This window comes from Natator depressus, chromosome 3 (genome assembly GCF_965152275.1).
Source record: "Natator depressus isolate rNatDep1 chromosome 3, rNatDep2.hap1, whole genome shotgun sequence".
Lineage (NCBI taxonomy): Eukaryota > Metazoa > Chordata > Testudines > Cheloniidae > Natator > Natator depressus.
In genome coordinates, this window is record NC_134236.1 from 90,485,396 (window position 1) to 90,557,484 (window position 72,089).

A 72,089-nucleotide genomic window follows, 5' to 3' on the forward strand; every position below is an offset into this window, starting at 1 on the left:
GCTCTGCGCCGGGTCCCCCCACTCACTCCCCCGGGGCCAGGACTAAACCGCTTTCAGTCCCGTCAGTGACGTCGGATCCCGTGTAGTTCACACGGCGGCTCCCGCGGAAGGGGGCTCTTCGCTGGGACCTGCCCCTCTGCAGGGAGGGATGGGGGAAGAGCCGCGCTCCTGGGGCTGCCGGCCAGCATAAAGGGCGTGCAGGCAGCTGGGCGTGTGGCGCGCGCGAGGCACTGTGAACGGGGCCCGATCTCATTGGGACGGAGGAGCCATGCAGCCCCCTGGGACTATAGGTTAAGCCAAACCTGCCCCCGACGTCCCTCTCCTGCTGCAGGCATCCTGCCAGTGTCCGTGGCTGGGGTGGCTGATCTGCAAGAGTGGCACCCAGAGTCAGACTCCTCTAGGGCACCAGGCTGCTTGGAGGGGGAGGGGGAGAAGCGGGGCTGGCCCGGGGCTGATGTCCTTGTCGGTGCCCCCTGCGCCCCCAGCCCTGCTCAAGGCGTGAGACGCCTGCCTGCCCCCGGGAGGGGGCTGCTGCTCGCATGGACGCGGCTGGGGGAATGTGCCAATGAAGAGCATGGCTAAGGCGCTGGAGGGAGAAGACGACTCCTTCCTGCAGCCCTCGCAGAAGGGGTCTCCCGGGCTCCAGGAGGATTGCTATGAGGGCCTGCTGGGGAAGGCCTTGCTCTCCTACCCGGAGCAGGGGCTATGCGCCCCGGCGCTGCAGCAAGCCAGTTCGCTGGACAGCCGAGAGCAGGGCGATCCGGAGCCTGGCCTGCCCATTGGGATCAAGTCAGGTAAGAGCGCTACCCCCGCGGGGGAACTGCGGTGTAACTGCCCTCTGAAGAGCATCGGATCGTGCCTCTATCTCCCCGCTTTCCGCTCCCACCTGCAGGCAGCGGGTCTATTTCAGTGTGTCCATAGGGCGGGTTCCCTGCGCCCCAGGAGTCTTAGGTAGATAGGTGTAGTCCTGGATCTGAGGCTGTCTATGTCATCTCAAAGCCAGGAGTGTAGTGCCGGTGCTAGACCATCCCTGGCATACACAACCGGTCACATTACACAGATATCGCTGGTACTTGGCGATTGCATAGATACATTAGATGAACTCGATAGATCTATCTGTCTAACCTAGTTCATCGCAGAGTGTAGGGACATGTAACAAGTATCTGTGTAATACACCCGCGTGCGGATATCTAGATCAACGTACACAGAGAGATATAAAATCAAAGGAAGGGAATTTAGGATTGAATCAGGGAAATCGAAAATACTCTTTCAAATGGAAATGTGATAAACAAATGTAACGATGCACTTGGATTTATTTTCTTTTCCCCCTGACACTCAGAAATACATTTTAACAGTGAAGCCCTTTCCTCAGAAGAGGAGGATACAGATATTCATGACAGTAAAATAAAATCCTTCGACCAAAACCTGTCTCCGAAGAAAACCATCACGCAGATTATGAAGGACAAAAAGAAACAGACCCAGCTCACCCTACAGTGGTAAGGCTCTTGCCCATCTACACACAGAGCACACCTGTACTACAAGGAGTTTTTCCTTTCTTTCTTTCTTTCTTTCTTTCTTTCTTTCTTTCTTTCTTTCTTTCTTTCGTGGGAGGAAAGCTAATAATTATTTACAAAGTCTGAGTGCATTAGGGTGGTAAAATCTGTGTAAGGAAAGCTTTCCCAAAGGAAGTTACTTTACTACTTGCAGAAAATGCGTCTATTGCTGTATATTGGTCAAATGAATCAACAATTAAGATTTCGGACCACAAAGGGAATTTAAGTATTTGTTTACCCAATCATGAAATTGGTCTCTGTAGCCCATTTTCACAATATTTGCCATTTAATCTGGTGCTGTTTTGGAGGGAAAAAAACCGATCTAAAAACATAGCTCACAAGATATCTGAAGTAGATTTGCTAGGGAGTATATGGGGTGGCTTTTACTAGCTTTAATGCAGACTGTAGTAAAACGCAGTGGGACTCATTTTAAGGCCCTGTCTCTGGAAGTGTAAACCTGTTCACGAATACTTTCACTGCTACTGATTTATCGCAGCTCAACATACAATCTGAGCCAAACCTCCGAAATAGAAATCAATTGAAAGCATAAAGATCCCAACAGAAATATTCTCTTCTGGTTACCCAATAATTCAATATTAACCAGCATCTGATTTATAGCTGCCTAGCACCAGTTTATTTCAATGCGGTACTGTTACCCCTGCCTCTAAAAATAAATAGCCATATCCTGGAAAAACGTGAAGATGAGTGATTAATTAAGACATACATTTGTGAAAGGAGCAGTTAATTGTCATGCCTGTGGTAGTTTTACTGAATTGTAATGCAGCTGGTCATTGTTCCCAGACTGGAAACCCTGATGTTACTGTATTTTATTCGAGCAGAGAAAACACCCAAGAACAGCCCTTTTTGGGGAAATATTCCCTTCGGAGCATGGTTGAAGTCAGGGAAATCTCCCACTGAAGTCAGCAAGATCTTTGTTACAAACTTCAGATTTAGCCCTAGATTACTTCCTCTAACAGTGAAAACCATATAAAGTAAACACAGGACTGCATTGCTACCCCAGATTTCTCAGACTACTTTAACCTGGGGAGTGGGCCGTAAACCGATTCAATAGAGGTTTCTACAGCAAGTCCTTTTATGCATGTGTGCAATTTGAGCGAAGAGGAAGCTGTTATATTGGAATGGCATTGATAATAGTGAGGGGTAGAAATGGGCCAAAGGTGAAATAGCTCCAAGACTGAGAGCTCACAGGTATCCCCACACGCCATATTCACCGAATACGAGATGAAAGGACCAGGCTTCGTTTCATTCCTTGAAGTACCACCTTGGTGTCCACCACTGCTAGCCTCTGTGTCACTTTTAAATGAAGTGGCAAGATATTAAGAGATGCAGGCTCGCACCCGTTCAGACAGGAGTCTGGGAAACAAAAATAACCTCTAGATGAGGTTGTGCCTCAATTCCAGTTCAGCCCCTCTCTAAATAAGCATTTCCAGTTTTTCTGGGTTTTTAGACAGAAGTTGCATATTGAATTAGTCCAGGCACCGAATCAGGATCTAGATTTAGGCTCTGGATCAGTCAAAAGTGATAGGGTTAAAATGATCCTTGCGGGTAAATCAGTTGCGTTTCAGGGAGCAACACCAGGGAGGAATCCTTCCCCTTATTTGGCGGTGGTGATTTTGTTCTCCCTCTTGCTGGAGAAGAAAGCTGCCGTGCTGGTTGTCACACATAAAGCACAGCAGACCAGCATACGCCGTTCCACTCCTCCATCTTGCCCAAGCTGCTGTAAGTAAGTTGCTGACTAGTAAGCTGTAGTGAGAGCTCTCAGTAAATGTTGCAGACAGGGCAGTGGGAAAGAAGGGAGGGACAACAAAACGGGGGAACCCACAGGGTGGCTTTTCATTCTGGTTATTTTTTTTTACTCTGCAGGCTGGAAGAAAACTACATCGTGTGTGAGGGAGTTTGTTTACCGAGGTGCATCCTTTATGCACATTATTTAGACTTCTGCAGGAAAGAGAAGCTAGAACCTGCCTGTGCTGCGACCTTTGGGAAGGTAAAGGAGCAAACGTCTGGCGGTCCATTGATTGTCAGACTAATTCTTCCACAGAACCATGTTTAACTCCTCCCCTATTATCATGACTCTCAGAAATGAACAAATCCTTATGCTTTCTAGAGCCCCTGCGTCTTTGAATTAAATGGGGTCCAACTAAACCTGCATTGCTCCCTCTGAACAGGGTCTTAGGGTATGGCTACACTACGAAATTAGGTAGAATTTATAGAAGTTGGTTTTTTAGAAATTGGTTTTATATAGTCGAGTGAGTGTGTGTTCCCATAGAAAATGCTCTAAGTGCATTAAGTGCATTAACTCGGCGGAGTGCTTCCACAGTACCGAGGCTAGAGTCGACTTCCGGAGCGTTGCACTGTGGGTAGCTATCCCACAGTTCCCGCAGTCTCCACTGCCCATTGGAATTCTGGGTTGAGAGCCCAATGCCTGATGGGGCTAAAACATTGTCGCGGGTGGTTCTGGGTACATATCGTCAGGCCCCCGTTCCCTCTGCTGATGAGCTCTGCCTGGTCACCTCTGCTGATGAGCTCTGCATGGTCACCTGCAGCTTGCCATGCTGGCCAAACAGGAAATGAGATTCAAACGTTCGCGGTTCTTTTCCTGTCTACCTGGCCAGTGCATCTGAGTTGAGAGTGCTGTCCAGAGCAGTCACAATGGAGCACTCTGGGATAGCTCCCGGAGGCCAATACCGTCAAATTGTGTCCACAGTACCCCAAATTCGACCCGGCAAGGCCGATTTAAGCGCTAATCCCCTTGTCAGGGGTGGAGTAAGGAAATCGATTTTAAGAGCCCTTTACGTCAAAAAAAAGGGCTTCATCGTGTGGACGGCTGCAGGTTTACATTGATTTAACGCTACTAAATTCGACCTAAAGTCCTAGTGTAGACCAGGGCTAAGACAACAACCTCAAAGGAATGAAATTAAGATTCCTCTTGATTTGCACTGTGAAATCCGGAAGAGACATTCTCTCTCGCAGCCTTTGCTTTGCAATGAGAGGGATGTGATTCTTCATATAAAAGGTGCAGCTGAGGGATCTGGGACAGAACACACAGCTTTATACTTGGCAGTCTTTAGTGCAATAACAGAGAGAAATGTTGTGAGGTTCGGCAGGAGAAGAAGAAGAGTTCAGAGCAGAATGAGTTTCTAAGTGGGAAACTGTTGAAACCCCCCCCCTTCAACCTCTCCCACCCAATTAGTCCTAAAATCATTTAACCAGAGTGAGAGATGTGGACTTTCCAAATTAAATCCCATACATACAGTTAGTGAAACAGAAAACAAAGAAGGCATCACAGATCAATTTTGTAAAACACCACTGATCCATTCAGTTTGCTTACAGAAATGCATTCGTTAGTCTAATGAAATAACGGTAATGGAAATCAACTCCAGATCATAAAACGTTCACTCCTCATATTTTGTTACCTGCATTGAATGTATTTGGGGAGTTCCCATCTCACATTGCTTAAATGACTTCAGTATTATTGGGGGAAACAACAAATTTCCACTTAAACAGTATTTTTATTGTGAATTTTATTTCCTCTGCTTATGGGATAAAGGACTTTTCATTTTGTACATCTACTGCCTTAAGCCTCATTGAAACAATTATTGGTGTGGAAAGATGATTAGGGCACTAGCCTAGGATTTGGGAGACATGGGTGTAAGTCCCTGCTCTGCCACAGACTTCCTGTGTGACCTTGGGCAAGCCATTTAGTCCCTCTGTGCCTCAATTCCTGATCTATAAAATGGGGATAATCATAAATACATTAAAAGTGTGAGGCACTCTGATACTAGGGCAATGGCGGGGGGTCATATAAGTATGAGAGAGAGAGAGAGAAATTTGTATGTCTTAGCCTCCAGATTGCACATTTAAGATGAAAAATCAATCCATTACAAAACAAAATATCTAAGGGCCAAATCCTGCCATCCTTACTTAGGATTAACGGCAGTTTTGTTTGGGTCATTTTTTTTTCAGGTTTCCATTAGTATTGTTTAATATGCATCAAGATGAATCCAGAGTGATTGTGTCTGAGTCATCAGTGAAAGGGAATTGGAACCAGGCCACCTGAATCTTATCTCTAGCTTTGTCTCTGAATCTCTGTGCAAGCTTAGAAAAATTACTTACCCTTCTGTGCCTCAGATTTGTAATAAAACTACTTCCCACGGAGTGAAAAACTAAACCAAGCAGTGTTCACAATGTTCTTTGAGATCCTAGGTTCTATCAAAATTCAAATATTCACCTGCCGAGGGCTGGCATAGCACACCCTGTGGATCTGTGATGCCCTGTCAGAGGGATGGGAAGCATTCCGTCATTGTATCCTACTGTCAATGGAAATCCTTCTGTCACTGTATTTTATTCAGGCAGAGATTACGACCAGTAAGGAGCACCCCACTCCCATAGCCTGGCCACAATCCCATTGGGAAGCATAGGTCCTGCTCCCCCATTTGGCACTATCTGTCTGAAAGGGAGTAGGTGAGGGTGAGGACATATCTCTTCTCTCCCATTTCTCCCCCATATATACCAGCCAGGAAAGCTGGCCTGCCAGGGAAGGGAGTGCCCACTGCTTCCTCCTCTCATGCAGCAGAGCTGTCCTGCTAGCATGAGTCACTCTCTAGATCTGAGTCCGAGGCCCCAGCAGGTGCAGTAGGGCTAGGAGTGGGTGTTAAAAGCTACCCCCACCTGCTGAAACATTTTAGCACAGTGTGATGTCATTTCTCATGTGGGTGTTATTAGATCACCCCAGCAGTTTCCTCCTATCCTGAACTGCTCAAGTGGGACAGACATGATTTTAGAATCCTGGCCTGCTGCTGTACTGCGGTGGGGGAGCTCTCCCTGAGCTGGCTTTCTCCAGCCTTTGCAGTATTGCAGCTTGGTTCAGGGTGGGGGGAGTGAGAGGAGCCATCACAAGGAGTCATTTGCCCCTTCCCTGTTCCCCATGGTCCACAGTTCAGTCATCCCCTCTACACAGCCTTGACCCACTCCCCAGTACCGCTGCTTCTCCTCCTCCTCCAGAAGCACTCTCAAGTACTTTCAGTCCCCTGGCGCACTCCCTGGCCCAGCATCTCCTCTTTCCATTTCCAGTGCAGACACCTGGTACCTACCTTTCTTCCCCAGGGCCTAAACACCTTCCAGCCCACACAGGCCTGGTGCCTTCCTTTCTCCCCTAGAGCCCAGACACACCACACAGTACCTGCCGGAGTAGAATCCCTGCTACAGGTCCTTTTGTTCCACCTGACGGCCTCCCTAGAGGCTGGGGCAAAGAATCCAGTGCTGCTTAAGTGCAACCCATTGAATGGGTTTCTCCTGAAGACAACTAGTCTTTGTGGTGACAAGTAAGAGCGAAACTGGGAAGGAGATCTCGTGGTGTGTGTGTGTGCACGTACACACTTATGGGGAGATCTGGAGTTACAAAGTGGGATGACTGAGGGTATTAAATGCCCTAATCTTTCAAGTCACCTCTACTCTGGGCTCTAGAAAGCATAAACAATTTGTTTAGTTGTTTGTGGATCTTGATAGCATTGAAATAACACTTATTCATGAATCACAAATGTAACAGTTTTCGGTCTCTGCAGTCTCCTCTTATACTACAAGTCTACGCTTTATTTTTAATATGTTCAGGAATAAATATTTATTCACTGTTCAACATTTGCTTTTTCAAGACAAACTTTTCAGAGCTGCTGACAAAGGAAACATGCCCTTGCTAGAAACTAATATGCCTGACTTTCTCATTAGACCATTCGTCAGAAATTCCCCCTGCTTACCACACGGCGGCTTGGGACAAGAGGCCATTCAAAGTAAGGCACAATTATCCCTGTATCCACATAGAGTATAGACAGTACGACATGCATGTGTCTGTATTTTATGCATTAAGCCACAAAATCTGCATTCAAATAACTAGAGCTACAGATGACATTTTGTGTGTGTGTGAGAGAGAGAGAGAGAGATGGAACTGAAAAACAGTCTGAATTTTAGAAAAATTATTGCATGCATGATTTTAAATGTAATGGCTTTTTCCCAGATTTTCCATTATCTTTATAATGTCATGGATCTTTTGTGGTGTTTCCAAACTTTTGTCAGATATTTGTTATACTTGCTCATTTTTGCTGGGAAAATTGCATCATTGAATTATGATTGTTATTATTCTGGTTTGCAAACCTAGCAGCTTTTCACTCCCATTTCCAAATTACAGTAAAGCTTCAGCTGAAACTACTAGAGACAGACATTTAGTGCTAAACCTAGAAGACAATATACAAATGACCTTTGTTAAGGACAGTTTTAGAAGGACTTTGAGAATTCATAATTGTAGCTGCAGACTTCTTCAGTCTAATCAACCAGTTGATTTGTTTCAGAGGTGTCACCTTGTTAGTTTGTATCAGCAAAAACAACGAGGAGTCCTTGTGGCACCTTAGAGACTAACACATTTATTTGGGCATTAGCTTTCGTGGGCTATAACCCACTTCATCAGATGCACCAGCTGATTTGTATAGCTGGTCTGTGGAGTGTTGTGCTTTAGGAGTACAGCATGATGATTTTTTACATGTGTGTTTATGATAAGTAAGCATGATGCCTAGTGTGTAAATGATGTCGGTGTTCATCCTGGACTTACATTTTTTAGCTCTAGGCAGAGCAGGTGTAATGTTATTGTGAATCTCATAGTATGACAACACCTTTTCTTTCTGAATACCCCAAGAGCTCTGAGGAAGTGTGATTGAGTTTCCCCAATGTGATTTTGATTTTGGTTCAAGAATGTAAAAAGTGTGTCTTTCCATGGATTGTGTATGTTCTTAAGGACGTAAGGAGCAATGTAGTGTACTGATGCACCAATACACCATATATGATGAAAACCAAAATTGGACAGAAGCAGGGTGTTCTAAATGATTCCTTGATGCACAATCAGTGAATAATTAGGAATCAGGTATTTCAGTAAAGTCTCTTCCATTCAAAGTAAGGCACCGTTATCCATGCATCCACATAGAGTATAGGCTGTACAACAGTGGGAAGTTAATGATGCAACATTCTGTGTTGTCTGAAGCTGACTGTCTATGAGGCTGTGCTACCAGGGAAGACTTAAGGTTGTTAGAGTGACCTTAAAAGCTAATTTCCATACTTAGTTGGGTTTTGTAAAGTTTATACTGAAATTAGAATTCTGGGGATTTCAAAAGTGAGGGGGACACTTTTCTGGGGAGTGGGGATCTGGTTAAACTTTATTGTTCTTAGAAGGCATTTTTCAAAAAAGTTAGCAGTCCTCAACCTTGAGTCCAATTTAGTCAAGTTCTTATCTGTGAATTTCTATTGGTTTCAGAAGAAGTTTTTCCTAAGAACGCCCATGTTGCTATGAGGAACGTTAAGGGATATAAATGGTATCCATGTTTCTGTGAATATATCTATCTGCACTAGTCCATAGTTATTCTGGACCTTATTCAAGATGTGCTTAAGTATGCATGTGCCTTCAAATACAGGCGTAGTCCCAGGATTGCTCTCATGCTTAAAGTTAGGCATGTGTTTAAGTGCCTTCCTGAATCAGGGTATAGGAAAATAGACTTGACTCAAAGAAGAGATCACAATAGAGTGATGGTTTATTGAGGCAAGACTGAAAAACAGAGACAAGTAACAAGGAAAAAAATAAACAAACAAAGATGGAAAACCATAACAATAAGAGTAATAAGAAAACTCTTGGGAAAAGACTCTGTGTGAAAAATTCTTACCTGTGAAACAAAGTACAGAAAATAAAGGTGGTCTGCAAAAGGAAAACATAAGGTTGTGTTCTTCTTGAATTATTTATACTATATGGCCTGAAGGATGTTTGGTTGACTGTTTTTTAAAGTTTTTTTTCCCTCTGCTGCTTATTTTTTTACTTTGGACTTTATCTTAGAAATATCAGGAACGGCAAGTCGGTTCCCTGGCTTTTTGGCGAGCTCACTGGAGGTGTCATATATGGAATTTAGCTTTAGGATTTAATCAAATCCTTCTTTGATAAAAATTAACAATTTCAAATTGTTAATAGCAACGTATTTTTTCCCTCTCGAGTGTTTCTCAGGCATTGTATTAACAAAAACAAAATGAACCAAAGTGTTTCAAATATTTGGAATAAAAATCCCTTCCCGTCTCTATCAACTCTATTCCACTTGCCTCATTTCTCTCATGTCATAAATCCTACCAGTTTCCCAATGGTCCATAGAGTTTTCCAGGAAAAATAGGGGAGACAAGACCTAAATTTCAATTGTAAAGTGACAAGATGGGGGGGGGCATAGTTGAGGAAGGAAGCCCAACAATCTTTCAGGCTTTATTTACATATCTAGGGTGACCAGATGGCCCGTTTTTATAGGGACAGTCCCCTTTTTGGGGACTTTTTCTTATATAGGCGCCTATTACCTCCCACCCCATCCCGTTTTTTCACAGTTGCTATCTGGTCACCCTATACATATCACAAAGAAAAATAACAAATGGAATGCAAATTCGTTTTTCCCCCTTTGCAGGTCACCTTTAAATGCTGAAAGGAAGTTTTTGGAGTAAAGTTGTTATTGGAAAGAAGCTTGTGTTGGTTAAAAGTCTGATGAGCATGGGGGTGTGGAAGGGTGATCATGCATTGTCTGCTATAGTGAAATCTCTTATTGTAGTAGCTCAGTCATGGCTACAGGCCATGTAGCCTAATGTAAGTGTGGACTGATGTATTGTCCCAGAACTTTGGTTTGTAACTGATCTCATACAGACTTCTAAACGTTATGGGGTTGGCATTGTATGCATAAATAACTAACTAGCTCACAAATTCTCCAGACTAGTCAAGTTCTTCTAAAGGCCCACATAGCCCAATGAATCTGGACCTTAGGTTCAGCCATTCTATTGCTATTATAAACCAGAAAATACCAGAAAAAAGTCCCCAAAATGCACCTCAGTTTTTTGGACCTGTCATATCTAATAAACAGGTTACCAGATTTTGCCCCAAACCTTCAAAAAGGCAATTCTACCTTCAGTAAATATCACACATCTGTGAAATGTCAGGTGGTTTGATTTCTGTGAAGTTGAGGGGGGTGTTTAAAAGAGAGGTAATACCACAATTTATAAATATGTATTTATAAATGGGGATCTAGCTCCAGCATTAATTGTGTAGAGATGAGTGTCACTGCCCACACCTCTTTTCGAAGACATGGTACAATATTAGTGCAGAAATACAGCTCATCCGGCATTTACTCAGCAGATTGCACAGGCTCACTGACCTTGACAGTATTAATGAGTGATGTTTTCATATGGATCATCTGCTCTTGAACACTTTCTTCGAATGGGTAAGGCACCAAGAGGTTTCGCTCAAACATCTGGCATTGGGATCTTCTTTTTTATCTGTTTTTTTTTTCTGAAAACATCATGGGCCTGATTTTCATTTACACTGAGACGACCTGGTCTACACTTACAAATTAGATTTCAGAGTAGCAGGTGTGTTAGTCTGTATCTGCAAAAAGAAAAGGAGGACTTGTGGCACCTTAGAGACTCACAGATTTATTTGAGCATAAGCTTTCATGAGCTACAGCTCACTTCACATATGCTCAGATAAATTTGTTCGTCTCTAAGGTGCCACAAGTCCTCCTTTTCTTTTTACTTAAAAATTAGATCAACCTACTTATGTTGCTCAGGGCTGTGAAAAATTTCACTCCCTGAGCACCATAGTTCAGTCCTGTTCTAGACGTGGCTAGGTTATTAAGAATTTCTCCATTAACCTAGCTACACCTCTCGGAGAGGTGGATTATCTAGATTGATGTGAAAAATTTCATGCCCTGAGTGCCATAGTTAGGTTGACCTAACCCCACTGCAGACACAGCTAGGTCAGTGGATGAATTCTTCCATCAACTTAACTATCACCTTTCAGAGAGGTGGACTACCTACACTGATGGAAAAAGCCCTTCCATTAATGTAGGAACCTTTCCATTAATGCTGTAGGGCTTGTAGTGTAGACATAGCCTAACTGCTCACTAATGAAAATAAACAGGTCAGAACCTGGGCTTGAGTGAGGTTAGGTACTACTGGGCACCACATTATAATACAGACATGTCGGTAGGGAGCAAAGCTGGGTTCTTTCGGCTGGACACAGTTATTTCCTCGCACTCAGACTTTTTCTTTTAAAGAATGTAACACAATGGAGTTATTTCAGTTCTAAGGTTTAGATTCCTGTTTAGTATTTTTAATTGTATTACTGTAGCATCTAGAAACTCCAGTGAAGATGCCATTGGGCTGGGTGCTGTACAAATATAGAACCAAAAGACAGTCCCCACCCCAGAGAGCTTACAATCTAATATTTCAAAGGACCCGCCCCCCGCACTTTCCATGAATAAATTATCTCACAATGTACTTCTCACCTCGTATATGTCAGGATAGTGATAGAGCACAGCCACAACCAGAGCTGACCAGAGAATGACAATTCCATTTCTCAGCAGCTTTTGAGGTCCCAACATTTGTTTTCATTTTGCACTGGAAGGTTTTTGTGACAATAGAATTGTGTTGGCAGAGAGGCAGAGATGTGTGCGGGTGTCATGGTAGGTAGGGCACACAGCTCCAAGTCCCTGCTCTGACTGATTGAAAGCAGAGTTTTTCACTCCAGATCCCTCTGATTTAGGCAGCATAGAGCCTTTAACCTGTCTCACTCACATCCCAGGACAGTGCCCTAACTGCCCTTTAGGGTGTAAGAATCTTTCTTTCTCTTCCTGGATCCCAAACCCCATTTTGATGAAATCTTTGTTGAAACCAGAACTTTTTGGCTTAGATGAAAGAGCATGTTTCACTGTAGAGCAGGCTTCCAATCAGCTCTCGTCATGACTACCCTGTATTTCCCATATTGCTGAAGGGATGGGGATCCTGGCTAGATCCCAGCTAGATGGGAGGAGACCCACTATAGAAAAGGCTGTAAATACTGTCTCAGATTAGTATATAATAATCTGTAAACTCTTTGGGGCAGGGACTGTGTCCTCTTGTGTGTTTGGACAATGCCAAGCATAATGTGGCCGCTCCCAGAATAGAAATAATAAACAATAATCACCATGATCTGTGAATTACCCGTGACAGCTACTCAGGAAAATGTACATACTGGGTAGAGTAGACACACAGGAGATTGTGTTTGAGCTCAAGTTACATTTTAATTTCTTTGTAGACTTTGATCGGTTAAATCTTAGCTTTTATCCATCATGTCTGAAAACTATTATCTTATTTATTAGGAGTGATTTAGTGGGTTAATAAAACTGATATGGCAGCTGGCCTCGTGATAACAAGTTATTGCAAGTCCCTGAACAGCTTAATCCTATCATTTCCTTATCAGCCATCATTTGTGTCAGTGTAAGCTAAAATCAGGGCGACTAGCTGCACAGGAACATATGTTACAGCAGACCTATGACATAAAAAAGGAAGCAGTTTAGTCTGTTTCTTTTTATAGTTCTGTTGAGAAAATCAAGAAATAAATCCTTCACGATCATGGATCTTATTTTATTCCTAATAATCATATACAATATAGTAAATATATAGCTATGCAGTTGTATATTTTATATAATGAATTAGAATTCCACATTTGTTGGGAAAGAAGAACTATTTTGTAGGAGGTTAGTTTGAAAATAAAAAATGGCAAGTGTTTGAAGCTGCTGAGAGATTTCAGATATTAGAATAAGATCTGAGAAGTTGCTTTAGTGACAGAGTGCAAATGAGCAAATCAATGGTGCATATATTATAATACACTTAACATTTTTTAAATACGGGTGATATCTCTGTATAATATTTTCTCTAATCTATTGTACAACTCTTGATATTTAATTGCTAAATGATAAAAGTTTGATTTTTTAGAACATATTCTCACACATTTCATATCAAACACTCTTAAATCTCATCTAAAATAGTTTCAGTGCAATGGGAGAAAAATGTCCATGAGCTCAGAGTGAAAAGTTTGCATCTGAACTTTGCCAAATGTCAGGAATGTTCAGATCCAGAAGTTTGGTTCAAGCCCAACTCTTTAATATAGAATATATGGAATACAATGGCTGAAAGAAACTTCATGACTTCTATCCATAAGAGAGATCAGATACAGAAGTTTATGATATGGAGGTAAGATCCTTTAGCATTATGACATTGATTGGTGTTATTTAGGGCCTAAGGCACCTGTTGATACGATTTTACAGAGCAACTATTGGTCACAAATAATGGAATGATTCAAGCAGGTGGACATAGTTCGGAGCTATGTTAATGCATCTTTAAAATTGGCCTGCTCATGTGTATTTAGTCACGTCACCGATCCTCAAATTAATATACTCATGGCAAAGAACAAAGGGACATGGTGATAATGTAGGTGACAAAATCTTGCTCTTCTCAAGGGTTAATGGGTATCACGGTGTTTTGGTGGAGTTACCTTTACTCATAAATTTCAGGTAAACAATGAAAGCAGTAATGTGTTTAGCAATGACCACTTAGCATCACATTTCCTTAGCTATAAAACCTTGACTGCTGACAGCAAAGCTGGCCATCAGCAGAAGTAGTACTTCAGTTGGGATCTGCAAAGCCAACCAGATAATTTAGACACATAACTCTCATCAAAATTGCTTTTCCTGGGAGTTGTATCTAAATCCCCATGTCAGCTTTGAAAATATAAAAACCTTCATCTTTTACCGTTCCTAGCCTTCCTTCTCCCTCAGGAGAGAAAACAGTGAGGATACAATGTTATGCTAAAAGGAACAACAGTGCTGAGTTGGGATTGCTTATCAACTTGTTCAGAGACATCAACAAAGAAATACCACTTTGTGGAGATAGCTCTTCTACAAAACACTTAAGCACGTGCTTAGTCTCATTGAAGTCAGCATGACTAGTCATGTGCTTAAAATAAGCATGCGCTTAAGTATCATACTAGATCAGGGCCCAAATTTGGTTGCAGAGCACAGCAATTTGATATAGATATACTGTCCATTGGTAGATTAGGATCACCCGTAGCATCATAGGGAGCAAGTATTTCATTAGTAATTGTATCTATTCCAACACAGGTTGGTAGCAACAGGTTCAACAATGATTTTCACCATGATAATTGTTTACACTGAGTTCTTTTGTTACACTGGGAAATGATGATCTAGCTCTGATGCACAGACTGAAAAGTCAATGCTTTTCTTGAAAAGATTTCATTTAAAACTTCTTTGATGTCATAAAATTAAGGTCTCTTTCACCTTTCAAGACTAATAATGCAATGCTGAATCACTTCCTCTTCTCCTCCATATGATACTTTATGGTGCTTTTACTTCTTACTTTAAAAGTGACTTTTGTACTTTGAAAAGTAGAAGTAGAAGTTTCCAGGAGCCTATGTGGTCTCAGACTGAGCTAAGCCCTTCAGATTGAGCTAAACTACAGGAAGACCAGCAAGACAATATATAGGGAAAAGTGGGGGCTGGCCTCCTGCCCCAACCCTTTCTCACCACCACTTACCCAGTGACTCTCCAGATTCTACCAGAGCATAGGGACATTGGAGAATCAGAAGACATAACCCCATTTTATACCCCCACCCAGAATCAGGGCCATTGAATCTAGACATCTGTGAGACCATCTAGCCTTCCTGCCAGTGCAGGATTGTTTCATCTCATACATTTACTAGAGTTTTTCCAGTCTAGTTATCAATGTGCCATGTAATGCAACTAATCACCCTGAGGTGATTATTCTTCTTCTCTCCATCTCACTTCTTCTGTCCATCAGGGATCTTGCAATTGCCCACCAACTCTAGCCCTTAAGAATTTCTCCACCTAATTCTCCCTCCCTCTAGGTATCTCCTTCCTTACTGAACACTTTTTAAAATATCAGGGATGAAGGGGTTAATATAGAGAGTTTATAAACCAGGTTATAACTTTGGCATCCTTCTGGATGAACAGTGCTATATAAAAGTAAGCTATTAGCTTTTATAGATGAGGAAATGATGTTGATGTAAGTGATACTAATGTGACACTAATGAGTCATTTTTAAACACATTACTACTTTTATTGTTTATGTTTGAAATATACAAAGGGGACTTAATCTAAATTTTCCCCTCAATTAAGCTGATGCAACTCCACTGAGTTTGGAGGGGTTATGCCAATGCAATTTAGGCCTGGTCTACACACAAAGTTGACCAGTTTAACTAAAAGTTGTGATTCTAAACCAAATTACTTAAACCAGTGCAAGTGTGTGTTATGTCAAGAGTGTCCACGTGAAGGGAGTTGCACTGATTTAACTAGTGAATCAATGCACGCACTGTGGGTGGACAAGGCCTAAGAGGAGCATCCAGCCAATATTCCCATTGCCTTCAGTGGGACCAGGATCTGTCCCAGTGACATGAAACATTACTTTAATTAAAATAGAGTCTAAGGAAAAGTTGAATTAAGCACCAGTTTAGTTCCCTGTAGACCTTTATGTGTGTCCCTTTTCTTTTTCATAGGTATCATTACTATGGAATTGGCATTAAAGAGAGCAGCGCGTATTACCACTCTGTGTATTCTGGAAAAGGGTTGACAAGGTACAGTAACATGACTGCTGAGACTAAGTCTCTGCCACTGTATTTTGGAATGATGTTCAGCGATGATCTAATTTTAATCTCATCTATCTATGTAAGGTAGTCACAGGACACCTATCACTGTAGTATAGAGGCACCAGTAATATTGTTCTCTCATCGTTTTAATGCTCCTAGTTTGGGGCAGTAATTTACTCCCAAAAATCCAGAGTTAAATTTTTGGACACAATGGGCCAGCTGGTGTAATTCAGCATACCTCCACTGAAGTCAAGGGAGCTATGCCATTTATACCATTTACACTAGCCCACTAAATTTAGAATAGTGAGGCTCAATTTTCAGAGCATTTTGCTTATACGTATTTGTGTGGCAGTCTTCTCCATTTGCCACCCAATGCAGCTCACCATTGTGAAACTGCCAGGGAATGGTGTGAAGTTGGCACCTGTGGGCAGGAGGGCTGGTTTCAGTGTAGATTAATATTTACTGATTCTTTTACTGGCAAATATCAAGCTGAAACCTAAACCAGAAGCTCTAATTATATTTATTTAAGGGACAGCTAGCAAGATCAATAAATTATGATAGCTGCATGTTGGTTTACCAAACAAAGATTAATAGTTCATAAAACAAATGTCTCTGTTCACATATGGCTTGAATGAAGGCTTTCATTGTCGATGAAAACACAGCCATGAGTGGGATTGTGTTAAAGGAAAAGGATAAATGAGTTCATAGGCATATATAGAAAATTCAGCTGCTGGCTGCTTCAGGTTATCGCCCAGGGTCCCTGGCATAAGAAATGGGGCACAACAGAAAACATGAGGCTAATGTTGGCATTGGTCATCTAAAGAAAGGGGGGATCCTGCAGTTGCTGGGTATAATAATCTGAATCTGCCATTTCCTCATCCAGTATTTATCAAGGGTTGCGGGGGTGTTTTTGGCACATTTGTAGATGAGATTATTTTGTAATGCAGAATTATCTTGAACAAATTGCTCATTTAATTGAGTGAGAGGCACAAAGGGGACCATATCACTAATGGCCCTGGGCAGTATCTCAGCCAGAGCCATGCACCATTAGGTTCAAGCCTGTGGCCTTACAAGCTCCAGTGCTGCTGAGTGAAAGAAAATGGAGTTAATGCAAAAGTACCCAGGGCCAGATTTTCAAAGGAGTTAGGTGCCTAATGGTGCAGATAGGTGTCTAGTGAGATTTTCCAGCACTTCCAGGTATTTAACAACTATTGATTTCATGAGACTGAAGTGCCTTGGCACTTTTGAAAACCGCACTAAGCACCTTTCTGCATCTTTAGGTGCTTAAATACTTTTAAAAATCTGCCTCCCCCACCCCTGTCCTTCAAAGGAGGAAGCGTAGCACACTCCTACCAATAGTACTGTGGGAAGAACAGCTTTAGCTTGTGACTGAGGCTTTGGAGGAACACACCCAGCAAAAGCTGCCCAAGTTATATGCTGAATTGGTGATCTCCCCTTGCAGCTCTGTCCACAATACACATCTAGCTGTAAGGCCCCTACCTCCATCTCTGTAGGCAATGGAGTTCTTCTACCCACCTGCCCTCTCTGCTTGCCTTCTGGTATCGGCATCAGACATGAGGTTTGGAAGGAACACACATTTCCCCTTTCCAAGACACTCACTGGCATTCCCCTGAGCCATTTTCCCTGTGTCTGGCCTGTGCAGGCAGAATGCCTTGGGTCACCTCTGGCCATGTCAGCTCCACTCCCTGTCCCCAACACATCTCAATGGCTTGAAACCACAATATCGCCCCATGTCACTATAAAACTTCATGTTGTCATTGTAATCTTATCACCTTGCAGCTAAAATAAGGGAGAATTCTATTAATTAAACAAACCACAACTGACTTGTTTTCATCATTGTGCAGATCCTTGTAGAGCCTTGCCACCCGGGATTACCTAACGTAGTAGATCTGATTCAACTTGAGTTTTCTAGTGACTGCACCTAGGGCTTGCTTTGACATCCAATGAAGCCAATGGGAATCTTTCCATTGACTTCTGTGGCCATTGGACCAGGCCCATAGTACACAGAATGCTGTCTATACTGTTTTATATTCCTGACAGTTATTAATGATTTTTTTCCATCAGAGATATATGCCTCTTGGATTGAAACCATTCCGAGTTCTAGGAAAGTTTCTGGCAAACACTATTTTATGCTGTTATCTTTCTTCTCAAAGGGGAAAGTCTAAACTCTTTTTTCTTTCATTTATTTTTTATTAGTCTTATTCTCTGCTAGGGCAGTTCTAAAATATTCTAGATTTGGGGTCCAATGCTTCCCTGATTTACAGACTTTTGTGAGGTTCTGACACAGGTTTGAAGTCTGAATGGAACCTGGGTCTTAGAATTTTCTGTTTGGTCACTGTCCTAAAGTCGTCACTTTTAAAAGACGGTCCCCCATGGCTTTAATGATGTTCTCAGGAGCTTGGAGGCCAGTAGAAGTTGAGGAATAGAGCTAATTGCCCAGATATGTTTATTTTTCAGGCTTACCAGGATCATTTTCCCATCCAGTGCAGTGTGTGGGGGAGAAGCTATTGTTGTGGATGTTTAATTAAAATAACCACAGTGCTCAATTTTGATGTACTAATACAATCTATTTGTTTTCAAAGGTTTTCTGGAAGCAAGCTGAAGAATGAGGTAAGCACTGTGCACTTTTTTCTCTTACTTGTAGTCCCATTATTCATAGTAGTACTATTGAATAGGGAGTGGTTCCCCCAACCCCCAGTTTGCTTGAAAATTGAAACAGTACATTATAGAGTAGATTGTGCAACCTTTGGTCAGGTTGCTAAGAATGTGCTCCCAAGAGTAATCCCAATGAAGTTAATGAGATTGCACTTGTGAGTAAGGGTTCTCAGTGTAAGGGTTGTATAGTCTAGCCCCGTATGTCTGAGACAATGCAGTCAAGTTTCAAAACAAAACTAAAATGAATGTGACCAGACAAGATTTAGTGAAAATTTTTCAACTCTTCTTACATTAAACTATATACCTACTCACTGCCTTGAATATACCATAGAATCATAGAAATGTAGGACTAGAAGGGACCTCGAGAGGTCATCTAGTCCAGTCCCCTGTACTGAGGCAGGACTAAGTACTAGACCATCCCTGACAGGTGTTTGTCTAACCTGTTCTTAAAAATCTCCAGTGATGGAGATTCTACAGCCTCCCTAGGCAATTTGTCCAATTAGTTTTTGCAGAAAGGATTTACGATTGCATGAGATGTCACTCTCACCAGCAACACAGAAACATTGAAAAGATTTTAAAATCTTATAGGTACAGACTAAATGAAACTTGGATGAACATTGAATGCCAGGCACATTGTTTACCTCTGGTATGTTTTATCACATTTTTTAGTATTTTTTCTGTACGAGGAGATATCAGAAACTCTTTTATCTAAACCAGTTAGTGTGCCATTAGAGTCTGCATGGTTAATTAGGCTGATAATATTGCTGTCATTATCTTAATGTTAAATAGCCATTAGAAACAGACGGCATTAGAATGAAAGGGCAGGTGGCAATGGGTTAAAATATCAAACCTAGAAGTGGGATACAGTCATATAAGTCCATTAGCACAATGAAATGGTGCAAATGTTTTTTCTTTAAAAAAACATTTATGCACTAATTTCTTTTAATCAAAGCTTTTAATACATTTAATGGGTAATTGCGTAATAAAGGCACCCAGATTGCTCCTGTTATCGATTGAAAAAAACAACTCTGGATGCTGATAGGCAATTGAAGAACTGCAGAAATATTGACTAAAAACAGTGTTTCAACGGTCTAATGTTTAAGACAATACAGAATTTAAATTTCCATCATTTCTTTCATTTAGCTCTTTTTCTGTGTTTGAATAGGTCGATGGGACAGGCAGGGTGCTGTTCAAACAGCACATGTCTGTCATTCCTTGCTTTCTGTTTTGGTTTTTTTAACGATAAAGTAAAGACTGTTTGGAAGTCTGAAGTGTTCATTCAAATCTGAATTTAAGGTAGTCCAAATGCAAATACACAGCCTCAGACGAAACAGATCAGTGTAAGAATGTAAGTCAAAAGATTAAAAAATAGGGCAAATAAATGGTGGACAACACCTAGCTTCAGTTCTTGGTATTCTGAATTCATTTAATTTGAGGCTGACTCAGATTGTTGAAATCCTTACATCTGCTTCAGTGGCCACAGAATTGCACACTTTACTGTATTTCTTTGCACTATGTTGAGGTACACCCATTAAACTTGGTAATTCACGCTAGGGTGAAACTCACCCATATGCAGAGGGCTAGAACAAAGCCAATTTAAGTACCACTTACATTCTCAAATCAGGGTTTAAATGTGGCTGGCCCAGTACCCGGGCTGAATCCCACCCAGTAGTAACTGAGGAAACCCATTCAGAATGAGTGGATTCATAAAGGTGAAATTCCTGTCATTGCAGAAGGCTGGTGCAAGGCTCTGTGCACTGAGGACTAAGTGAGGCAGAGATGGAACACAGGGACTTGTGCAGGCAGCCTGTAATCCTGTGTGAGCAGACACAATTCAACAAGTCAGGAGAGCATCACAGAATGTACTCTCTCCATTTATCTTGACCCTATCATTTCATTTTCCTCACGATATTTCATAGTGCACTGTGGTATATGTTGTAAAGCTTAGGAAGTCTTAGTAACGTCATAACTCACATTATACAGGGTGCTACTGTTCAGTCTTTGCTGAGAAGTGGGCTGAGGCAGCCAGGTTTTTGTGGGAATTATAAAGTCAGCAAACTAGTGAAGCGTTGATTTGTCATGTTTTATCATTCAGTTAGTATCTGAACATGCAAGCTTGTCATTGTTTCATCATCTGCACCTACCGTCGCTCTGAAAGGGAAAGGCTAGCATCAGTGTTTGGGGCCACAGTTCCAGCCCTGAAAGTTTTCCTCTCGAGGTATAGCCAGCACCCGTGTTAACTTTGGCTGTGATCCTGCCAGGGGCTTACAAGATTAATTTGGGCCCCGGTTGAATGGGAGCTCTGTAGGGAACATCTAGGAACTGCAGAAAGTGGTACTGTTGGCCCAGAAGGGAGGCATTTTTCCTTCTGAGTTAGTATTGTACCAGTGTGCCCCCAGGATAATTGGCGGCCTGGTGCTTCTCAGAATACTATCTTGCAAGGAGATGTAAGCCTGACATCACGACCCCTTGTGCTTATCAACAATCCCACAGCATTTCTTTTTTTTTTTTTTTGGTAAGAGAGAGTTGACCTTAGTGTCCTGGCCAAATTGCAGCTTGGTTAAGTGTGTTTTGCCTCTCCGTACTATCCCTGGCATGATTTTATTCTTCACTTCCTGCCCTTACGCGCAGTCCAGGAGACCTCAGTCAGGCAAAACTAGGGACTTCAGTGCTGGGCTCTTGAATTGTTGCATAGTATTGCTGTACATTTGTAATGAACTGTGGTTACACACCCCTCCAGGCATCACTATCCTCAGCAGGGATTGAGCCAAAATCACAGGCCACTGCCATTTGAATGAGGGACAACTCCTTTAGGTGGGAGAAAGCAGCAAGGCACAGAGCTTAGTTCAGCTCCTGAGAGTGAATGAATGGGAATCACGTGTATGAAGGTTAGACTGTTCTGGGAACCTTTATAAATGAATGGGAGCTTACCTCCGAAATGAGCAACCAGCAGAGGTGCTCTTTCACTTATCCAGCCAGTGTGAACAGAAGAAAAGGGCGTGGTGTTTACAGTCTTATTAGTGTTTCAGGAGGCAATTTGAGTCTCACTGTGAAAACTCCCACTTGTTTCAATGGAATAGGATTGGGCCAGTGCTTAATTTGTAATGGAAGAGGTGCCAGGGATCAAGCAATTTGTTTGCATTCAAACTGATGCAGCAAGCTCAAAAGTGCTGAGGCTATGAACTGCCAAACCTAGAGGTGCCAGGGCTCCCCCCCGGCAAGCCATGGCACAAATTAAGCACTGGATTGGGCCCATACTCTCTAAAGGGTCCCTTCCAGAAAAAAATGTGTCTAATTAATCTCTGATATAACTCAGTTAAAGTCAATGGAGTTGCACCAAAGATGAATTTGGCCCAATGTGATCACCTGGTTTTACAAAGCTTTGTGTATGTTTTATGTATGTCCATTTAAACACAAGAGATTATAGTCTGCTTTCACTTATAAATCGGGAATCAATTCTTTGAAGCCAGTAGAATTCCATGAAGTCAGTGGAGTGATTCCAGGTTTGTACGACTGTGAAAGCAAATGTTGATGGTGCTTAAATTTAGGCACATGCTTAAGTATCTTACTGAATAGTGACCCAAGTTTTGAAACCTTCAGATTTTGAAAGTATTATCTGAATTTAACCAAAGTTTTGGAACCTTTGGGAGTCTCATAAGATATAACATCAGTTAAATACTAATTGGTGGTGGTGTTGGCAGTATTACATATTTCTAATTTTACTGTATTTTTACACATTTCAGGGTGGCTTCACTAGGAAATATTCTCTTAGTTCCAAAACTGGAACACTTCTTCCAGAGTTCCCCAGTGCTCAACACCTTGTTCTTCAAGGGTGCATTTCTAAAGAAAAGGTAAAATGAGAGATGCTTCTTTCTTGACTTGCAGACCAAAAACTGTCAGAGAACTTTTCTCCATATCTCACTCAGCCTTTGAGGATCACAGTATTGACATGAAAGAGCCAGAAATGTCCACAATCAAACAGAGTTGACTGATTTATAGAAGGGGCAAACCTTTACTAATGCCGATTAACTGGTTCACCATTGGCAAGGTAGTTGAATTATTTACCTATTAACTGACTTAGTATTTTACGAACTGATGGTATGTAACAAGGGGAGGGCAAAACAAACAAATAGTTGGGAGCTGTATTCATTCCAAATGCCTTTGAATTTTAAAATCAGTTTTTACTGATTAGATTGGAGCAAATAATTCACAACAAATAATTAGAAGAAATTTACTTTTCCCAATCTCCCCTCTTCATCAACTGTCTATGAACAAATCACAAAATGCCATGTGTGCTGATTATTTGAAATTATTCATGAATTTTGTAGCAAATAATTCTTGGTCACAATATTGTTTGAATTGCATATTTGACTGTAGCATGGGAAGTCTGTACTGCATTGCTCAGTTACATAAGTCCGATGGTATTGTTGCTGTATGGATGATGTATGTAACTGAACAACACAGTGTACATTATAAATTGTGAATATTATAAGTAAATACACAATATTACCCCATTCCTGCTTGCACTTTAACCATCCAATAAACAGTTCTGCTTACATAACCCAGGCGTTAGTACATGTGTTATGTGTCTGATCCATGTAGGATATGAATCCGTTAAAAGGGCCCTGAACTGCATAGCTTAGATCTTTAGCACAAGCTGTAAACTCTGAAAGTTGCTGCTTCAGTCCCCCAGTGTTGGCCAAGTTGGTGGCTGCTGTACTAAGATTAGAGGTCTCTGAAGGCTTTCTGAGTCCCTAATCGCCACTGACCAGGTGTTCCAGTGCTGCCTGTCCCCCTTCTGAGCCATCCCATCAGGGGAGGAGCTGGTGGGCTCATGCCTACTTGTTCTGAAAGAGTGAAAGGAGTGAAGGCCTTGGAAGCCCTTGTGCCTCTGTTATGAAGAGCTACATGTAAGAAGCCATTTGCAGTGCACAACAAGTTTCATTGGTCCTCTACAAAATCCATGCTATATATTGTTGAGCACCACCTACTAGCATATAATCCATTAGCTAACTATCTACATATGGATAGACGTCTCTCATTTATAGACCACTCTTGTAACAGCAGTGTCTGAGGGCAGCAGGGGGTGCCTGGCATATTCAACTGGCCTGCTCCTTCTGACCTGCTGTTGCTGCCCCACTTTGACTCCCTTCAGGGCAACAACAAAACAGAAGCTCCCATGCTGCTTTTGTGGCTAAAGAAAAATATATTTGCTACAGTTGGGAAGTTGTATTGAGCATGGGCAGCATGTGAACTGCTGGCCTGGGGAGGCTAGCCCCCAACCCCACACCTTCCACACCCCTCCCCCTGTGGGAGCCCAGAGCCTGTAGCTGCAGCCGCTGGCCCCCGCCCCAGGCTAGTGCACCCAGCCCCCGGAGCACCGGAAGTGGCGAGGCCCCAGCACCAGCCGCGCAGCACCTGGGAAGAGCCACCTCGCAGAGTGAGAAACAGGAGGGGGACTGGGGGCGGAGCATGGGTGGGGCTATGCCTGGCTGTTTGGGGAGGCACAGCCTTCCCCAGCCTATGATACCCGCCACCCATGGTATTGAGAATTTAAATCAATTTAAGTTAAACCAATGAAAACTTCTTATGTAGACAGGCTCTCAGTTGTGGTTAAAATGAGCTGTAATACAGGATAGTTCAGCCTCTGCAGATGGAGCTAGCCAGGTAATAACCACATCAAAACCTGTGCTGAAGCCATGGGCCCTGTTTTGGCTGTACTGACAGAAACTTCCTGACTGCTGTACCATAGTCTGACTCTTGGAGACAGGGAGGGAACAAATATTGCATCCAAGACAGCTGGAAATCTATGAAAATGTTTACAGGTCCAGAACAGAGCTCAAATAGTATCTGAAAAGGATAGAATAGGATCGTCCTTTCTAGGAAATGCCCAGAAGCACCTCAGATACCATGGTGATGGGAGCTGCTAGAAAAACCTACACAGATAGATAGTTAAAATGCTAAGAAACTTAAGTGAGTGGAGGTTCTGAAAGTGTAGAAGCTGGAATTAGATGTTACAACTAAAGTGAGTTGAAATTTTCCAAAGTTGGTTTTTTTGATGAAAAATTATCAAAATTATAAATTTCTACCAAAAGTTCCATGAATACATTGTTGACTGTCCCTTTCATCCTCCATTTTCCACACAGTTGTAGTCATAATTGTAGCTGTGTGAAAATCAGCAGGTTCATTTCACACCGTGATCTGTACACATCTTTTATTTTTGTTTCTCTTGGCACATTCCCCTCTTTTCCCTACACCAAAAACGTGCAGAAACTAGGGCTGTCAAGTGATTAAAAAAATTAATCATGATTAATCACGTGATAGAAAAAATTAATCATGATTAATCGCACTGTTAAACAATAATAGAATACCATTTATTTAAATATTTTGGATGTTTTCTACATTTTCAAATATATTTATTTCAATTACAACACAGAATACAAAGTGTAAAGTGCTCACTTTATATTTATTTTTTATTACAAATATTTGCACTGTAAAACACAAAAGAAATAGTATATTTTAATTCACCCAATATAAGTACTGTAGTACAATCTCTTTATCATGAAAGTTGAACTTACAAATGTAGAATTATGTACAAAAAAACCTGCATTCAAAAATAAAACAATGTAAAACTTTAGAGCCCACAAGTCCACTCAGTCCTACTTCAGCCAATCGCGCAGACAAACAAGTTTGGTTACATTTGTAGGAGATAATGTCTGCTTCTTGTTTACAATATCACCTGAAAGTGAAAACAGGCTTTTGCATGGCACTCTTGTAACTGGCGTTGCAAGATATTTACGTGCTAGATGCACTAAAGATTCTATGTCCCTTCATGCTTCAACCACCATTCCAGAGGACATGCGTCCATGCTGATGATGGGTGCTGCTCGATAACAATCCAAAGCAGGGCAGACCAATGCATGTTCATTTTCATCATCTGAGTCAGATGCCACCAGCAGAAGGTTGATTTTCTTTTTAGGTGATTTGGGTTCTGTAGTTTCTGCATCAAAATGTTGCCCTTTTAAGACTTCTGAAATCATGCTCCACACCCCATCCCTCTCAGATTTTGGATGACACTTTAGATTCTTAAAGCTTGGGTCAAGTGCTGTAGCTATCTTTAGAAATCTCACATTGGTACCTTCGTTGCGTTTTGTCAAATCTGCTGTGAAAGTTTTTTTAAATCAAACAACATATGCTGGGTCATCATCTGAGACTGCTATAACATGAAATATATGGCGGAATGAGGGTAAAACGGAGCAGGAGACTTACAATTCTCCCCCAAAGAGTTCAGTCACAAATTTAATTAGCGCATTGTTTTTTTAACGAGCATCATCAGCATGGAAGCGTGTCCTCACTTTCAGGTGACATTGTAAATAAGAAGTGGGCAGCATTATCTCTCGTAAATGTAAACAAACTTGTTTCGTTTAGCAATTGGCTGAACAAGAAGTAGGACTGAGTGGACTTGTAGGCTCTAAAGTTTTACATTGTTTTGTTTTTGAGTGCAGTTATGTAACAAAAAAATCCTACATTTGTAAGTTGCACTTTCACGATAAAGAGATTGCACTACAATACTTGTATGAGATGAATTGAAAAATACTGTTTCTTTTGTTTATCATTTTTACAGTGGAAATATTTATAATCAAAAATAATATAAAGTGAGCACTGTACACTTTGTATTCTGTAAAAAGAACGAGGAGTACTTTTGGCACCTTAGAGACTAACAAATTTATTTGAGCATAAGCTTTTGTGGGCTAAAACCCACTTCAATGTACATGGCAGAGGGGCATTGCTGGCACATGATGTGCAACTTACAAACTGGACAGTCTCTACGTAAAAGAATAAATGGACACAAATCAGATGTCAAGAATTATAACATTCAAAAACCAGTCGGAGAACACTTCAGTCTCCCTGGTCACTTGATTACAGACCTAAAAGTCACAATATTACAACAAAAAAACTACAAAAACAGACTCCAGTGAGAGACTGCTGAATTGGAATTAATTTGCAAACTGGACACCATTAAATTAGGCTTGAATGAAGACTGGGAGTGGATGGGTCATTACACAAAATAAAACTATTCCCCCCCCCCCACTGTTACTCACACCTTCTTGTCAACTGTTGGAAATGGGCCATCCTGATTATCACTACAAAAGATTTTTTTTCCTGCTGATCATAGCTCATCTTAATTGATCACTCTCATTACAGTGTGTATGGCAACACACATTTTTTCACGTTCTCTGTGTGTATATATATATATCTTCCTACTGTATTTTCCACTGCATGCATCCGATGAAGTGGGTTTTAGCCCACGAAAGCTTATGCTCAAATAAATTTGTTAGTCTCTAAGATGCCACAAGTACTCCTTGTTCTTTTTGCTGATACAGACTAACACGGCTACCACTCTGAAACCTTTGTATTCTGTGTTGTAATTGAAATCGATATAGTTGAAAATGTAGAAAAACATCCAAAATATTTAATAAATTTTAATTGGTATTCTATTGTTTAACAGTGTGATTAATCACAATTAATTTTTTTAATTGCGATTAATTTTTTTTAATTAATCACATGAGTTAACTGCAATTAATTGAGAGCCCTAGCAGAAACCATGCAAACCTGAGTTTAATCTGGGCCTTGGTATGTTGGAAAGTTTCACAAACCATAGCAAACTTTCTCTGAATCTGGATGATCAGGTAAGTTTTGTCTAATGTCAGGCTTCTTTGGAAATGTTTTGCACAACTCTAGTTATGAATATTACCCATTTTTCAGACACTGGGACAAATTCCTTTGTCAGTCACACCTCTGCAATCCCATTAAAATCAAGGAGCAATACACTAGAGATGAATCAGCTGCATGAGATGAAAGAAAAATTCTGCTCTTTAAAGCTTTGCTCTTGAAAGGTGATGATTAAACTTTGACCCAGTGACTGACAGCTTTTTTCCCCATTTGTCCACCCAATGATGTTTCAAAACACTCATAGACGCCTATAGTAGCCTAATGATTAACTTGTACTACTCTTGGGAATTAATCCTACTTTCAAATATGTGGGTATACTTCACCACCTAACTTGGATAAACTGGCCACTGCCTATGTAAACTTTCAAAATATATTCTGCAGGTCTGAAACAGGATTGGACCTTAAAAGTGTTGATGCAGAACTAGAGATGGGTGCCTCTTTCATTGTTATCCATTCTAAAGCTGTACCCACTGTTTTCTGAAGGTCATGCACTTTCACTCCTTTTATGCTAGAAGGTTGATATACTGTACTTCAATGCTAGCAAAAGACAGCCGAAACCTACTTCATCACAGCACTAACGGAGAGTGGTAAGAGATCCTATTTAATCTTTCTCTCTTCCAAAACAGGTAGATACCCTTATCATGATGTACAAAACACACTGTCAGTGTGTCCTTGACAATGCAATTAATGGGAACTTTGAAGAGGTGAGGCTGTTTGAATACGCATTCTTGGTTATATATGCTTAGGTAGCAGAAAAGACATTATTTGTCTCTGTTTTGTTTCCCCTCCCCAGATCCAGCATTTCTTATTACATTTTTGGCAAGGAATGCCTGACCACCTTCTTCCCCTGCTCGAAAATCCTGTTATCATTGACATCTTCTGTGTTTGCGACTCAGTACTCTACAAGGTGAGTTAAGCATTCAGTTTTTTGGATAATCGGGGTCAATCTACAGCTATTTTACAGGAGGTGTTTGAGTAAAAATACAGTGCAGAAGTTAGAACAAGATTCCTGAGGCCTGACTCTTCTCCCTCACACCTCTGTACATCAGCAGCAACTTCACTATAATCATTAGCATAAAGTTGGTGTCCGAGCAGAATTTGTACTGACTTTATTCTCTCCTCTCCCACCTACTTGCTGTGTGCTCTTGAGTAGGTCACTTAGGACCGAATCCTGAGGTTCTTACTCAGGTTTTACTCAAGGAAACTTCAGTACTGTGTCAAGGAACACAGTAACTTCATTGGCTGAGTAGGACATGGATAAAAACCTTTATACCTGTATTTTGATATCCATATTAGGAATTGTATTGATTTTACTTTTTTGGCCAAAAAAAAAAAAATCACTCCCCTAACCGAAATAGTTAAATCAGTCTAAAAACTTTGTGTAGACCAGGCCTGAGGGAGGCCCTTAACATTTGGCATTTGATCTCTCCCTGATTCAATTTTTTAGCACTCATAAAATGGAAATAGCCTCTTTCAAACACCTGTTTGGGAGCTGTTGGGTGCTGAGATCTTTTGAAAATCTGGCCCTTATTTAATTAATAGCTGTAAAGCTCTTTGAAATCCTCAGATAAGAGACATCACATAAGTACAAAGGATTATCATTATCTTCCTGATAGGTTTCACAGTTGCATGTGGATTAAATGAAGTGGCTACTGCAAATCAGAAAACATCAAAAGTAGTAAAAAGAAAAGGAGGACTTGTGGCACCTTAGAGACTAACAAATTTATTTGAGCATAAGCTTTCATGAGCTACAGCTCACTTCATCGGATGCATTCAGCTCACGAAAGCTTATGCTCAAATACATTTGTTAGTCTCTAAGGTGCCACAAGTACTCCGTTTCTTTTTGCAAATACAGACTAACACGGCTGCTACTCTGAAACCTATCAAAAGTAGTGTTTGTGGCAAATGGAGAGCTTTGGGCCTAGTTAGCATTGAGTCTTTTATTGTAATTTATGTTCATTTCTTGACTGGATAAAAATATGAAAAAAAAATCTACAAAATGCAGGGAAAGGATTTCATAGAAGCATATCAAGCAGCAAACAGAGCAGCAAATTTTAGATTCATGTCAATTGATTATGAAAATCAATAAAAAGTGTAGGAGATTAGTATAAAGATATGAATTACTGCTCTTGGACTGTGCCACTTAACATCAGTTCCAGATACAGGACATGTTGTGCCTTGAGTTTATCATGGATTTTCTGCTTAAAAACACAGTATCTACATAAGTATTTGTTACAAATTAAACTAAGATTGAGCTAAAAGGGAAAAAATACTACAAAGCGCAGAATTCAAAATCTGGAATAGTGGAATTCCCCAAAACGTCATCACATTAAAGAATTTGCTATTTCTTCTATGTCATTTTCCCTAATTCTCACTTTCAAGCATTAAAGGTGTTCTTGGCATAACAGTTGTCAAACATAAACTAGCATTTTATTGTATTATTATACCATTAACATTATTCGTAGAAACAAATTTCATTTTATTATATGACGTATAAGAAACCCTGTGTTGTGCCAGATAAATAAAACCCATCAGAGAGGATAATATTCACTGCTATTTCACCCTAATTGCTCCACCAAGGGACTAGAATCCCACCCTGCACCAAGCCCCTACTTGAGGTTGAGTCCCGGGACCTGCACCAGACCCTGAAAATCCTCTGGGCTCCACCCATACAAGAGGAAGGATGGTCTAATGCTTAGCGGCACTAGCCTAGGATTTTGGACACCTGAGTTCAAGTCTTTTCCCCAGCACAGTCTTCCTGTGTGACTGTAGGCAAGTGATTTAGAGTACTTCTACGCAGCAAGTCTCTGAGCCAGCGCCCCTCCCTCGGCTTCAGAACCTGAGGTCCAGCCTGAGTCATAGTGTCTACAGAGCTATCTCAGATACTGCGGTTATACGTACCTAAGGTATTTCTAAGATAGGAGCATGGCTCCGTGCTCTACAGACAAATTGTGAGAGAGAATCCCTGCCCCCAAAGAATCTAAATAGCCAAGAGAGGCAAAGGGTGGGGAAAGGAAGTATCAGTGGCCCCATTTCACTGAGGCACACTGACTTGCCCCAGGCTATGGAGAGAGTCTGTGTCAGCCAGAAATTGAACCCAGCTCTCCTGAGTCCCAATCTAACGCTGTAACCCCCAAGCCACCCTTCCTATCCATAGTGTCATCATTGCTGAATTTAACACTACCAGCTGGTTCCATAACAATAATCTCAGGTGTGACAAAAACAGGGGAATTTTGGAGACATTTCTGGAGCAGACCTCTATGAAATGCATTATTATAACTAACTTGGTGTGACTCCCTTGATCAGAATAAAGGCAGCAGATAAGAAAACATGACAATGCTGTGAGCTTCAACTGTTACATTAAAATATCCAAAACTAACAAAGCAAAGAGACCCCTATTTTAATGTCCAGTTCTTTTCTCGTTACCTGGATTTTTTTTCCTTAAGAGGCCTGAGGAAAGATTCAAAGAGGTGTAAATGGAAGAGTCCTCCAGGAACTTACAATGGGAATTAAATTTCTCAGAAGTTAAATTTCTTTGTATGAATGTGTTGACTATGGAGGTGTAAAACAATTTTCTATTACTTTTTTCAAGGTCCTCACAGATGTACTCATCCCTGCAACAATGCAAGAAATGCCAGAAAGGTGGGTACTTGGCAGTTACTGTAATGCTATATTCTGGGTAATGGTTAGGCAATCAAATGCTCCAAAGAGAGATGGAGTAAACAGCCGATGTGACGATAGAATTCTAAGCTTAGAAGATTTTTACTCAGTCACAACATAAATTTTAAGTACCTTTCTAAAATGGTGCAGTACAGGGCAAACTACAGTCTGAACTGATGGAATGTATAGATGTAGACCTGCGTGTATTTTTTCCAAAATATTTTAAAATCTGACTCTACTGGTATGTTGCTCTCTGTTCCTGCTGCTGTTTTTCACATTACAGCTGTAATCAAAGTAGACTGAATGATGATGCCATTTTAAAATTTCCAATGATGGAAACCCTTATTTGTGTGAGTGGCCCTATGAAATCAGAAAAGGAGGACTTGTGGCACCTTAGAGACTAACAAATTTATCTGAGCATAAGTTTTTAGTGGGACTACTCACATGACTGAGGGTTTCAGGATTAGGCCCATAATCACTATTGACACCGTGGGACAGATCTTCTCCTGCACCAGGCTCTTAGGAGAGTGGTAAGGAGAGAGATGTCAAGGAGCCAGTTACGGCCCTTATTCTAGGTGCCAATTTCTACCACCTCCAATGCCGGCCTTAATTATGGCAGCCTCGGGCCTGCTCTAATTTATACCAGATGAGTATAGTCCCCCCAGGTATGTCTACACTACATCTGGGAGGTGTGATTCGCAGCATGGGTAGACAGACTCCTGCTAGCTCTGCTAGAGTTAATGCATTAAAGGTAGCCGTTTGTACATCTCTGCCATTCTCGTGCCATGGCATATATCCCAACAGTTAGCTAAACCATCTAGCTGAAAGGGGAACTCTCAGCTGGCCAGCTAAGGCCAGATTCCAGCTCCTTCGTATTACTTGGGTGGCACAAAGTAGCCAGTTTGGGGAAGAGAATCTGAAGGGGAAGGGAAGGGGATGAAGGTAGATGGGGCAGCAGCTGGAGAGGCAGATATGTTGAGTGAAGGTTCTTTGAAGACAAAGGGGACTAGAACATGCTTGTTATGTGAGACGAAAGCTTAATTTCCATTATTTTCAGAATACTATTATGGTTCTTGCATCACACCCATCATCATCATATCTAAGTACCTGCCAACAATGCCTTAAGAATGTGACTATTATCTGTTATCCGTAGAGCCTCTCTGTTCTTTTCCCCAGGGGAAAAATTGTTGCAGATTATTTGTCTGTCTAGGTCTTTGTGCTGCTGCTATCTCCGATGGCCTTGGCTTTTCAAACTCTTCCCCTTAAACTGATGCAATGCAATATTTTACCATAATGTTGGCCTTTTTAAAATATATTGTTTTTATTGTAGTTTATTGGCAGATATAAGAACTTTTGCTAAAAACTGGGAACAGTGGGTTGTTTCATCTCTAGAAAATCTACCAGAAGACCTGGCAGATAAGAAACTGCCTATTGCACGAAGATTTGTTTCCTCTCTGAAACGACAGACATCATTCTTACACCTAGCTCAGGTAAGCTTTGGAGACCAGAATGAGAATTTGAATCACTACAAAACACTGTACAGTGAAAGGTTCATGAAAAACTTTCCCATATTTTGACCAGCTATAGTCTTTGGACCCATGAGTCTGCTACCATTTCAGGTGACAACACTGTAATCCCCACAGGAGTTTTCTTTGCAAATCTTTCCATGCTTTGGCAAGCAAATTATGAAGTGGGATAAAAGGGTATTTGTTTATTCCCAAAGTGGAAAATATCAAATGATCTTTCTCCCAGTGATGACTTCCTCAGTGCAGTGGTTAGTGAGTTCATCACCTTTTGGATTAACTTGTGATTTATCCATGTAAGTGGTGCTAGCTCTGCACCAGTAACATGCAGTCATTCACAATTATGAAATAACATCATCTTATTATCTGGTGTACTATATCAGAGGAAACACTGTCTTGTGGTTAAGACACAGGAGGCTATTCCTGCCTCTGCCACAGACTTCCTGTGTAACCTTGGACACAGCATATAATTTCTCTGTGCCCCAGTTTTCCCTCCTCAGACGTTCTTGTTAAACCCTGGATTTGTGCTGGAAATGGCCCACCTTGATTATCATAACATTGTAAGGAGAGTGGTCACTTTAGATAAGCTATTACCAGCAGGAGAGTGGGTTTGTGTGTGGAGGGGGGTGGGGGGGGTGAGAAAACCTGGATTTGTGCTGGAAATGGCCCAACTTGATTATCATACACATTGTAAGGAGAGTGATCACTTTAGATAAGCTATTACCAGCAGGAGAGTGGGTGGGGGGAGGTATTTTTTCATGCTTTGTGTGTATAAAAAGATCTTCTACACTCTCCACAGTATGCATCCGATGAAGTGAGCTGTAGCTCACGAAAGCTTATGCTCAAATAAATTGGTTAGTCTCTAAGGTGCCACAAGTACTCCTTTTCTTTTTGCGAATACAGACTAACACGGCTGTTACTCAGAAATATCATAGTGGAGTTGAAAATTTACTCTGAGAGCCTCTGATGGAAGGCACTTTAGTAGAACAAAGTATTATAATGTATATGTAACTAAGCAAGGGGAAGCTAAGAGTTAGTTAATATGGAACTTGAATCAATTCTCACTCAGTCATGGCAGTTCAATTTGGCCAATGTTGAAATAATTGTATTCTTGTGGTGGTATCTAATCAGTGAAAAAGCCACATCAATCCTCAGCCTTGAAAAAAGGAAGGAAAGAGCGCATGGTCCTTCCTCTTCCATAAATTATTCAGTTCTTTCCACAGGTGCAGATTTTAGCATTTAACTCTATGGTCTTTTGCAGATTGCTCGACCAGCCCTCTTTGATCAGCATGTGGTGAATTCCATGGTGGCTGATATTGAGAAGGTAGATTTGAATAGCATTGGGTCTCAAGCTCTTCTCACAGTCTCAGGCAGCATGGAATCTGATGGGGAAGTCTACACTGAATGTAAGTCTGTGGTAAGATATTTTGTAAAATAAAAAAAAATTGCATTTTATGCTTAATTAGTTTGTGTGACGATGGATTGAAGAAAATGTCTTTGCACTTACACGTTTTGAGTGCCCTATGCTAATTCAGGATTCACCTCCAGAATTTTAAAAAAGCCATTAAATGGCCGCAATGTGTCCAATAAAAAGGGAAGCTTTTACCAAATTCTGCATGCAAATATCAGTCTTGAAAACATTGTTTCATGTTCTCTATGTATATAAATCTCCCCACTGTATTTTCCACTGAATCCATCCGATGAAGTGAGCTGTAGCTCACGAAAGCTTATGCTCAAATAAATTGGTTAGTCTCTAAGGTGCCACAAGTACTCCTTTTCTTTTTACAGTTGTGTCAGTTATTGGCATCCCAGCTGGGCATTTTTAAAATGGTTGTTGAGAAAATATCTGTGTTATCTGATAATTGTCATGAGAACTCTTTTTAAAAGTTAGCCACCATCTGCACAGGTCAACACAGCTGATTAGTTTCTGAAAAATGTCTCTTTAACAGTCATTTGATAGTGAAGATGGGGTTTACGGGTTTTAAGAAACAGATCTAAAAGCATGTTTAATACTTAATTGTAGCTTTATTTAATAGCTACTAGAGCTGGATTACATTGCTTGCATAAAAACTTTTTTGTTGTTGTTGAAAATGGCCTTTTTTCTAAAATGAAAAATGTCAGTAAATATATCCTAGACAATGTCACAAAAACTAGATAATGGAAACAGCTACAAAATTTTGAATTTTTTCACACAATCATTTTTCTATTTTTTTTTTACCAGTTCTTATAGCTATTGGCTCAGAATAAAGGGATTTAGCCACCTTCTCCTCAGTGCCTGAATATACTAAGTGGTGACAAAAGATATTTTTTAATCACTTAAGGAACATTTTGGACAAAAACTGGCAGAATTGAGAGCAGCAGCATCTGTGTTCTTCTACATTTTGTTACTTTGATCATGGAAGGTTGAACAAAGTATATGTTGTTCTTTCTTTTCTTAAAAATGCCTCACAATCTAGTCACATTTTCATTTTAGTTGCTTTCTTTCTTTCTTTCTTTCTTTCTTTCTTTCTTTCTTTCTACTATTTTCCTTTCTGTTCTTGCTCTCCTAGCATGAGAGAAAAGAGAGATTAGCTGGGAATTCACTGGACAGGTAATGAGACATTTTATAGAAAAGGAGAATCTTGGAAGGATTAGTAGCTTAGTTTTGCTGTATGTTGTAAGAACCTAAGAAGTCAGAGAAACCTAAGACACTCTGAGAGTCATCCATTGTTTCGATCATCCATATTACAGTATGGTAAAGCTGTTCTTTGTCCTATTAAATTTAGAGTTAGACATGATTCCAAGAACAGATCCTGGAACTAATGAAAAATGTCAGTATCTTAGAGTGTAATTTTATTTTATGGGAAAATTCTCCATTTTCTTAAAGTCTCCCATAATTTGCAATGTGGAAGAGCTTTTTAAAACAAAACAAACAAACAAAAACAAAAAGCTAACAAACAAGAATGCTTGCTTCCTTGGTTAATTTTCCATTCTTTCAATGCTCTAATTCTTTCCTTTCCTTTCCATGCTACAAAATTGTCAGTGACTGGTGAGTGGCTTTCTCTCATACTCAGAGGAGCGAGCAACGATGTGTTTTCCTTTTTACATGGTAGATGACTCTATTACAGTGTTCCAAGAACTGAAGGACCTGCTAAAGAAGAATGCCACTGTGGAATCATTTATTGAATGGTTGGATACTGTGGTTGAGCAAAGGGTTATCAAGGTACCTTTCAACTGCTCTGTCTGATTCAGGGCCAAATCCTGCTCCCCTTAATCATGTAAGTGAAGTCCCACTGACTTCAAGGATGGGATTTTCAAAAGTACTCAGCTTTGGGCAAACTCTCTTCTCCCTGAAGACAATGATTTTTCAATGAGACAGATCCTCAGTGGCTGTAAATTGTCATCAGTCCATGGAAGTCAATAGAGCTATGATAATTCACTCCAGCTGAGGATCTGCTCCAATAAGGTCAGAGTTAAGCCAGTGCTCACTTCTTCTGAAAATCTCACCGCAAGTGTTTTATATAGGAAAACCTCAATTCTATATGACTACGCCATTGAAATCAGCACTTCCAAAATGATGTAAAAATAAATAAAAGACTCACACCTTGCCTTTGTATAGATGACATCAGTGGCACTGCTCAAATGAGTGTGAGCAAGATTTGGTCCTCAGAGACGGAGATCTTTGTTTTTTTCGAAATGATATTTGTGTGACATTAAGTGTGGTGTAAGAAAAAGTGGTAGATGGAATCAGGACTGGCTAATCTGCAGAAGGATTTCTTGTATGAAAAGAATAACCGCATGGAAAGTGCCTCGCTGTGATTTTAGGCTGAGTGCACTGGTATTACTGAAGATTTTGGTGGGAATTATTTTTATAAAATAATGAATTGTGAATTGAAAATCTTTTGTAAAGCAAATTTAAAATCATAAGAGTGAAGGTTTGTGTACAGTTAAATTAAGATTGTTATGCTTGTCTGTGACCAACCACACGTATATTTTCAAAACAAAATAGTTTAAATTTGGGTCTTCCTTGCCTGTTAAGACCTGCATTCAGAGTTCCAGGTTATATCTGGAATAATAAATGACATCCCAGCTTGTGATTCGTAAGCATCTAGAAGAACAAAGAGATGAGGAAAATTCAGTGCTTCAGCTGATAGTGAGATCAGTGATCTAAAGTCAAATACCAAATCCTGAATCAAGCCTTTCCAGTGAGAGAGGAACTTTTTTTCAATTATTTTTGTTTGAAAATATAATGGTTTGTAATGCTAACGTCTTATATCATCTTACTGAGCTCCTTAATGTAAGCGAGTACATTAAGGAAAGGCAGTGTAATCTAGTAGCTAGTGCACTGGACTTGGACTCAGGAGACCTGAGGTCTATTCCTGACTCTGCCGTGGACCTGTGGGTTGACCTTTGGCAAGTCATTTCCCTTCTCTGTGCCTCAGTTTCCCCATCTGTAAAATGGGAATAATGATACTGACCTCCTTTGTAAAGCACCTGGAGATCTACTGATAAAAAGCATTATATAAGAAATAGGCATTGTTATTATTAAGTACAATGCTGAATAGAGCCCTTAGAGATTAATTCAGCCCTCATATAATATAACAACAGCCATACTGGGTCTGACCAATTGTCCCTCTAGCCTACTATTCTGTCTTCTGATATTCACCAGTGCCAGATGCTTCAGAGGGAATGAACAGAACAAGGCAATTATTGAGTGATCCACCCCTTGTTGTCCGCTCCCAGCTTCTGTCAGTCAGAGGCTTAGGGACACTCAGAGTGTGGGACTGCATCTTTAGAATCATAGAATCATAGAATATCAGAGTTGGAAGGGACCTCAAGAGGTCATCTAGTCCAACCCCCTGCTCAAAGCAGGACCAATCCCCAACTAAATCATCCCAGCCAGGGTTTTGTCAAGCCTGACCTTAAAAACTTCAAAGGAAGGAGATTCCACCACCTCCCTAGGTAAGGCATTCCAGTGCTTCACCATCCTCCTAGTGAAAAAGTTTTTCCTAATAGCCAACCTAAACCTCCCCCACTGCAACTTGAGACCATTACTCCTCGTTCTGTCGTCTGCTACCACTGAGAACAGTCTAGATCCATCCTCTTTGGAACCCCCTTTCAGGTAGTTGAAAGCAGCTATCAAATCCCCCCTCATTCGTCTCTTCCGCAAACTAAACAATCCCAGTTCCCTCAGCCTCTCCTCATAAGTCATGTGTTCGAGTCCCCTAATCATTTTTGTTGCCCTCTGCTGGACGTTGTCCAATTTTTCCACATCCTTCTTGTAGTGTGGGGCCCAAAACTGGACACAGTACTCCAGATGAGGCCTCACCAAAGTCGAATAGAGGGGAATGATCACGTCCCTCGATCTGCTGGCAGTGCCCCTACTTATACAGCCCAAAATGCCATTGGCCTTCTTGGCAACAAGGGCACACTGTTGACTCATATCCAGCTTCTCGTCCACCGTCACCCCTAGGTCCTTTTCTGCAGAACTGCTGCCTAGCCATATGGTCCCTAGTCTGTAGCGGTCCATGGGATTCTTCCATCCTAAGTGCAGGACTCTGCACTTGTCCTTGTTGAACCTCATCAGATTTCCTTTGGCCCAATCCTCTAATTTGTCTAGGTCCCTCTGTATCCTATCCCTACCCTCCAGCGTATCTACCTCTCCTCCCAGTTTGGTGTCATCTGCAAACTTGATGAGGGTGCAATCCATGCCATCCTCCAGATCATTAATGAAGATATTGAACAAAACTGGCCCGAGGACCGACTCTTGGGGCAATCCACTTGATACCGGCTGCCAACTAGACGTGGATCCATTGATCACTACCCGTTGAGCCCGACAATCTAGTCAGCTTTCTATCCACCTTATAGTCCATTCATCCAGCCCATACTTCTTTAACTTGCTGGCAAGAATACTGTGGGAGACTGTGTCAAAAGCTTTGCTAAAGTCAAGGAACAACACGTCCACTGCTTTCCCCTCATCCACAGAGCCAGTTATCTCATCATAATGGTTGATCCTTGACCATCTTGGCTAATAGCCATTGATGGATCTATCTCCATGAACTTAGCTAATTCTTTTTTGAACTCAGTTATAGTTTTTACCTTCACAACATCCCCTGGCAAAGATCTCCACAGGTTGACTGTGTGTTGTGTGAAGAAGTACTTCCTTTTGTTTGTTTTAATCCTGCTGCCTATTAATGTCATTGAGTGACCCCAGATTCTTGTGTTATGTGAAGGGGTAAATAACACTTCCTTATGCTGTTCCATACTCTTAATTGTTTTTGTTGCCCTTCTTTGTGCCTTTTCCAATTCTAATATATCTTTTTTGAGACAGGGCGACCAGAACTACACAAAGTAATCAAGGTGTGGGCGTACCATGGATTTATAAAGCAGCATTATGATATTTACTGTCTTACATACACAAATGCACAACTCCCACTGATTTAAGTGAGGTTTCAGCCCTCTTCTCTGAAGGCAGAATTTGACTGTTACAATCTAAAATGTGATGTGGGATATTCTTTTAGACAATCAGTGATAAACAAAGCAGGCAGAAAAGATAGGAGATCATCCCCCTTTAGCATCTATTATGTAATACGATACAAAGGCAAGCAAGTATGGCTTCCAGGGTTGTTTTCCCAGGGTTAGGAAAAAACAAACCCAACCAATAGTCCCCCGTAGGAGTCGAGATTAGTTGAGTCAGAGCTAATCATTTACAGAACATGTAATCCTCCCATTGCCCTCTACCTTCTGTTCATGTTAAAGTGCAGTCACTGTCAAATTCACAACACCGCTTCTTTCTGTTTGCAAAAGTGACAGGTTATAATGTTAGCACATGAAGCAAAGCCCTGTCAGGGTGAAGTGACAACAATGAGCCGCTAGTATTAAAAGCCCCAGTGTTAGGATACTAGATTTCCCATTTTGTTGTTTGACAAGCGAGATGGCCCACTGAATAGTATACATATGAAGTTTAAGCACAGGGATCAGTTCCAGCTCTTTGTTTGTAGGTGGCATAATACAGTGCAAAGAGTTTTTTCCTCTCTACCTATACATGTGTAGAGTGGTATTACTATCTTGAGTAGTAAGACAGGAGCCCAGCAGAAAAACCATCCAGCTCACAGCCAAAAGGGAAAGCAGCCTGGCTCATTGGAGGCGTGGCCGGGTCCCCGGCCCGCTTGCACTAGCGAGAGCGCACTAATCCTTTCTGAAGTACTAAGTATGTGCACTGCAGAGCGCGTGTCATGCAGCCAAACTGTCCTGCCAGACTGCCCAAGATATCCCGTGAACTGCCAAGCAGACACCACTCTCCTGTCTCCCCTGCTGTGTTCTGTGGCCACATGCACAGGCTGAATAAGATTCCCGACAAGTAGGAGTCAACATAATTTACTTATAGATTCCTCTTTCTTCCTTTCTCTTTTAGGCAAGCAAACAAAATGGGAGGTCACTGAAGAAGAGAGCTCAAGATTTCCTTCTCAAATGGAGCTTTTTTGGTGCCCGAGTGATGCATAATCTCACCCTAAACAACGCATCAAGTTTTGGTACCCTTGGCTTTATAAAACTCCTCCTTTATGAACTACCTGCTTGGAACTCTATCCAGACTTCCCAAGCATATGGAATTGTCTTCTGGCGAATGTTTCTCTGACCAGAGCCCAAATAATTATTCTATATACATTGCCAACTGCATTTTTAAAGAACATTCTTAGCAGTAATTAGTTGGTACCCTAGGATTAATGTCAATTTTTAAAGGTTTGATATTTCTTTGTCATTTTTGAGTTACTGCTAGGAGTTAATTTCCCAACATATAAAATGGGGATAATGATACTGGCCTTTGTAAAGTACTGAGATCTAAATAACAATAATAATACCACGAATAATAATGATTAAATGTGCTATGTAAGAACAAGGTAATATTATGATTATTTAACTTGGCAATAAAATACACAATCATATTTCCCAAGAAAAGAGGTCCAGATAAGTGATTTTAAATAAGAATAATACATCTGAATCAGTTTGGCAAAAATAATTGTTTTTCACGTCAAGCCGTTTTACCAGGAATTTAACAAAATATCTTTATGGTTTAGCTCTGGGATAATGGACATCACACACACCATCCTGCTCCTATTTGTTTTAAGATTTCAAGTTCACACTTCATATACTTTGAAGCTTTTAACATTTTAGTGTCCTTTAGACACTTTAGAAACGTCCTTTAGAAACTGATATTTCTAAATTAGAAATTTTTTCAGCACAAATTACAGTTAGCGCATCATTTCTCAACTGATCTCTGTATTGGATGTTACATTTTTATTTTTCATTCAAATGATATTTGAAAAGGCTGTAGTGGGAGATCTGGTTTGAATGTGGTGTTTCCTTGAAATCAACTCCAGGACTCTGTGGACCATTGTCTGGTTATTTAGTACAAGACAAACAGAAATAGAGCAGAGTCAGGCTCATTCTAGCGGAGTGCAGCCTTATCTACCTGCAGTGTGTGCCCTCTTCATGTATAAAGCATGTCTCACTTTCATCAGTATTTTTCTTTGATGTAATTAGTGGCCAAATAGCCTACAGGATAGTAAACATATTGAGCTAGGTGGGCCAGTGCAAACAGAGATTAGAGCGAGAAGTTAGGCACTATTCCTTGTTGGTCTTGGCAGGTCATTTAAAGTCCAACAATTATTTGTTTGTTTCACTTGCTTCTTGTAAAGTGTTGAGAGATGGTCACAAAGATAATTTCGTTACACTCTCTCTTCTCTCCCTCCACCCCCACCAAGGTTCTTTTCATTTGATCCGTATGCTACTAGATGAGTACATCCTGCTAGCCATGGAGACCCAGTTCAACAATGACAAAGAACAAGAACTCCAGAATCTATTGGACAAGTATATGAAGAATTTGGGTAACTTGATTGTTACATTTGATTCCTTTTGTTTTTATTTATTTATTTAAGCCCAGACCGTGAAAAGACGTATGCACATACTTAACTTTTAAGTACATGAGTAGTCTCGCTGACTCCAGTTGGACTACCCATATGCTTAAAGTTAAGGTCTTTACAGGACTGGAGCCGTATTTCACCTTTAGGGTACATGTACACAGCAATTAAACACCCACAGCTGGCCCGGGTCAGCTGACTTGGGCTTGCAGGGCTCCGACTGTAGGGCTGGAAAATTGCTATGTAGACATTTGGGCTCAGACTGGAGCCCAAACTCTAGGACCCCGCAAAGGGGGAGGGTGCCAGAACCCAGGCTCCAGCCCAAGCCTAAAATATCTATTCAGCAATTTTTAGCTCCACAGCCCGAGCCACACAAGCCTGAGTCAGCTGACCCACGCCAGCTGCGGCCATGTTGCAGGTCTTTTATTCCAGTGTAAATGTATCCTTGGTGAAGTATTAATATGAGCAAAGGCACAACAGGAATTTTAAAAGAGCATTTTAAGCATTTCCAGCTATCATTGTACTTTAACCTTGACACTTTTATCATACTCCAGGCACTTTGCTGTGAGGTGAATAAAGCTCAGTAAAGCTCAAGAAATTGTATTTGGACCAAATTCAAGTCTCATTTACACCATATAAATCCAGAGACCTGGGCTCAATGGAGTTGCTTTGGATTTACACCAGTCTAAATGAAATCAGTCTTCAGCTTTTCGTTTCTTAATGGTCAAATTCTGCTCTTTAATACAAGCAGTTCCCATTGATTTAATCTGAGGGGGGAAATTGGCCTTTTATTATTAATTATTATTATTATTATTCAGCCTTACAGAGTTTTGTGCTATGAAAAATTTGCATTCAACTTGGGGACTCGGGTGGGACTTGAGGACCTGAAGTGAAATCCTGGCTTCATTGAAGACAATGGCAAAACTCCCATTGACTTCACTGGCGCCAGGTTTTCACCCAGGGTGAGCAATGAACTTGAGAAGTACTGAAAAGAACAAGTACCTTTTTGCCAGGCAACACTATAAAATGTATGAGTTTTATGGGCTTTTGAGCTCCCCTCCTCCACCCTTCATATGATTAAGGATTAAATGTTATAAGCCTAATTCATTCCTGGTGTAACTCAATTGACTTCATGGCTGGAGTGTTTCCACTTACTTTAATGACATTTCCAGAGGGATACATTTGACCCAAATAATTACCAGTATTGCTTCATTTATGAGCAGTTCTTCTGTTATGATGTAGGTCTATGGACATAGAACACAATGGAAGGCGTTTGAGCAGGGAAGGGGAAGACTAGAGTGACACTAATAAAGTTGCATATGTTGACTATGTCAAATTTGGAGGCTTTGTAGGATTTTTGTTTTAAAATAAGTGACCAAACAATGTTAATGAATCACTAACAGGCCCCTTGTATTCTCATCAGCCGGTTCACATGCTGATGTATACAGACAGTGAGTTTACATGCTATATATGCATATAATCACAATCAAGAATGCATCCGATGAAATGAGCTGTAGCTCACGAAAGCTTATGCTCAGATAAATTGGTTAGTCTCTAAGGTGCCACAAGTCCTCCTGTTCTTTTTGCGGATACAGACTAACACGGCTGCTACTCTGAAAAGAATTTTCTTATATTTTTCCAGATGCAAGTAAAGCTGCCTTTACCGCATCACCAAGCTCTTGCTTCCTCGCAAACCGCAACAAAGCTGCTACCCTTCCTAGTGACACTTCAGTCAAAAATGAGTGCCTTGCAGAGCAAACGTATGTGTCATTGTCAGCCAACCAGCACAGCAGTTTATATTCTGGTTTGAACCCCTTCTCCACTGGGGACAGTGAAAATATGCAGCTAACAGGTATTAATTGGTTTTTAAGCATATAGAAAATAATAGGTAATAAGGAATAGCCAACATGGATTTGTCAAGAACAAATCATGGCAAACCAACCTAATCTCCTTCTTTGACAGGGTTATTAGATAAGAGGAAATCTGTAGCCATTATAGATCTTGATTTTAGTAAGGCTTTTGACACATTCCATGTGACATTCTCATAACCGCATGTGGTCTATATGAAATTACTATGAGCAGGTTGAAAGACCATACTCAAAGACACAGGTGCTGACTTTTGTTTTTCCCGCTGGGTGCTCCACCCCTACTTTCCCCCAAGGCCCTGGGCCTGCTGGGCCTCTTCCCCTGAGGTGCCGCCCTCGGTCCGCCTCTTCCCTCCCCCACTCCACCCCCTCCCCTGACGACTCCACCCCCCTCCCCTGATGTCCCCCTGCCCACAGTTCGCTCATCTTGACCCTCTCCCACAAGTGCCTCCCACCAGCCCCTCCCCGATTGACAGCCAGCCCCGGGGCCCACCAAACAGCTGATTGATGGCCAGCCCTAGGGCCACAGAACCACAATGGCTGGTGGGTGCTGAGCATCCACTATTTTTTCCCGCGTGTGCTTGAGCCCCAGAGCACCCACAGAGTCAGCACTTTTGCTCAAAGAGTAGTTATCAGTGGTTTACTGTCAGACTCAGAGGACTTATCAAGTGGGGTCCTGCAAGGGTCTTTCCTGGATCCAGTGCTATTCAATATTTTCATTAATGACTTGGACAATGACGTGGATAGTACGCTTATAAAATTTGTGAATTACAGCTAGCAGGGAGGGGTTGCTAGCATTTTGGAAGACAGGATTACAAATTGGAGAATTGGTCTGACTTCATCAATGTGAAATTCATAAAGACAAGTGCAAAGTACTTCACATAGAAAGAAAAAATATCAATCACACAACTACAAAACGGGGAATAACTCAAATAGCTCTAAATTATCTAGGGTTATAATGGATCACAAACTGAATATGAGTCAACAGTGTATTGACTGGCGTGTCATATATAAGACACAGGAGGTAATTGCTCTGCTCTATTCTGTACTGCTGAGGCCTCAGCTGGAGTAATGTGTCCAGTTCTGAGCACCACACTTCAAGAAAGAGGTGGACAAATTGGTGAGAATCCAGAGGAAAGCTACAAAATGATAAAAGGTTTAGAAAACCTGAATTTTGAGGAAAAGTTAAAAAAGACAGGCGTGTTTTAGTCTTGAAAAAAAAGTAAACTGAGGATTGACCTGAGAACAGTCTTCAAAATTGTGAAGGGCTGTTATAAAGAGGACAGGGATCAATTGTTTTCCATGTCCACTGAAGGAAAGATAAAAAGTAATTGGCTCAATCACCCCACAGCAAGGGACATTTAGATTAGATATTAGGAAAAACTTTCTAACTATAAGGATAGGTAAACATTGGAATAGGCTTCCAAGGGAGGTTGTGGAGATTTTTATTGGAGGTTTTTAAAAGCAGGTTAGACACACGCCTGTGAGGGATTGTCTTGTACACTTGGTCCTGCTTCAGCTCTGGGTGCTGGGTTAGATGACCTCTCAAGGGCCCTTCCAGCCCTACGTTTCTGTGATTCTATGCATCAGGATCTTCTCTTTACTGATATAATTGCTCTTTTAGTCTATAGTTACTAAAGGGGGAATAACAGTGTGTAAACGTTATGTAATCAACTGGTGATTGTGTTATGGGTCCCCCGTAAGCCAATTCAAAGAGGATATGAGTTGTTACAGTCGCTAGCTGCAGAGCATTTGCCCTGGAGCTGGAGCTGGAGCCGCTCATGCTTTTAGCTCTAGAGTTCCCCAGTTCAGTCCTGGCATGTTAGCCAGTAGAGGGTGGCTGTCACATTAAGTGGAAGCACATCTGTAGATTCGAACCACTGTGGACCTCAGATGCTAAGGAGGAACTTCCTTTGGGCAGTGGATAGAAGCATCATTGCTTCAAACATTTGAGGTCCACAGCAGTTTGAATACCAGAGGTGCCCCCCTCCTCCATTGAATGTGGTGGCTGCCATGTTGGCCAGCACACCAGAGACTGAACTGAGGGCCCACAGATCCTCTGCAGAGCAGCATAGAGGGGAACCCATAACACACACTCACCACTGTATTATATTTACAGTTTTAGAAAAACCCACTCTAGTCAGCATCTGAGAATATCACAGCATGAACACTATCAAACACTAATGTTTGTTTCTTTCAGGTCAGCTGGAGCTCTCTCAAAGCACTGGTCATCTGATGACTCCACCCATTTCCCCAGCCATGGCCAATCGAGGAAGTGTTATCAACCAGGGCCCAATGGCTGGGAGACCGCCAAGTGTAGGCCCAGTGTTATCCACACATTCACACTGCTCTTCCTATTCAGAGCCCCTTTACCAGACTTTGTCACAAACCAATCAGAGCTATTACGGAAGCAATTCCAATTACCAGGCCATGTTCAGGCCCCAGACCCCTACCCCTTCAGGAGTTTATCACCACAGGGCAGAGCACAGTCGATTCGCAGCCTTGAGTGAGCAGCAGTTCTCCAGAGACTACTTCAGTAGCAGTTGTGCTGTGTCTCCATACAATCCCAGGTCTCCCTCCAACTACGGTCCCTCCTCGACTACACAGGACACACACAATATGCAGTTTTTGAACACTGGGAGCTTCAATTTCCTGGGCAATTCAGTGTCTGCTGCCTGTCCAGGAGCAACATATCCCCCTAATGCTTCCAATGGTATTAATCTTTATAATCATCTTCTTTTCTCTCGGATTATCTATTCATACCCAGAGGCAATATTTGCTCTTTGTCTTTTGCACATAAGGCGTTCTTCAATTCCTGTCCACAACTTCAATCCTCCTGTGCACCCTGGCTGGTTGCCACTGCTTTGATGACACCAAGCAACTGTAAAGCCAGTGTAACTAGCTACTTGAGGATTGATTTCCCGATTCCTTCTGCCCCAGGGGATACCCGGGTGGCACAGAGTGCCTTAGCAGCTCCTGTGCTAACCTCCCTCTAGCAGAGTTGGCCTGTCGAGCATAAAGGGAGTATGGCCCATGACTCTGTGCTTCAGCAATCTCCATTGCTGGAAGAGCCCCTTCGGCAGCTGGTATCAAATGGAGCAACCCTCAAGTTGCTCTTCTTAATACCAGGACAAGTCCCGTGGCCAGCTTGCCCCCAGGCGAGGGTAGCAAAACAAAAGTGGCTTAAAGCACAGCTTGGTTGCAATTCATGATTTTGGTCCGAGTGTGGATTGCTGTGAACTTAAAACAGTGGCCATGTCCCACCCCAGAGATGTGGTCGGTGAAATGATTCCTATTGGGACTGTGACTTGTAGATCAGTTTATGAAGTGCTTTCGGGTCCTTCAGGATGAAAGGCACAGCACATATGCAATACCATTATAATTAGAATTTTCTTCTCTTGTATTTTTTCTTGGCCATCCATTTCAAAATCTGTTTACTGTTATGGGTCAAATTTTCAAAAGCACAGAATTGAATTAGGGATATGAAGCTGAGTAGATGCTCCTCTGACTACTTGATTGTGGCTGAGATAGGTTTGACTCTGACTTTACACTGAAAGATTCACTCTGTGCCAAAATCTTGGGCAAGTTTTTAGATTCTGTTCTCTCTTCATTGCACATAGATAATGCCTTAGTGTTTAATAAGCTGTGTGCCAAGGAATTCACTAAGAACTACATACTGTAGCTAGTTAGGGAAAACTTAAAAGAAGTGGATTTTACGTAATGGATTTATTGTAGCATAATCACTACAACCAGTGACTTGTAGCTAATTTATATTAGTTCTATAAATAATCCGTGTTTAGTTTTTCATATACATATTCAAGAGAACAAAACAAGGATAAATAGAAAATGAAGAAGTCGTGTTTGGAACTAGATCCAGATATTTGAGCTAGGGTTTGAAGTTTGAATTGAAGGCCATATAAAAGTTAGTGTTTTGGTTTGCATTCCACTGTACCAAATTCTTGTAAGAGTGGCTGTTCTAGTTAGGTTTTCTCTACAGCATGACAGGAGCCCAGAAAATTGGCCCCTTCTGGTTTTGGAGCTGACCTGGAACAATGAATTTCAACTTAGAGATGCTATTCCTAGACTACCTAAAATTCAGTGGGTTCAGCTGCAAGCGTTTGGTTTTGACCCATCTCTGATGATAATCATTTTTGCTCTTCAAGAGCATGATCTGTCAGCAGTTCTCAAAGCACTTTACTAGCATTAATTAATTGAAATCTCACAGCGCCCCTGGGAAGTATTATTACCTCCATTGGACAGATGGGGAAACAGAGGCACAGAGGGGTAATGGATTTCCCATGGTCGCGCTGCTAGGCACTAACAGAGACGGCTGTAGAACCCAGTCAAGCCACTAGAGCAATCTTTCTTTTTTATGTAGTTATTTTATTTTAGTTTTTTGTTTTTTCTCCTATCAATAGGATACTATGGAAACAACATAAACTACCCAGAATCCCACAGACTTGGCTCAATGGTGGATCAGCATGTTTCTGTAATCAGTAGTGTAAGCAGCATTCGACCACTGCCGCCATACAATGACATTCATGACCCACTCAACATCTTAGATGACAATGGAAGAAAACAGGCAGGCTCCTACTATACAGATTCCTCATCTTCAATAGTCTGTCGGACCCCCATAAGTAAGTACCCTTGATGATCAAGCAAGCACTATGAACCTGGTAACACCTTAATACAGTGTAGTCTAAACACCTTTGCCGAATCTTGTAGTCCTTACTTAAGGCAAAACATCCACTGATGTCAGTGAGTTTTACCAGAGTGAGAACTGTGTGATCCCAAGGTGGCTGGAAAGGTAAATATTAAGAATAAAGGACTAGTTCATCCCCCTTTAACTCCATGGAAGTCAGCTGCATTATACTAGACTCTTATTTTGATTCAATATTATTAATGGGGTCAGAAGAACTGCAAGGAAGATGTAAATCACAGCATAATTAGGCTCTATATACATAATATGTATTTGCTTCTAGACCTCAGCTATTTGATTTCTTTTCCCCACTTTTCTGCCTATCTTGTGCAATAAACAGGCAAAAGAGGCAAGAATAATGTCTTCTATTTTAGACAGATCATGTGTAGAGCTGGTCAGGAATTTTTCAACAAAACTTTTTTTGGTCCAAAAATGCCAGCTGGGGGAAACTGAAACTGTTCAAGCTTCAATGAAACTCCCAACTCAAAACGAGAAGGTTAAGGAGTGACTTGATTACAGTCTATAAGTATCTACACGGGGAATAAATACTTAATAATGGACTCTTCAGTCTAGCAGAGAAAGGTATATATAACACAATTCAACAGCTGGAAGTTGAATCTAGACAAATTCAGACTGGAAATAAAGTGTACATTTTTAATGATGAGAGTCATTAACCGCTGGAACAATTTACCCAGGGTTGTGATGGATTCTCACCGACAATGTTTAAATCAAGATTGGATGTTTTTCTGAAAACCGTGCATTGGGAATTATTGTGGGGAAGTTCTATGGCCTGTGTTGTACAGGAGGTCAGATTAAATTATCATAGTAGTCCCTTCTGGCCTTGGAATCGATGAATTTATGAATTCACATGACAATAACACAAACATTGGGGGGAGGGGTTTCTAAATTGCCAAAATATCCAGTTTTGACATTTGAAACAAAAAGTTTGAGGTTTCTGAGTCGAAATAACTTTTCATTTAGAAATGTTGGTTATTTAGACTTTAAAAAAGGTTTTAAAGGTGGGCGGGGGAAGACTGACATTCAGACAAAATATTTTGACGTTATCACGATGAAATGTTTTCATTCACCCAAACTGTAAAATATTTCTGCCAGTTCTCGGAAAATTTCTGCGATTTTGATTTTTTGTCACGATTCGGGATGGGAATTTTTTTCAAAATCTCAAAAATGCTCACAGAACAGGGCATTTGTTTTCAGCTCATCCTGAATCCCATCTCACTTGCACTCTACTAGATCATGCCTTTTCTTGGAGTTTCCAAAGCACTGAAGCCTGAGTCTTGATAACTTGTTATTGGTGATGTTCCCTTTTTTTAATGGTTAATGGTTAGCAATTTTCAGGACTTAGCAATGTTGAAATGCTCAGGGCTATCCTCCACATGTGGTTGAATATGATCGCCCCAGCTCTCTTTCTGGCTCCTCCTTGCCCACTTTCTCCGAGAGATTTGCATCTGTCTTCTAGTTAAACTAGTTTTGACTAAAAGGGCCACACTTTTGAAATATGCCAAAAATTTTGTGCAACTGTGCACTAATTCTGTGGCTGCACATGCCAGTCAGTTATCCCTGTTGGCAAATCTGAAAACATTTAATTTGCTATTGGCACATACAGTCTCCTGATGGTGAGAACAATCATGGTAATAAGTGTGAGCAACAATTTGGACAAGACAGTCAGACTAAAAATGATTCCCCAAATCTACGAATGGACAGCTGCCCACTCATCCTGCCACTTAACTGTGCCCTTGTTCTTTTCCTTGCAATAACTTCTTAAAGAGCTGTATTCACCTGTGCCAGTCATAAAGAAATCCCCAAACAGTGTTTAACTATGGTTCTTCTGGAGATTTCCAAATAGCCACTGCTGGCTGGCAGGCTGGCTTCTTTAAGAGAAACTTCAGCAGGGAAAAAACACTCTAGGGATTGTCCTCATCAAGAGCCTTTTGTGTCCTGTGATGATATTTGCCAGGTGGAAGGTTTGATTTTTTACACCTAGAGGCAGTGGTGCAGTCTGAGGTTTGGTCAACACTATTAACATATGTTGGTATAAGTACGTTGCTCAGGGGTGTGACTTTGCCACGTTGCAGTTGTATTGACCAAACTCTTGGTGTAGACACACTATGTTGACGGGAAGACTTCTCCAGTTAACTTAGCTACCACCTTTCAGGGAGGTGGAGTAGCTACCCTGACAGGAGAACCTTTCCCATTGGTGCAGTTAGTGTCTTCACTAAGCGTTACAGCAACGTAGCTGCACTGGTGCAGCGCTGTAAGTGTAGACAAGCCTTAAGAGTCAATACTGGAATGAATGATGCTTGATGGGGGAGGAGGAGGAATAGCAAACATGCTTCATTTTGCATGCCTTGTGTTAGAGATGGCCTCCTGCTGTGAAGTTCAGCTGGATTTGTAACATCCTAAAAATTCAGAGATGTTCCTTCAGATCTGGGATTTTAGATTATCCCTTTAGAAAGAGAGGAGCCATTTGGGAAATTCATATCTGAATCCAGAATGGGTTCAGATTTCAGCCCCCCTGCCCTCCCCATTACCTGTGTTTAGGGAGATGGCATGTCTGAATACAGGCCTGTACCTAATTAAAGTAAACTGTAGATTAAGATAGAGAGAATCGAACAGACAACGTGCAGTGATAGTTACCTTTCTTTTCACAGCTTCTAATATGCAAACTGCAATAGCTGCATCCTCCTCCCAGTGCATGTACGGAACATCTAACCAGTATCCCTCTCAGGAAACGCTGGACTCCCATGGGCAGCCCAACAGAGAGATGGTGCCGTCTTTACCACCAATCACCACAGTCTTCATGGGAGCGGCTGCTGGAGACACCTGAATTAGGAGAGGCATTTTATTTTTTTACACTTATTTTCCAGTTCTAGCCTCTGGTGGTTTTGTTAGTTGTCAAAGCCCATCAATGACTGGGATGAAAAAGTATTAAAAACTGGTCTTAAGGAACCCAGCCTGAAGATATTAACACCCACACATAAAACAAGCTGTAGTCAGATTGTGCCCTGCCCATGAATTGCTCAGAAATTGTCAGCATCAATGCGGTTCTGAAGTCATAACTTCAGGCTGAGCAGAAAGAACCAACGATTCTTGCAGACATGTCTTGGCTGTGAAGAGATGATTTTTCCCATTTTTAATTTATTAAATACACTGTTTCAGTCTTTCACGTAAACCTTTTTTGTATAAAAATTGTTTATTTAATGCCTGTGATGCTTGTTATTTATTAGGATTGCAGAGTCACTGTTTACTTTCTCTTGTTTGACAAATAGTCAAATGTATGTGTTCTACCTCCTATGGAAATGTTTACAAGGTCAATTTTTTACAGCTTCAAATCAATCTAAATCAACATTCTTAAGTTTTCTACTGTTGTGCATTAAAATGTCAATTTCGAATGCTTAGTGCCTTATGCTCCTACTTATGTTAAAGTTAGAGTCCACAAGAATTAACCATGTTTTAGGGCAGTTTGTTTCTTTTAAAATAATAATAATAAAACTTTAAACACCTTTCTTATTTAAATCCCACCTTTAGAGACTGCAAACATTATCCTCTAAATATTTCATACCACTGCCTGATACTGTTGCCAGATAACTGAAATTAAATGGAAACTGCCACAAAATCTCCTGGAATTCTGAAAATATTTGTGCTGTATGGGTCCAATCCAGTGCTGACTGAAGTCAATGGAATGACTGTCATTGTCTTCAGTGGGCCTTTGGCTAGGGCTTTTGTGTACCCAACACGAATGTAGTGGAGATGATCAAAACATATGGCAAAACTCCAGTTATGCTTTAATAACTTTCCCTTTAAAAGGGTCATGATTCTATAGGAGTGTTTGTGGAGGGGGCGGGCAGCAGAGCCGGATTTAGGGACAGGCGACCTGGGATGCCAGGCTTGGGGGGCACTATTTGGTCTAGGGCTGGCCCTGCCCATGAGCCTCTATATACAGCATTTTCAAGAATTCTATAGAAAGCGGCTGCAACGGTGAGTGGAGGAAGGGATTTATTGGAACATGTGTTCCTACACATGAACACAGCAAAGAACAGATGCAGAAGCATGCAAACCACACATCGGTCCTAAAATGGGCTACGAATGCAGTGAAAAATAAGGTATTCAAATGTTTAACAAATGGAGGGGAGGTGCCAAAGATGCTCCCCTCCTGGGGCACCATTAGGTCTAGGGCTGGCCCTGATGGGAATAAACACATAACGCTAACCTGTCGTCATATACAGTTAAGAGGAGACAGTATTACAATCACCAATTTTGGTTGGATGTATTCTGCGAAGTTTCATTACAAGATATAATCTTTAATTAAAGATTAATCTTTAATTCCTGGAGACTCCAGGACAATCCTGGAAGGTTGGCAACCCTAGACAGTATCCTACAGAAATGGTCTCAAGCCACAGCATTCAGATTTGGATGTAAATGCAAATTTCCCAAATTTAAGGGGCTGTTTAGTTTTATTGGTCCACTTCAGTCCATTATACACAACTCAGATGAGGATTAGAACTTCCCCATGTGTTGGAGCCACTGGGTTTTTATGGTGGGGGGGAAATGGGTTTATGATGCAGTATTCAGTTTAGTTTCATCTCCTGCATAACTTAATTTCCTTTTTTTTTTTTTTTTACCGTATCTTCTGTCATGGAAGCCTGATTGCAGCAGAAAGGCAATAATACAGTCAGTGTGAGTGCACATTTATCTGCTATGGTTTCCACAGCATAGAAAATAACCCTTGTGAAAAACATCCATTTAACTATCATGGAGCAAAGTAACAATCCCCTCTCATTTTAAACACTGCGATAAAGAAGTGCATAAAATATCAGCCTCTGGAACAAGCCGTAGTACTGCTTAGCACACGCCCCTCCAACACCGTATTCCATAATGGCAACCGATCTAGACAAGCTGAGACAGGATTATACATGTATTGGCTGCAATAGAGAAAACAAGAAAAATATTGTGATATGTCTTTAAGTCGTCTCTGCTAATGGTAGCAATGCTAGTCTCACTATACCAGTGGTTCTCAACCCGCGGGCTGCATGCAGCCCAATTAGCACACAGCTGCAGCCCAGCTGTGTGTTAAAGGCTGCCAGGCCTGCGTGGCAGGGTCCGGGATGCCAGGCTGCCCCGCCGGCACAGCAGGGTCTGGGTCCACCAGGGCTGCCCTGCCCCGTGTGGCCGGGTCTGGGGCTGCCCTGCCTTGCCATGCCGCAGGGTCCAGGGCTGTCCTGCTGCCCAGCCCCACAGTGGGATCCGTTCCTGGCCCCACTCTGGGGGGCGCTGTGGTTCTCAACTGATGGCCCAGGTAACACCCCACAATGATAAATAGGTTGAGAACCACTTCACTATACAAATGTTGTAAGACAAATGATAGACTTGAAATGATGTCACACTATGCCAAAAAACTTAACTCAAGTTTGGATGTCTTGCTACAATATATGATCTAGCTCAGCCAGAAGCTATGGAATTACTGGGTGAAATTCTCTGACCTGTGTGAGACAGCAGATCAGATTAGATGGCTATAATGGTCCTTTCTGGCCATAAAATCTATGAGATTATGAACATGTAACAGAGAAAGTAGAGCTGCAATCTCATCTATGTTATTCCCCCATCATTGTGCTGATTTACTATAGTTTATAAATTGGCATTTTATATTAGGTCTTCCCTTTCATACAGGAAGCAGTGAGCAGTTAAGGGGAAGTACTTAAATACAGAGTTCAAACTCAATATACGGTGCCACAAAGATAAAAGTCTCACAAGGCTGCACCACAATGGGGATTGGCCAAATAGGAGAGAGAGTGGCTCTACCCACTTGCTACAATATCTAGGGACTAGATATAACCAAAGGGGGAATTGTTATCCAGAAAAAGGGTCTGAGTAGCTAATTAAAGATTTTGTCATAAAGTGCTTCATCTAAACCCTTTATCTTTGGATAAGACAAGACCCAATATCTCAATACTCATCAGTAAATATTAGCAGATTAACATTATAATGGACACTGGATGCAGGCCAGCTAAAATATTAAACTACTATAAGATGTAATTCATTACCAACAGCAGGAGCCGTAAAAAAGCCAAGCCTCTAATATTTAAATAATCATCTAAATGGCTCAACCAATCAAGAGGCCCTTTATATGGTCAGAAGACTCAGAGTTTGTTATTTAATTAAAAACAGGGCAAATAGCATGGGATTTGATATCCTAGCAATTCAAATGAGCAATCGGTGCCTTTATGGCCTTATAGTCTAATCAAAAGTGTGGTTTGGTATATTTAATGCTACACTACTTAATGTGAATTTCCTTCTAAGATCCATCTAAAGCTTGCTTATGTGAATTCAGATCATTAAGAACTTTTTAAGATTCTTATTTTTGGCATTGTAGCATCATTAAAGAAGTAAATAATAGACTTAGTGGAGAGTGATCATTTGGAAATACTGTCTAAATAGTTTGAGCATATGCTGTATACAAATTCATGTGTCATTTCTAGTATGTATATTCCAGAAAGTCAATTCAAAGTGATAAAAACTTGCAAGTATAGATTGCATGTGACACAATTATTCACTAGCAAATAAGAATATTCCAAAAACCAAAATCTGAGAGCCACTCCTCAAAAAAGGGAGATGAGAACTGACAGTGAGCTTGGACTGTGCAGTATATGAGTGGGTGGATGAATGAATTCCTCTACTCTGCTCTCTGTTCAACAATAAAACAGATAAAAATGCAAGTGACTGAGACACAAGCAGCAATATTAATACCAGAGAAGTAGCTGAGAGTTCATAGATATGGGCCCTGATGCTGTCCTTAATTATGGGGGGACTGGAAAGAATGTATCTCCAGAACTGATACAGAGGTGTACTACTTGTCATCTGAAAATAAGCTGACTGTGGGATTTTGCTCCACTGTCAGTACCAGTGAACAGAGTCTGCCCCTCACTACAAATGCACTGTGGAAAGTAAAGGGAAACTACAAAAGACGGTGGAGCTGCAAGGAAATGGGCCCGTGTTCATGGCTTTGTGGGCTATGGGCTTGTGGAGAAACTGAGCCATCTCCAAAGCTGGAATAATTGCAAATGCACAAGCCAAGACCACTGTCAGAGTCCCTCACGGAAAGGTGGAGGTACAGTAGAGCCAACTCCTCTCGGTGTCACAGCTATTTGGCACCACTAATAACAATCTGTTAGGAAAAGAATTAAAGATGGGGCAGAGAAATGCAAGAACCTGGCAGAAAAAGGAAAGTCATCAACTCAGGTCACCATTGGCATAACCCTGGGACATAGAATGATAGACATTATCACCAGATGGGGAAACCTCACAAGGGGTGTGACTAGTGCCACTGCCAACCAATTGCCAACACAAATGGTCCCAGTTCAAAGAAGAATACAGAGAGCCAGAAACCAGTTATGGCTGGGGGGCAGGCCAAAGAAAGCCAAGCCAGACAGCCCCTTCACTCCACAAATATATGCAGACAGCAGCAACTAGCATGGAGAGGGCGACAGTTACAGAGGACACAGACAGAAAGTAAAAATATTCAACTCATAGATATCAAGTCTCAGGATCTTCCATTGTAACAAAACAGGGATGATAAGGACTGCAAACATACAAAAACATTGATGAATGGATGGGAAAGAAAGGAATGCATGGGATACAGTTAATAAAGTGAAAGACTGGAGTAGAGGACCATCAGGAACTGGGAGCTGACAGGACTAGGCAGGCCAAAAACAGAACACAGAGATACTAGATTCCCTGTTACCTCTGTGGTGTTAACACACGTGGAAATGATAAGCAATAGTTCCTATTGCTTCACCATTCACATGAAGAAATACTCTGCATACCAACTAGCAGAAGAACATTAGCACTAGAAAAAGCACACCTACAAGTCACTTCCTGGTTGGTCCCTTTTCCATCGAACTACGCTGCCCCTCAGAAGAATCAGATCCTTTCTGATTGTGCACCATCCTGATTATACATCAAGATAGTACAGGCAGATACATTCCTCCTGGATTTCCAAGCAGGCTTTTTTGCTTATGCTGAATTATCCTGAGAAAAATAGAGCCCCATCGAGTCATTGCCCACAGAGCATCACCATCACAAAAAGGAAAAGTATAGCGATGTGACCAAAACCTGGGTTCAAATACCCCCAAACTATGGGGACAGAAGAATATGGCATCTAAACCTGGATAAGGCTTCAAATATTATTATTGCCATCCTGGAGTCAGCCAGAAATATAAATTCTAGAGCTGGCCAGAAAATGGGGCATCAACCTCCTTTCATCCCCCCCCCCCCCCATGTCCTTTTCTTTATAAAACCCCCAGACATAAAAATTTCTATTTTTGGCAGTTTTCTGACAAACAATTTTGGCTACAAACTTCCAAAAACTTATTTTTTTATTGGTTGAAACCCCCAAAATGTTGGGGTTAGGGGTTTTGGTTTTCCAAAGAAAAGTGGAAATTTTCTGTGGGGAAAAAAAAAATCCAAACAGGTCTTGAGCCTAAAATTTCTGGCCTACTCATGGATGACAGACACTTTCTAGGAAAACTTATCAGCGAGAAGACTGCTGCTCAAAAAATGGCATAATTTCCAAGATGGACATCAGCCATGGACATAAAGAAAATCAAAATTCAAATGAATGTAGTTCTGAGGGGACCACTGGGACTCCGGCACCTCTGATGTGTTATATAAAAAAGCCTCCATGCTCTTGTGAGTTGCGAAAGACATCTCTGTCCTATTGCAAAGATCAGTACCTTTGGAATCCCAGATAAATAAAATCTTTGCATGCTTTCAAAATAGCACAGCGCATGATCAGCAGATGATACAACTGGAGAATGACGAGACGGTTCAGTGCACAAAGCAGCAGTACATAAGATACCCTTATGCTGATTATTGACTTTGAATTGGCGAAGGGGGCAACTGGTCGCTGTCTGAATGGTCATTAGTACCACATACACCTGGACAGGCTAGATCTCAATGGGAAATAGAGGCTTTGTCCGCACTCGGGATCAGCATGATGTCCCAGGTGGGTAAGCGTCTGCAAGCTAGGGCAGATCACTTCTAACAGCTTGGCACACAACAGGAAAAACTGCTCAAAGCTCAACATTATTGAAATAATTATGGTAATGGAAATGGAACTGGTGAATGCAGCTTCCCAGAGGCAGGGAAGCTGCTTATCCAGGTGGGAGATCCTACCCACAAATCCCACTGCCACTCTCCATGGTAACAGGGCATCTGTGAGGTTCAGCTTCTCCAAAGGGATTGAATCATCAAAAGTGGGACCTTCCGCCCACCTTTTGCTTCTGGGTGAGGAGCAGGTCTGGGAATGAGGGTGATAGGAGGCAGAAATTCAGGCCCATATTATGCATTTCCAAAGGCAGAATAAGCAATGCTATCGAATGAGCTCAGTAATATTCATATGTTTAAAAGCCTCCATGTCTATCCTGTTCAGATTCTTGTTACGTGCAGGTTTTTCCCCTCTTACAATGAGAGCACAGATAGACACCCATTTGGAAATGCATAAAAGATTATATTAAGCGATTGAAATAGGAAAATCTACTTCCCTTTCTCTTGGCTTAGTTGATTATTATCCTTGATCAAATAAAGGGCCACATGTTCACATTGCCCTTATGCCCTGGTTGCTACAGTAAAAAGAGACATACAGTGAAATTCTGCATTTAAAAAGAGATTGATATTCTATGTTTTTTTCCTGTACTGTACATTCATAATGGTAAATTAATAGCGTATTTCTCCCATCCTAACATTCACCTTCGTGTGGAAGGTTTATTCTACAAGACAGTCACCTCCTTGAATCAACTGACAGAGAAAAATAATTACATCTAATGTATAAAGTTTCATCTTTTAGACAACCTACACTCCAATTAAAATTGCTTGTAACTATAAGAGAGAAGTGGACAAATCACAGCCCTTGCCACCCAAATGCAGCGCTTGTAGTTCTCTAATCTGGAATGTAGTTCTCTCTAATACTGTCTCTCCCTGCTCTCATTTTTAATAGAGAAGGAGCAGGTCTCAGAGATTAGCTGAGACTTTTAGCATCCTTTAGTGGCATCTTTATATTGAATCTGCTCTTTTTATATAGAGTAGCTATGTAGCTCACTGGTTAGTGTGTGGAACATGGCCCGCACTTTGGCCAACCTACAGAGGATATGAGTTTCTAGCCCTCAGCTACGGGATCTAAATCTTGAGTTCATATTCATGCTTTTAGCTCTAGAAGTGAGCTGGTCCAACCCCCACCATGAGGTGCAGACCTCATGCTCCTGAAAAGTTGCTCACATGGGGTTCCTTTGGGTGTCATTGCCATTATAGCGCTATTTCATATCTATTTTTGAAGTTGCCAATATGTTTAAGTTTTTATATTTGGAGTCCTGTTAAAGCCCACGTTAATTGTCTTCAATTTCTATTAGAAGACTCTCTCTGGTTTTTTTTAACACTATTAGAGACAACTCTTAGTGCTTGACACAGTGAACAAAGCTAAATCATGTTTCCATGATTTTTCCAGAACATTCACCTCTACGCAGAACCTCAGTGTTTAACTCCCTCTAAAGTCCTAATCTGAAAGGTGAATTTCCACCCTAAATGCATAATATATTGCTAAACAACGATTAATATCAAAAGGAATTTAGGGGATTTGGCCAAATGTTCAAACTTTGGTGACTTAACTTACTCATGTACTGTAAATCTGGATTTAGGCACTTAAGTACCTTCACACGGAGAAGACACCGCATACCAAAGAGTTCTTCACTCTTGCAGCAAAAGGTGTAACAAGAACTAGTGGCTGCAAAGTGAAGGCAAACACATTCAGTTAGGAAATGAGGCACAATTTTTTTTAACAGTCAGGGTGATTAATCATTGGAACGAACTATCAAGGAAGTGAAGGATTCTCTCTCTCTCTTGAAGTCTTCAGGTCAAGACCGGATGCTTTTCTGGAAGAGAGACTTTAGTGAAACACAAGTTACTGGGCAGAATACAGGAGTAACTGGGTGACATTCTCTGGCCTGTGTTCTGCAGGAGGTCAGACTAGATGATCTAATGACCCTTCTGACTTTATAATCTGTGAGTCTATTAGATAAGTGGTTTGACTTTCAGAGGCGCTGAGCACCCTCAACTTCCATGAAGTCAGTGGAGATGCTGGCATTTAGCATCACTGAAAATCATATATTTCTGTGGGCAAATAGGAATTTAGGTGCCTAACTCTAGGTACCAAAGCCTAGATTTTTAAAGGTATTTTGGCACTGCTCTGCTCAGAGTTGCAAAGCCTAAGTGATTTAGACAGCTAAGTTCAATTTTCAACAGTGACTAAGGCACTTAGCAGCCTAAGACTCATGGACTCGGGCTCCTAAGTGCCTGTGTATCTTTTGAAAATAGGACTTAGCCAGCTAAGTAATTGAGGATTTACAACTCTGAGCAGAACAACAACTAAAAATATCTTTAAAAATCTGGGCTCAACACTTGAAAAGGGTTCCCTTCATTCAGTTAATTGATAATTGACAATTCTCTATTTAACTTCCTACATAAGTGACCTGATTTTCTAAAGTGCACCCAGCGTTTCTCCCTGACTGCCATTACTCAAATGACTCTATGAAGTAGTAAATGCTGAAGGGCTACACAGACCATAAACAAAACAAACAGCAGTTATTTTCCTTATAATTGCCAGGACATGTTCATTTGCACACATATTACTTACCATTTTCTCATAATAATCATTGTTAAAACACTTTAGTCTGATTTTCATCATGACAATAACACCTCCACCCCCAACACATTGGGTTTAGTCCTTCTCCCAGTGAAAGTCAGTCAGTCAAAAAACTGCCATTGATTTAAAAATCAGTAAGGACTATTAAAGCCCAGTATCAGCATTTTAATCCCAGTATCATTAAATAGGTCACACACATAGTATATTAAATGTGAGCTGAAAAAACTGGCTCATAAGGAACTAATTATGTGGGGCTTGGGGGCTTTTTAAAAATTAATTTAGATGGAATTTCTCACATATTTGCATTCAAGTCACACTGTTCAACTTTTCATCAGCCTCCAAGAATTGTGGAGACATTTCCACTTTTGGTGAGCAATTCCATGAAGTGAATCTATGACCAGGCAACTTAAGACAGACAAGAGATTGACCAGCTCTATGTCTCCACAAGCACAAATACAAACTTACAACTTCTAGCCTGGTTGCATTGTTTAACAGTAAAAAACCTGTCTCTGTTAAGCACCACTTTATCTGCTGTCCTCAAGAAGAGCTCCTGAGACAAAAATGCCAAACAAACCTAGGCTGAGATCAAAGCTTAGGCCTGTGCATCATGTGTGATCAGCATGTCATATAGAAGAACAATTGGATACCTGATATTCAGGTACATACACCATGTGACATATCTGATGTCACCATTTTTATCTGTGCTGATAGCAACTGCTTCTGTACCAGACAATGTAGAACGACAGCACAAAGTGAGCACTGTTAAAGTACAACTTTAAAGATACTCTGCCATTTTTATAAACCACAGGCCATTTGCACCTGATAGATTCCAAGGCCAGAGGGAACCACTGTGATCATCTAGTCTGGCCTCCTGTATAGCAGAGGGCATGGAACCCCGAGATAATTCCTTTTGAACTTTGCACTGAGATATAAAATACATTTTTTGTTTTATTAATGATTGCGAGGTGACAGAGTAGCCAGGATCTGGGCTGAAGGAGCTCCCTCCAACTTCCTGGCAGTGGAAAGATGGTTGGTAAAGCTCAAGACCTGAGGTTTGAAATGAGGGACAGTAAAATAGGGCTAAAGAGAATTTCTAAGGAGGGCTCCAAAAAGTTGTTTGAATGAATAAATAATAAAGACAAATATTTATAAGCAAGAATATAAAATATTTATTTTACATTTAATGGTGTGGTCTGGCAGTAGTGATAAGTGGTCAGAGCAGGGGACTGGGAATCAGGATCCAGCCTTCTATTGATATCTTCTCATCTGTAAGATCAGGGGAGGAAGGGGGAAATATACATTACCTGCCTTTAGTTATTATTATTACTTATAGCTTTATTTCAGAACATACACTCAATAAGAGGCAGCCCATGACCTGAAGAGGGTACAATCTAAACAAACAAGTTAAAGGATGGGAGAAAGAAAAGACTACTACACCCATTTTACAGAGGCTCAGAGAGATCTTAATCTCTGGTCTACAATTAAAAGTTATACCAGTATAAGTATGTTGGTTAGGCATGTGATTTTTTACTGAAGTAGTTACATAGGTATAAAACCCTAGTGTGAACACAGTTATATTGGTATAAAAGTGCTTATAAAAGTAGTTTATTCCCTTTCCAGTATGGGAATAAGGGATACCAGCCAAGCTCTTTTATACACAATAAATGTGTCTACAATAGGGGGTTGTATTGCTTTAATTATACTGGTGTAGCACAACTTTTGTGTGTAGACAAGCCCTGAATGACTTGTCCAAGGAAATCACAGGGGTGTTAATGTTTGTGAAGTGTTGAGAGCCTCAGATGAAATACAGTGTACAGACTACTTAGAGTGATGGGGCTGGTTGGCTGGACAGACAGATAGATATGCTCACTCTTATTGTTATTGTCATTCTTACCCCAGGTTAAATTTCTCTATTCTTTTACCAAGCATAAGGAGTCCTTTACTCCTCTGTGTGGGCTATCCTCATTGCCAGACACCATGCCAGCGCCAAGGGGGAAGCATAGGAGTGGGTGGGGCTAAGGTTCCACCCCCACCCTCAGTGTGCTGGCCAGCATAACTGAACCAATGTGATGGGGGAAGTAACCCATGCCAACAAAAGGGCTGGCACAGTTTATTTCTGCCCTTAACCTAGGGGGCAGCAGGGACCAGGATTTACGGTTATAATCATAATCCAGCCAAAAGCATTTTCTTCAACTCCGCTGTAAGTCTCCTGATACAGTGTGTGTGCTTTTGCTTGTTGTCCTAGAGAGAGGAAATTATCCTCATTTTCCCTATTGATGGTGGCACACTAGCTCCACGAAACAAGAGGCTGTGAAATCTACATTGCAATTAAAAACGTTATGGAGTTTTTGTACTTTAAAAGGGATGGGGGTGGGGGAAATCACCCTTGTACTACAACAGATGGTTTAAATGTGGCGATTACAAAATCCTGAAGTTAAAATAGTTTAATTACAAAGTCAATACTGCCTCCAACCTCTGCTAAGGCTCTTGTGTAAAAACAACAGACGGCAGAGTGCAAACGGTAGGACAATGTTTAACCAGAACTTTGCATTAGCTACTGCGGCTATAGCTCTCCATCAGGCCTTTAGTAAACTGACGATCAACTGATTTTTCCCAGTTTATATTTGTTAACCATCTCTGCTTTAGTATCAAGGCATGGCAGCTAAAGGGGAACAAACCAATCTGAGACAAATGGAAAGACTTTACTGAAACATGAGGTGCAATAGCCAGATGGTAATTTTAAAGAAAGGCTAAGGCCCAGTTTCTGAAAAATGGGCTCCATCTTCCAGTACTATGGACATATAATTTGGGCATGGTTTGATATCCAGATAATAATCAGGGCCCACATGGAATTGGGAATTATTAAAGAAGGAGAAATAAGCAAGTATTTTAAGACTCATAGTATGATAAAGCTCTAGCTATATTAAAGAAATCATAACATGGTATTTTGAATTAAAATGACTATTAAGAAAGTTCTGATTTATTTCATACTAGGGATTCTGATGAAAAAATTAGAGATATAGGAAGAAAGAGAGGGGAAAAAAATTGGAATGATTTGAAATGGCAGGAATCTTATTTCATTCCTCCGGAAAAAGCAGTATAGAGGGACCCTGACCACCAGATTCTAGAGGAGTTGAGTCCAGATACGATAGAGCTAAATTCAACAGCTAAGAACCTATAGTCTTGTTCTTTAGTATCAAATATACATACCATACATCTTCCTTAACAACTGCAGAGGACATTATACACATAGAGGCACCCAACTTATTTATTATTACTATAGCCTTGTATAAGAAGCCAGAATAGGCAGAAGTTGCCAGTACTGCAAAGAATTGCTTCATGTCACAATCTTGTTGTATCTGCACCTGCTGTGTGGTATCATAGGATATTTACATTCACATTACACACGCTCCATGAGGTACTGCTCTAATACCATGTGAGAGTGATAAATATAGATAATATAGATAACTGTTTGGTGAAAAGGGAATCAAATTCATGCCATTCAAAGAACGTGCTGCCAATTGTGGGCCCAGTTCTGATGCTATTTCTCCCCATTGACTTAGGTGGGACTTTTCATGGAGTATGATGTTTGTCAATATCAGTAACACAGAAATGGGCTCCAAAATGAGAAGGCAAAATAGGGCTTGATACTCTTCTTGCTAACACAGATTTTTGTACTGGGGTAACTCCATTGACTTAATAGAGTTACTCCTGATCTACATTGATGAAGATGAAATGGGAATCAGGCCCCTGATGTGTGAATTTTCCTTTCCTCATTCCCTTTTGGCCCTTCCTGTTAAATTTGTATAGTGAGTAAAAGACAGTGGATTCAGGTGATGGAGGACATATTTGCTAAGCAGAATAAACATTTGACAATTTATCTGTTACCTTTATGATCTTAATAAATGTCACCAAGGATAACTTGTGAAAACTCTTCTAGTTATTGGACAAAGGAGCCTTTCTTGGTGCTGATTGGCTAAGACTTTGTGGGAGGAGTCTTCCTCATGACTCCAAGGGAAAATGTTCATTAGTCCTTTGGGTGGAAGGGGAAAACATCCTTAGGGCTCGATCTTGCAAGATGCTGCACATGCTGACCCATTCCAGCCAAATACTTCTATACATGCTTAACATTACTTATCTGAGTAATCCCACTGACTTCAAATTGAAGTTAAGCAGCTGCTTAAGTGCTCTGGGGGACTGCAGAGTACAGAGAATTGGTTCTAATTCTAACACAGACAAAATTTATACTGGTGATCTATTGGCACCAGAGTCAATGGCAAAGCACTGCCAACACAAAGGTATATTAGGTTAATATTTTTAACAGAAACAGAAATTTATAAGTTTCCCTAGGAGATGAATACAAGAGGGCTGTTTGTTATTTACTTGGGGTTATTCTTACAAGCTCTAACTCTAAATCAAATATTTGCAGATTTACTCCTGCAGCTTGCATATGTACAAGCTGCTGCACACGCTGACCCACTCCACCAAGTTCAAACAAAAAGGATCTCCAAGTGAGATTTTCATCTTATCCTTATCCTGGAGCCTGGGTGAATCCGAGTTACATCTGGACCCATGGGAAAGAGGCCCTTGAGGAATTCCACCAGGATTTCAATGATTTCCACCCCCCCATCAACCTCAGCCTGGACCAGTCCACACAAGAGATCCACTTCCTGGACACTACAGTGCAAATAAGCGATGGTCACATAAACACTACCCTATACCGGAAACCTACTGACCGCTCTACTTACCTACATGCCTCCAGCTTCCATCCAGACCACATCACACAATTCATTGTCTACAGCCAAGCTCTAAGATGCAACCACATTTGCTCCAATCCCCCAGACAGAGACAAACATTTACAGGATCTCTATCAAGCATTCTTAAAACTACAATATCTACCTGCTGAAGTGAAGAAACGGATTGACAGAGCCAAAAGGGTGCCCAGAAGTCACCTACTACAGGACAGGCCCAACAAAGAAAGTAAGAGAACGCCACTAGCTGTCACCTTCAGCCCCCAACTAAAACCTCTCCAGCGCATCATCAGGGATCTACAATTTATCCTGAAGGACGATCACTCACTCTCACAGACCTTGGGAGACAGGCCAGTCCTCGCTTACAGACAGTCCCCCCAACCTGAAGCAAATACTCACCAGCAACTACACACAACACAACAAAAACACTAATCCAGGAACCTATCCTTGCAACAAAGCCCGTTGCCAACTCCGTCCACATATCTATTCAAGGGACATCATCATAGGACCTAACCACATCAGCCATAGCATCAGGGGCTCGTTCACCTGCACATCTACCAATGTGGTATATGCCATCATGTGAAAGCAATGCCCCTCTGCCATGTATACTGGCCAAACCAGACAGTCTCTACGCCAGGGATCTCAAACTCAAATCACCACGAGGACCACATGAGGACTAGTACATTGGCCTGAGGGCCGCATCACTGACACCTTTTCATATAAAGGTACAAAAGCCTCCACCCCCAGCCCCACCCCCACTCCATCCCTTCCATGAAGCCCCGCCCCGCCCCACCTCTTCCCACCCCTTCCCGACCCCCATTCCAACCCCTTCCCCAAAGTCCCCACCCCAACTCCGCCCCCTCCCTGGCCCTATTCCACCCCTTCCCCAAATCCCCGCCCCGGCCCCACCTCTTCTCCACCTCCTCCCCTGAGTGTGCGGCGTCCCACTCCTCCCACCTCGGTCCTGGAAAGCACTAAGCAGTGCCAAACAGCTGTTTGGTGGCAGGAAGTGCCTGGAGGTAGGCAGAGGAGTGGGGACGTAGTGCGCTGGGTAGGAAGGGGGGCAGCGGGTGGGGGGAGCTTGGTGGGCCTCAGCAAATAACTCCAAGTGTTTGATACCCCTGCTCTAAGCAAAAGAATAAATGGACATAAATCAGACCTCAAGAAAGATAACATTCAAAAACCAGTCGGAGAACACTTCAACCTCAGTCCTTCAATTCCCAGTCCTGTCTCCTTTCTCGACCCTAAACACTTGTTTAGTAACTTACAGCTTATTCATCAGCAAGAGAGGCTCTGCTGCATCCTTTCCCACTATGATTAAGGGTGCTTCCCATCTGGTAAGAGTGTTGTCTCTTCAACAAGTTAAAAGCACCATGAAAAAGGTGACATACTTTGGAAAAAGTGGGTCTAGTGATTTCAGCTCAGAATTGCTGTTTAGAAACAGAGGCATGTTTCAGATTCCGCAGCTAGCTTGGCTATTTTGCCTTTCTGATCTGCCTCCAACCCAATGGGTACTTTAATTTGGAATGTCATCATCATTACTGGATGTGTACCCCAAAAGTTCCAGTCGTGTTAATACACTGTCGGGTGTGGCTGTGATGTTATTCCCAGAAGTACAGTACTTCTGAGAATCATGTATAAAACAGCTTCTAAGTCAGATTGCCAGTGAACATTTAGAGATAATGCCAGACACCAAGCACAATCAAAACACCTTCTTTGATCCATCTATAAAATGAACCATCCAGATTCTACCTTTGTTTACTGTACAATACTTTGACTTCAGTGGGGATTGCACAAGGATTATATCAGGCAGAATTGGGCCCTCATCCTTTGTGTTTACACATTTATGCCCTGGCGTACCAATGCATTAACAACTCTTAGAGAGAACTCTGCACCTGTTAGACAATTGAAGACCCCTGACTTCACCTAAGAACATAAGAACGGCCATACTAGGTCAGACCAATGGTCCATCTAACCCAGTATCCTGTTTTCTGACAGTGGCCAGCACCAGATGCGTCAGAGGCAATGAACAGAACAGGGCAATTTACTGAGTGATCTGTCCCCTGTTGTCGAGTCCCAGCTTCTGGCAGTCAGAGGTTTAGGGACACCCAGAGCAAAGGGTTGCATTGCTGACCATCTTAGCTAATTGCTCCATGAACTGATCTAATTTGTTTTTGAACCTGCAGGACTGCACTTACTGTATATAAGTGTATCACCAGGATCACTGTCATTATTAGTTGTATTATGAAAGTATCTAGAGGTGCTGCCTGTGAATGGGACCCCATTGTGCTAGAGGCTGTACAAACATATAATAAGGGAGATTTCCTGCCCCACAGAGCTTACAGTGCAAACAGACAAGGTTTGGGAGAGGAAACTAAGGCACAGACTTTTGCTCAAGGTCAAACAGCAGAACCAGGAAAAGAACTCTGGGGTCCTGAATCTCATTCTGCTGCCCTGTCCATTAGAATATACTTCCTCTTAAAATGCAAAAAGGAAATTTTGCCCAAGGGACACATTCAGGAAAGCGGATAATTTTGGTGAAAAAGCCATGGTTCCAGCCATTGCCTTTTTCTCACAAACATTTATACAAAATTGCCCTATGACATTTCTGCTTTTGTAACCTATTAAAAAGTGATACTGTACCACGACATGATCAAATAACAAATGCTGTGGAAAAGCCATAATTCTATTTTTAAAAAAGTCTTTGTTTTGTCAAAGCCTTTCACTGATGTTGGCAACAAAATTATTGAAGTCGGCAATGAGCTGTTCTCTTGTCAAATAAGCCTTCTTCTCAGCAGTATTAAAATTTATATCTGTTGTTAAATTAAACACTTTGGGTTTATTAATGTTTCCTTTCCTCTCCAAATTTCTTTGTTGAGAAGAGGGGCCAGAGGAAATGTACTAGCAACAGGAGGATGTGAAGTATAGTTTGGAATACACTAAACATATGTTGATGGGCCATTAGCCCAGTTTGTAGATACTGCCACCTGTCCCTTATACCACTTGCTATTACTTTAATAGCTGAAAACATACTGCAAGAGAGGTGTCAAACCCCATTAAATCTTTACTACTGTATTAGAAAGAACTTATGAGCATATACATGCCTTATTGCTAAAAGGACTTTCCATTAATGGCTTGCTTATTGTAAAAAAAAAAAACCTCACTAAGAAAGTTGCCAAGGACTAAATGTCACTTAGTGTCATTGAATGTTTAAGAGGAAGATCTTGCCATTGTAAATATAAGTTGTGGCAATTAACCCTTTGCTTGTTCCTCTCATACTAATGAGTGAGTTCCAGGAACCTCCTCTGGGTCCTCTAGAAATACTTTCAAATACATTTACAGCTTTACAAAACACTAGGGTCTACAGTGAAATATGGTGAGATCTGAATGACTAATTTGTCAGCTGACTGGGATGAAGGTGGACTAGCTTCCTGGTCAGAGCAGGCATCAGACCTAGTGGTCAAAGCAGGCATCAGGAACCAAGGACTAGGGTCAGAGCCAGAGTCAGTAGTCAGAAGCTGGAGCCAAGGAATTAGATACCAGAGCTGAGGGTCAAACCAGAGTCCATAGTCAGAAGCCAAAGCCACAGGTCAAGCCAGAAGGCAGGAATTGGGGTAAACAGGGTATCAAGCAAGGAAGGGTTCACGGCAAGGATGGGACTGAGGCAAGGCTGGATGCAAAGCAGAAGCAGCAGGAATAAGGTAACACAGGAGCAGGCAGAGAGGTGGACATGAGCATTGAGTTGCCAGTGAGCTGTTGCTGGCTTAAGTACTGGCCTGTTGCCTCCTCCAGCCAATCAGGTGATGTGACCAATCAGGCGGCCAGCTGTACTGATGAGGCTGCCTGGAGATTAACTGTGCTGCAGGCCCCAGTTCCCAACAGTACCTGCCCCCCGAGTCCAAGGGTGCCATCTTCAGATCCCAGGGCAAGCGTGGTGGAAGAAGTGCAGGAGATCCGGAGCATGGATTTGTTTTGCAGGTTCCCATGAACATTCATCTGGGCCATTCCTGTCCCATTCAGATACTGTAGTTTTCTTCAGACTCAGGGAGAGTTTTGAATCTGCCAGCCCACATATTCTTCTTGTCCCTGAATGGTTATAGGCAGAGGAAGGGGACTAGTATGGAGTGGGAAGGGATTCTTGACTAATTAATTTAAAAGAAATACATGGAAGACTAGGTGAGTCTTGAGGGAATATGGTAGCTGTAATTTGAATGTAACTGCGTTAATCTGTTTTGTGACCTGGAAAGTCCCCAGGTACTTATGGTCCAGCTTCACAGAAGGCAAGTCAATCATAGATTCTGGGTGGACAACCACACATTACCCCCTACCCTGAAGCCAAGTATTGGCTGGTGGGACTTGTTGGCATACCATATGTAGGTTGCTTTGGTGACTTCTAACTGCCTCTGGATTTATTGGTACCTGCTGGATGTGGGGCTGTGAGTTCAGTGACAGTGGGCATGGATGATTCAGAGAGGATCTCTGGAGGAGCACGAAGATGGAAATCAGAGTTAGCAAAGAAAGGAGTCTGCTTGGTGGAGGCACTTGTGGCATTGTTGTAAGCAAGCCTGGCCTGAGGGACCAAGGACACCCAATCTTGATGATAGTTTAGGAAACAATGTAGGTACTGATTGACTTACCCAGCCTTTTGGTGGTTGGGTGACAGGCTGGTGATGTTAGGAAATCAATATTCAGACATCGTAGAAATTCTTGCCAAAAGCAGCAGATAAACTGGGCTCCACCCCAGCCAGATACCATGCCTGTAGGCAAATGATGGAGATGAAAGTTGTTGCTCACAAACAGGCAGGCTGTCTCTTCAGCAGAGGGATGCACCCAGCATGGAACAAATGTACCAGCTAGGTTAAATTATCAACCACCACTAGAATGGTAGTGTGAGCTTCGGAGGGTGGTAATTCATGATGAAGTCCACGGAAATGATGGTTCAAGGCTGAGGCAGAGCTGGAGGGGACCCAGCAGTCTTGAATAGGGGTGTGTGTGTCTTGGTCCGGGTGCAAAGTTCACAGGAATCTACATAGGATGCAATAGCGGTGCATGCAAATTTCCCAGAAACCAGGCCTTGGAACAGTTGAAGTGGCCTACTAAGGGAGTGTTATGGTAGAGATGTAGGACTTGAAGATGAGAGGCCCCTTTGGGCACATAGATACACGCTTTGTGGTATAGGATTCTGTCCTGGAATGCAAAGACTGTGGCAGTCTGGTCCTGGTCCATGGCTTGATGGGTTTGGATGGCAAATGGATTGCTAAGTAACTGAGAGAAGATGGAGGGTAACAAGTTTGAGGCTATGGTGAAAAAATGATGTTATAACGCTTGAGAATCATGAACATAGGTCTGATCTACACTAGAAAATGAATTCAACATAACTAGGGCACTCAGGGGTGTGAAAAATCCACACCCCTGATTGGTGTAGTTAAGCCGACCTAAATCCCCATGTAGACAGTAGCACAGATAAATTCTTCTGTTGACCTAGCTACCATTTCTCAGGGTGGTGGATTACTTACATGGATGGGAGAATCTCTCCTGTTGGCATAAGTAATGCCTACACTGAAGCAGGACAGCAGTGCAGCTGCAACTGTGCCGCTGTCGTTTTTTAAATGTAGACAGGTCCATAGTCTTCTCACCAGGTTGCAGTACTCATCCTTTCATGACAACACATCTGCCTTCCTGTTCCTTGTCCCAGGCTGGTAGGTGACAACAAACTCAAATTGTGCAAAAGGGACCAGCGTGCCTGCAGCTGGTTTAGATACCTGGCCATCTTTAGGTATTGCAAGTTTTTATGATCCATCAGAACTTGGACTGGGAGCCCAGCCCCCTCCAGAAGATGACACCATTCTTCAAAGGCTGCTTTTATAGCCAGTAGTTCCTTGTCCAGGATGTCATCATTCATGTCAGCGGGAGTGAGTTTTCACTAGTAAAAAGCACACAGGTGAAGCCAATCATCGAGACCAGTAGGTTGGGAAAGAACTGCCCCTAGCATGAAGTTTGAAGCATCCTCCTCCTCTGTAAATGGTCTGGCAGGATTGGGGTAGATCAAGATGGAAGCTTTGCTTCTGGAGACCATAAAAACTGGACTCTCTTTCACAGCAAAGCTATGAGAGGGCAGGCCAAATCAGAGAATCCAAGGGTAACTCTATAAAAATTAGCAAAACCTAAGAAGCTCTGGATTCCGTGGACATCCTTCAGTGCCACCCAATCTATGACAGCCATTACCTTGCAGAGGGTTCCATTGCCAGTCCCTTCAGTGAGATGATATATCAAAAAAATTCCAGGGACTCCTGGTAAGACTTGCATTTCTCCAGTTTAGCATATAGATAATTCTGGTATGGTCTTTCAAGAATGCTATACATACGCTGGTCATGAAGAACTTTGTCAAAAATCAGAATGTCATCAAGGCAGTTATTGACAAAATGGTCCACCCTATTTCAGAATATATGATTCATAAGGTTGTTGGAGCATTGTATCAGTTGAATGGCATGACTAGACATTCATAGTGCTCCTATCAGGTATGAAAGGTGGTCTTTCATTCACTTCCCTCATGTACACACACCAGGTTATAGGGCCCATGTAGATCTAATGTAGTGAAAATACAGGCCATTAATAACCGGTTTAAGAGCTCATTAATAAGGTGAATGGGTAATGGTTTTGTACAGTCACCTTGTTCAGGGCCCAGTAGTGAATACACGGCTGCTTTCTTCTTGAGAAAAAGAAATTGGAGTGTCTTCCAGGGATATGGATGAGCAGACGAAACTCTTCTGAAGGTTCTCCTGCAAATACATTTGGAGATCCCAAAATTCATGTTCAAAGAGGGCATATATCTGACCAAATGAGATCTAAGCTTGGGGCTAGAGATCAATTGGGCAATCATAAGTCCAACGCAGGGACAAGATGTCTGCCTTCCCCTTGTCAAAAACACTGGCAAAGTCACGGTATTTTTGAGGAATCTTGGCCAGGACAGGTGGAGCTAAGGGTCCTGGTGATCTTGCTGCCTGAGGGTTGGGGTACTCCAGCAGGTGATGTGAATTGCAGTCTGTTCTCAGATATCAGTCTGGTTCTCAGATCCTGGGAGGCAAGATAGCTGGCAATGCCAGGAGTTAAAGTGTAGAGTCCCTCTTCTGCCAATCAGTGTGGTGGTCATGGGTGTTAAGCCAGGGATTGCCTAGAATGGCAGGAGCCTGGAGAGCCCAGATTAACCCATTTGGAGGGTTTCCTGATGCCCCCTGAGGGTGATAACCATTATTGGCAAGATATGGTGGGTTACTGGTCCCAAGGAGAGAAGAGACCCATCAGCAGTCTTGACCTGATCTGGAGAATCCTTGCGTATGGTGGGAACAGCATGGGCCTTAACAAAGTTCAAGTCCATAAAATTATCTGAGACCCCCTGTGTTGACTAGGGCCTCTTAATGGTAGTCCAATCAATAGAGGTATTCGGAGTTGCATCAAAAACTGACTCAGGGGTCTTGCTGTGCCTACTGTGGTCTATGGCTGCTGGGAACTGCCGG

General features: G+C 41.6%; 1 protein-coding gene across 1 annotated transcript; it reads left to right on the top strand.

The window, feature by feature from the left end:
- Positions 1-565: 565 nt before the first annotated feature.
- On the top strand, positions 566-51,214 carry RFX6 (regulatory factor X6). Its single transcript, XM_074948296.1, has 19 exons — positions 566-794; positions 1,340-1,496; positions 3,438-3,561; positions 7,299-7,360; positions 15,976-16,053; positions 18,669-18,696; positions 22,485-22,592; positions 28,100-28,177; positions 28,267-28,380; positions 31,066-31,115; positions 32,464-32,623; positions 33,918-34,062; positions 35,749-35,858; positions 40,050-40,167; positions 41,398-41,520; positions 43,196-43,405; positions 45,619-46,131; positions 47,837-48,055; positions 50,787-51,214. Exons 1-19 carry the CDS (start codon positions 566-568, stop codon positions 50,960-50,962), a joined length of 2,802 nt encoding a protein of 933 aa, XP_074804397.1. The 3' UTR covers positions 50,963-51,214.
- The last annotated feature ends 20,875 nt before the right edge of the window (positions 51,215-72,089 follow it).

Coding starts and splice junctions, on each gene's coding strand:
- RFX6 (XM_074948296.1), top strand. CDS start 566: ATGAAGAGCATGGCTAAGGCGCTGGAGGGAGAAGACGACTCCTTCCTG. Junction 3,562..7,298: donor GTGCTGCGACCTTTGGGAAG/GTAAAGGAGCAA, acceptor CTTTCTCATTAG/ACCATTCGTCAGAAATTCCC. Junction 31,116..32,463: donor ATGCAAGAAATGCCAGAAAG/GTGGGTACTTGG, acceptor TTTTTATTGTAG/TTTATTGGCAGATATAAGAA.